This window comes from Triticum aestivum, chromosome 4B (genome assembly GCF_018294505.1).
Source record: "Triticum aestivum cultivar Chinese Spring chromosome 4B, IWGSC CS RefSeq v2.1, whole genome shotgun sequence".
Lineage (NCBI taxonomy): Eukaryota > Viridiplantae > Streptophyta > Magnoliopsida > Poales > Poaceae > Triticum > Triticum aestivum.
Window position 1 is genome coordinate 501,522,280 of NC_057804.1, and position 72,089 is coordinate 501,594,368.

Here is a 72,089-nt window from a genome sequence, read left to right on the forward strand (position 1 = left end):
TCAGGTGGAACACCTGGCAATTCCTCTGGGAAGACATCTGGAAAGTCACGGACTACCGGGACATCCTCAAGGTCTGGCAAAGGGCTGGCGTTAAGAGAATATAACTGTCGCTTGGCTATTCGGGTCAAGACATTGACTATCTTCCCCGAAGGATGGGTGAGTTGAACAGTCCTAGAGAAGCAATCAATTTTGGCATGATGGGCTGACATCCAGTCCATACCCAAGATGATATTAATATCTGAAGATTTAAGAGCTATCAAAGATGCAAGGAAAACAAGTCTGTCGACTTGGATTTCATTTCCATGACTTGCCTTGGAGGTTTTCCATCTAGAACCGGGAGTGGAAATTTCCATGGTAGAAGGCATGTCACAGAATGCGGTGTTATGCAAGCGAGCATAGTTCTCGGATATAAATGAATGAGATGCTCCTGTATCGAAAAGAACAGATGCCGGGTGGCAATTAACAAGGAGCGTACCGAGAACGACGTTGGGATCCTCTTGAGCTTCTTCGGTAGAGATACAGTTGACATGGCCACGTGCAGCGGTGGCCGGCTTGGCGTAGAACACTTTCCCTGTCGGCTTGCCACGGCCAACAGCTTTAGCAGATTGGTTGGGGTTGGTCTGGGGACACTCGCGCATATAGTGGCAGATTCCCCACACTTAAAACAAGTCACAGAACTGGTGCGTGGAGGAGCATTGTTGGTTGGACCACCATAGGGCTTGGCTGGTGCAAACTATTGAACGGGGTGAGGCGCCTGGAAGGATGGCCTCGGTGTGAACCTGGGTGGCAGGGCAGTGTTAGGCACCCACACGCGGCGCTTCTGAGGACCAGCACCGGATGAGGAACCCATGCCACGGCCATGCTTGTGTGTTGCGTCATAATCAGTCTGACCAGTCTCAACACTGATGGCCTTGCTAACAAGCTTCTGAAAAGACGTGCACTCATGCAGACGGAGGTCGCGGCGAAGCTCAGGACTAAGTCCCTTACGGAACCTTGCTTGCTTCTTGGCATCAGTAGAAACTTCCTCAGTTGCATATCGTGCGAGGTTACCGAACTCCCTGCTGTAAGCATCCACAGAGAGTCGGCCTTGAGTGAAATTGCAAAATTCCTCACGTTTACGGTCCATGAGACCCTCCGGAATGTGATGTTCACGGAAAGCCTCGCTGAACTCAGCCCAAGTAGTGACATGGTCCGCTGGGCGCATAGCTCCATAATTCTCCCACCATAGACTGGCGGGGCCTTCAAGGTGATATGCAGCAAAGGTGACCTTGTCAGCCTCAGCTACTAGCGCGGAACGCAGTTTGTGTGAAATACTGCGAAGCCAGTCATCAATGTCGAGAGGCTCGACAGAGTTGTGGAACGTGGGTGGATGTAACTTGATGAAATCACTGAGTGACACCAAGTTAGCCCTCTGATGGTGTGCTGTGTTCTGTTCAATACGCTCCAACAAACGGTTGGTCTCCCGCTTGTTTCTCTCGGCTTCCAGCATAACTTCGGCTAGGGAAGGAGGGTGAGGCGGGTTTGCATTCCCGACTTCACTGCCTTCGGCCTGCTCTTGGGAAATAGGGTTATTGCGCGTGTTGACCATCCTAGGTAAACAAGACAATGATTTAGTCAGAATGATAAGATTCCAACATAGAATACAGAATGTAAGGAATAACTCGGAATGCAAGATGATCATCCGTATGACATGGTAGATACAGAAACTGCTTCTTTTATTCCATTGTCATACACACCATACAAGGTTTAGTACAAGACCAAACAAGGTACTATTACGGTGAAAGGAAGATTACATCACATCGGAGGCACTCCGAGCTCCTATACATTATTTTTCTACACCTCCGGAAAGCGGTACAAACTAGGTCATATCCCACGAGTCACGCAGGACGATAGACAACACCGCTAGTACGAACTAGTGATACTACCACTAACTCAGACCGATCCGTAGTAGTCCTCGTAGAAGTCACCTCCATAGCCTGGAAGCTCAACATGATCATCCGGGAACAGACGATCTCGCGGAGCTTGTGGACCATAAGGGCTAGGATGAGGTCTTGGACCAACAGACGGTGGCCTGCGGGGACCGCGAGGTGGGGTGATGCCTCCTACATCACGCCAACCCATCACGTCTGGCAGAGCAGATCTCACAGGATAGAGATCGCGCATATCCGAATATCCAGCTTGCACAGCCGGTGCGAAACGAGTCAAAGTGGCCCAATGGTCAGCACGGGTATTGAAAAGCTCTAGCCTCAAGGCCCGATTTTCACGGTCCTTATCCTCGAGCATCTCAGCAGTGGTGCGAGTCCGTGAATCCTCCTGAGTGGGGTCAGCATAGATAGCCTGGAGATACCCTTGTGCTCCCGGAAGTGATGCTGGCATATACCGGAAATCAGAGTCCCGGAATAGGCCAGTCCTGACTCGCATGATGGTCATCATAGAGTAAGCGGCATCCTGCACAGCCATCTCAATAGTAACCCCGAGTCCATAGGAGCAGTGAAGGGGCTCGGTGGATCCAGGATAAGATGGAAATATCCTGACAGTGCAAAGATACTGGCTTTGGTTAAAGTCTCGAAATTGCTCTTCGACCGTGTACTCAGGATACCAACGGTATCCAGCCTCAGTCATTACCCTGACCAACATGGCAGTATGGCCGGGTACATCTAGGCATCGAGTCAGGCGAACCACTTGATTGAGGTCGCGAGTGGCCATCTGAAAGCACAACCATAATGCAAAGGCATTAGAATTTCTAGCAAAATTTCGACAGCATAACAGTTGTAAATGCTCAAAAAGGATTTTGAGACATTTGACAAAGGATTTCATACACACTCAACAACATCATATCAAAGTTCTGAGTCCATCCTAGCAACATAATGTGGTAGTAGAACTGAACTAGGCTTGTATCCATCAAACCTATAAGGTACTACTAATTAGTAACACGTGAACCTGATAGAGAGAAAAGATCCTAATTCCTTAACCCCCGGTGGAAGAATAGACTGACTCAGATCAGAATGTCATAAGATAAAGGAGTAAAAAGAGCCTTACGTTCCAACCCACAAACAATTCCCCTACATATAACTAAAGAATTTCTAGACTCAACATCGACCAGTTTGGCTTGGAGAACCTACAGGCAGTCCGGCTCTGATACCAACGCTGTCAGGACCCCGACTCAATGTCACATCGATCTAGCCTGTAACACCTCATATCACTTTGCGGCCTCACGCACGGTATCCCCACGGGAGTCGCCTTACCTTTGCCCGGGACCGTTTGCGCCTTTTGGCTCACGTATATGATAGTGTCACTAGCATCCATATGATAAGGAGCCCGGGCTGACATGACTAGTCGTAAACCCAAAGTGGCACAGACTTACAGGGACAGGCATCCATGACCCAGCATCGAACGTGTCGGTCATCAGCAAGTGGGTCCGGGCTGTAGCACTGGGCTAGCAGGACTCCGGTAAACCGGGCTATTGCGGGCTAACAGGACTCCGGTACTCGATGCGTGACATTTCCCCGAAGGGACAGACACAGGAACGAAGAAGGACACATGCCGGCCAGCCTAAGTGTTCCGGAGTAGTAGCAAGCTACCATGGCTCAGTGGTAACACTAGGAGACATTTCCCGGTAAGAGAGGCTACTAAAGATAAACAACTAGATAGTCAGATCCCACACATACCAAGCATTTCAATCATACACACAATATGCTTGATATGTGCAAATACAACAAGGCATCACAACATGACTCTACGACACAAGTACTTTATTTAAGGCTCAGAGAGCCATACATAACATACACACAAGTACGGGTCACATGACCCAGCACTCAAGTCATACAGTCATACAAACCAGCAGCGGAAGTAACTTGTCTGAGTACAGACAACTAGTAAAATAAAAGAGGCTTGGAAAGCCTAGCTATACTACGTGGTCCTTCACAAGCTCAGGATCACCACCTGGGCCTTTGCCTACTCATTGATGTCAACGTCTATGAAGAACCCATCAGAAGGGGTTGCAGCGTCTTCTGTAAAAATGTAAATTATAGCAACATGAGTACAAAGGTACTCAGCAAGACTTACATCAGATCCTACATACATGCACATTATCAAGAAGGGTTGGTGGAGTTATTGCAGCAAGCCAGCTTTGACTCTTGGCTAGGCTATCCTACGAGACTCCAACTTGAAATGGTTTTGCGCACATGAGTCCACTACTCACCACTTCAATACACTACCGAGGATCCACCTCCGTCTTCCTACGGAAGAGCCATCCTCGGCACTCACACTTATCTTGAGGCTTTTAGTAGTTTCCATTTACTTGTCTATGAACTGTATAGGCAACCAAGTAGTCCTTTACCGTGGACGCGGCTATTCGAATAGATCATGATAACCCTGCAGGGGTGTACTTCTTCATACATGTTTCCACCACTTAGCGTCTGCACACGACATGTGCTCGGCAGACTTCAAGCGAAAGCCGACGTGGGTGTAGACCACGACCTACCTAAACACCTAAGTCTCCAATCCAGGTTTATCGCCTATCCAGGTTCCATCCGCAGGGAGTCCGGCCGAGGTTTCCCATACGGCCCCGAACAATGTGTACAGGGTTCCGTGACACCTAACGGGTGCCCGGTATTCCCGGCCACGTACCTACCGCATCACAGCCCACCCCTACGGTCAGCGTTGTCCACGGCCTCCAGTAGGCTACAAACACCAGAAACTACTTGCAACTCCTGGACAGAGGACTAGGGTGAATAAGAAGTCGAGCGGGGTCATATTTCAGGGCCCAATGCATGGTAGTAGCTGTATCTTAAATCACACATACAGATCTCAGTGCTTAAGGTCGGCTTCAATGAAACAACCCACCATGTACTCCTACATGGCCTCTCATCGATACCTTTACCAAATCGTGTTCACCACACCACTCTCATTACCGACATAATCATTTCACTCTAGCCCATCACCCAGATGAACCAGACCTGACACGACTCTAAGCATAGCAGGCATAGCAAGGTAGGAACAACACATACACATGGCTCAATCAACTCCTACACATGCTAGTGGGTTTCATCTAGTTACTGTGGCAATGACAGGTCATGCAGAGGAAATGGGTTCAACTACCGTAGCACACAGCAGTTTGAAACGCGTTGTCTTAATGCAGTAAAAGAGAGCAGGAGTGAGAACATGGGATTGTATCGATATGATCAAATGGTTGGTTGCTTGCCTGATGGTTCGATGCACTGATATGGTTCTTCGCTAGGGTAATCACGGTACTCCTCGGAGGCAGACCCTGCCGCAAAGAACACCGATACACAGCCATCACCAAACAATGTGCGACAATATTATGCATGCATGAAACATGGCAATATGAGTGTGTTGGGCTAATGCCACTAAGACCAGAAGGGTTTGAACCAATTTGAACCAAAGATTCAAATTTCAAACTCATACATGGCCCTTTAAAGTGTTTTATCTTGTTCTGCATTAAACAGCAAGTTAACTTGTTTAATCATGCATGAAAACAGTACAGATGGATAGATTGGATTTTTCTGATCATTTTTCATATATAACTTGTCTGATTTGGAGTTACAGATTAAAAGTTATGAATTTTTGAAGTTTAAACTATATTCTGGAATTTCCTATATTAGAATAAATCCAGAAATTAATTTATTGCATCAGCCATGCGTCAGGATGACGTCAGGGTCAACGGAGACGTCCAGGTCAAACCTGACTGTGGGTCCAGGGTGTCAGGGTAATTAGTTTGGTTAAAGTTTAATTAAAACTAACCCTATTTAGTTAACAGGGCTGGGCCCCACCTGTCATTGACTCATCGGAGTCAACCAGGGCCCACCCGCGGTCAAAGCCAGGTCGGCTGCACCGGCGTTTAGCCGCCGGTGAGCCCGACGCGGCGGCGGAAGTGGTTTTGGCCGTTCCGGCAACCAAACGAGTCGCGGAGGCCATCGGAGTGGAGCTGAGGAGGAGCCGCAGCTCTTGGTGGAGTCCGTTGGGGTCGGGGTGGCCGGAGTTGGCACCGGCGACGGCTTTGGCGGCCACCGGAGTTCGGCCGAAGGTGAACTTGATGCTAGAGGGGTCGGTGAGGTGCGAGGAGTAGCTGGTTAGGTGCTACGTGACGTGGTGAGCATGATGGACACCAAGTTGTGGCCGGAGGGTGACCGGGAGCACGTCGGCGACGAGCTCCGCGGCGGTGGGTGCGGTTGAGCTCCGGGAGGTCACTACACAGCTCGGGAGCAAGAAAAGAAGGGAGGGGAAGATGGTTAAGCTCACGGGGAGTTCGACGAAGCACTTGGTGCGGCCGGGGACGGGCCGGAGCGACGACGGCGTTGAAGGGGATCTCCGGCGACGGCGGTTCGGTCGAGGTCGATGCGGTGGGCTCGGGCCTTGCGAGCGCTCGTGGCTCGGCTTGCTCGAAGGAGAGGAGGGTGGCGGAGCTCCTGGACACGGCGGCACGGCGTGGGGTTGACGGAGGGCGTGGCTACGGCGAGGGGGTGGCGGCGATGGCGTCGGCCATGGCGGGGGAGCGTGAGAGAGAGGAGTTGGGGGAGAATGGAGGTGTCCTGGGGGTTCACGACTCGGCGTGGAGTTCATCCATCCAGCAACGAGGCGAGGAGGTGAAGCAGGGCGACGGCCAGCTGCGTGGCGCACGCTGCGGCCGCCGTCGGGCACCTGCCTGCCTGCCTGGCCGGCAAGCAGCTCGCTGGCGCGGCGCTGGGCTGGGCCGGCAAGTGGGCCGGGTGCTGGGCGCCAGGTAAGTTTTTTGTTATTTCTCCTGTTTTCTGTTTTTTTTAATTCCTATGCAACTTTGTTGAATTATTAAAAATACTTAGACAACTCCTAAAATCACCAAACTACTCCTGGTCCATAGTTGGATTATTTCCAACATGAAACATTTTAGTTTGGAGATATTTGAGCATTTGAAATATTTTATATAATTTTAAATGCCCAAATTCAAATATCTATGATTTAATTCAAAGACCCTAAGATGACCTAGGAAAATGTGCACCACTTTTGGCAGAGGTTCTGAACCAAGACAAAAATGATGGGCATTTTAGAAGGGCATTTCAGGTTCATTGAAAAAGTTTTTAGTAAACCCTAGTTGGTTTCAGAGGGGGCTGGGGGTTCTGTCATCCCCATTTCAGGTTTCTGATGAAAGAATAGACATGATGCAACACTCTAATGCATGAACTAGCTAGGGTGTGACAGTGGCAAAGAGGCGTCGATGATAAACGACGGCCGGTACGTGTTATTTAAGTCTATGCATTGTAGTAGGATGATATGTCTATGCATATGAGTGCGATTTATGATTATGAAAAAGAGATGGTTTTTGGCGGAACCTGTGATGGCCGGACTGGAGGGGGCTGTGAGTGGATCGAAAGTGAATCTGAACTGCCTTCTACCTGCATGGTCCTATCCTTGTGTGTCCGGGCCGATTCCACACCGCCAATCCTGTTCTGCATCAAAGTTAGTTTGTGAAGGCAAATGCTTGGAGGCAGCTGAACGTCCTCTTGTGGTTGGTCTAAGGGTTCCTGATCGGACCCTGGTGTCCCCAACCGATATACCGTGAAGCAGCGCGGACTCCTCAGTTGGTGTCCGGATAGTTGGTTGCCATATCAAAATTTTGATAAGCATGCACGACTTGCTACTCCAGCAGCTGTATGATTTCCGCTCTAAGGGCGGGGTTCGGCCTTGCACGTAGGTGTGAGTATATCACCGGTGTTGGCCTAATGGTTTACCACGTGGAATCTAGTCAACGTGGTTCATCCCGTTAACATACGGTGGGTTACCATATGAGGGGAATGCACCGATGGCGTGGCATTTTTTGGTTATCTGAAAACAACCGTTAGAGCGGTGGGCCAATGAACTTGGCCTTTGCACCTGACATCTTGTAGAAGGTGTTATTTGTAGATTCATACCCGCGGGGGCTTTATGTGTTATGGAGCCCCCGGACTGCTAGGTCTAGGGGTACGGCAATTGAATTGTTGTGGTTTGTGTGATAGGGGGTGATCGGCCGTACTGTTGTGCTCTGGGGGGTCTCTTGACTGGACGCCTCCCTTCATTGTTTCCGGCACACGACTGGTCACTTTGTTTTGAAGATCCGGCATTCTCTATTGGTATGTTTTGCCGTCCTTCTAGGAGTACCGTGAATTTCACACGGTTGATCGAGTTTCTGGCTTGGGCCGAATAGACTTGAGTTGTTCCTTGTCCATTGACCGGACTGGGACATGCTAGACTTGGCGCCAGCTTCCCTGACTTGACGTTTATGACCGTCGCGCCGAGGCTTGAGGATGCCTCTTCATGTATCCTTCTTACTGCCTTGGACCGTAGTGGTGTGCGGACGTCGGGGTCTGTGCCTTTGGTTCTCCTGCTTAGGTTGAGGTAGCCAGTTGTGCCGTGTATGCCCTTTGTTAGGGCGGTTGAGTCCGTACTTTTTGGTGGCCAGGATCTTGGTCCACCTATCCATTAGCAAATCCTGGTCCACTTTAAGCTGCACTTGCTTCCTTTGCACGCTCCTTGTCGTGGCCAAGAGCCTTCGCTTGAAGCAAACTTGTTCCACTGGATCTTCAGGCACGCCGAATTCGTCATTGCCGAGGCTTACCTCGTCTTCGGAGGGGGGTGTATAGTTGTCCCTCTCCAAGTATCCCACCATGGCCTACCCGGCCCCCTTGAAGGTAGGCTGATCAGGGCTATATTCCTCTTTGGCACTATCTGGATCATCTCCGGGGCCGGTATTGATGTGGCGGGGCTTGGAGCGGCGCCGAAGATGCCCATGTTTTGCTTTTCCTCCCGAGGGGTTATCCTCCGCTGCCTCGTCGCCATTGGTTTCCTTCGGAGTGTCCACCATATATATATCGTATGAGGAGGTGGTTGTCCACCGCATTATGAGCGGTGGCTCCTGTAATTCTCCTACATCATCGTTTATACCGTCAATGTATTCAGAGTCGACGTCAAGCACGTCGGCTAAATCATCGATCGTGGCTATGAAGTGGGTGGTGGGTGGGCAGCGAATTCCTCTGTCGCCTGCTTCCCACTCAAGCCGGACATAGTTCGGCCCAGAGCCTCCTGACAAAGATAGAGACTTTAATGAGTTCAGCATGTCACCAAAGGGCGAGTGTTGAAAGATGTCCGCAGCGGTAAACTCCATTACCGGAGCCCAACCTCGCTCGGCTGGCTCGGGGGTATGCGGACCGGAACCAACAACCGGATACGAGTCCGGGGGGCCAGGGTTACAGGCCTCCGCAGAGGTGAGACCTGTGTTCGGCTCTACCGCCGATGAGTATGCGGCTTGCGGGGAGGGGTCCACACCTCTGTCCTTGGGCAACGCGACTTGTTCCAGATTTAGATCCGGGGCTGCTGCAGCAGCTATGTCCCGAGCATTGTCCGACAGCAGGTCTAGGCCATGCTCATCGTGATTGTCCGGCGCTCCTGGCACAGGCCCGAATCGGTCGAAGATCAAGTCTCCGCAAATGTCTGCCATGTAGTTCAAGTTTCTGAACCTGATCTGGTGGCCAGGGGCGTAGCTGTCGATCTGCTCCAGATGGCCAAGCGAATTGGCCTATAGTGCGAAGCCACCGAACACGAAGATCTGTCCGGGGAGAAAAGTCTCCTCCTGGACCACACTGTTGACGATTGAAGGCGCCATCAAGCCTTGCAGCGATGACACAGAGGAACTCTCAATGAAAGCACCAATGTCGGTGTCAAAACCGGCGTATCTCGGGTAGGGGGTCCCGATCTGTGCATCTTAGGCTGATGGTAATAGGAAGCAAGGGACACAATGTTTACCCAGGTTCGGGCCCTCTCGATGGAGGCTAAACCCTACTTCTTGCTTGATGGTAACAGGAAGCAAGGGACACAATGTTTACCCAGGTTCGGGCCCTCTCGATGGAGGTAAAACCCTACTTCTTGCTTGATTAATATTGAAGGTATGAGTAGTACAAGAGTAGATCTACCATGAGATCATAGAGGCTAAACCCTAAGAGCTAGCCTATGATGGTATGATTGTAATCGTGATCGGCCTTCTAAGGACCATCCTCTCCGGTTTATATAGACACAGGAGAGGGCTAGGGTTTACATGGAGTCGGTTACAAGGAAGGAAATATAATATCCGGATCGCCAAGCTTGCTTTCCACGCAAAGGAGAGTCCCATCCAGACACGGGCCGGAGTCTTGAGTCTTGTATCTTGATGCTTCAATAGTCCAGACGATGTATATAGTCTGGCTGTCCGGATACCCCCTAACCCAGGACTCCCTCAGTGACACCTTCACCAATCTTGGGAACACCATTCTTGACGACATACCACAGATCGACATCAATGGCTTCAAGATGCATGCGCATCCTATTCTTCTAGTAGGGATACTCAGTGCCATCGAAGATGGGGCACGCAGTGGAGACTTTGATTATCCCTGTAGTCGACATAGCTAGAACTCCAGGTGGTTAAACCGAATCACCAGAACAAGGGAGTACCTTGCTCTGATACCAATTGAAAGGGCTAGTTATCGACTAGAGGGGGGGTGAATAGGCAATTTTTATGAAAGTCTTCAAAACATGGGAGTTTCGAAGACGAACAATAGAAATGACACTATTCGTATGCAGCGGAAGGTAGACTACACTAGAGAAGCCATAGTCAAGTATTCAATGAAGTGAAAGCACGAAGACTATTAGCAGCTAGGTAGTAAAGATCATGATGGAAGATAGTATGAAGCCAATCAGGACAAGTAGTCACACAGTGAAGTCAAACAGATATTGCAAGCAGGCAATGACTTCACGAAGACAAACTGTAAGTAAAGAGAAGTGAGAGATAGAACCAGTAGCTTCGGCAGGACAGGTGTTTGTTCGACCAGTTCTAGTTGATGTGACAACTGTACGTCTGGTTAGGGAGGCTGAGATTCAACTCAGAAGACTACGTCTTCACCTTATTCCCCTTGAGCTAAGGACTCTCAGTACCCGCCCAATCACTCTGGTAAGTCTTCAAGGTAGACTCCCAAACCTTCACAGACTTCATTCACTGGCAATCCACAATGACTCTTGGATGCTCAGAACGTGACGCCTAACCGGCTGGAGGATTCACAGTCCTCAAGTGAAATAAGTCTTCAGATCACGTGGACAGACAGACTTCAGTGATGCTAAACACTCTTTGGGCTCTGGGTGGTTTGGGCTTTGTCCTCGCAAGGATTCTCTCAAAAGCTTCGGAGGTGGGTTGCTCTCTAACGACAAAAGTCGTGTACTAACTCTGAGCAGCCACCAATTTATGGTGTAGGGGGTGGGCTATTTATAGCCACTGGGCAACCCGACCTGATTTGTCCGAAATGACCCTGGGTCACTAAGGAACTGACACGTGTTCCAACAGTCAGATTTCAAACACAAGCTGCAACTTGACTTGGGCTACAAGTAAAGCTGACTCATCCGACTCTGGATAAGATTTGTTGTGGTTGTCTTCGCTCGAAGACATAGGATTTGGTTGAGCATCACTTTAGTCACTCTGACTTTGTTCACTTGGACCCCACTTAACAGTGCGGTGGTTCCTATGACTCAACAAAGAAGAAAGGAAACAATGAAACAACCAAGTCTTCGCGCTCCATAGTCTTCAGGCGCTGTCTTCTCATGTCATAGTCTTCAATGTGATTAGCTTCACAGACCACCATTGTCTTCAATGTCTTCACACATTTTTAGGGGTCATCTCCGATAGGTAAACCGAATCAACAAGGGACTACTACCTGTGTTATCCTGCAATTCTCACAAACACATTAGTCCCTCAACCAGGTGTGTCGTCAATACTCCAAAACCAACTAGGGGTGGCACTAGATGCACTTACAGTAACCATGAGGCTTGTTGCGAGAAACTCTGGTTTGTGAGAAGCTTATACCCCAACCTGCCCCAAATGGGACAATATTTTTACCGCTGCATGTTGCTGCCATTCTAGTTTCATGAATTTCAGACGATTTTTTGATTTACTAGAATTTTAAAACCATGTATCTCAATGTTAGCGGCCGAGCGACGAAGGCAAAGGTGTTTGACAGTCATTCCCATTTCTTGCATGGGACCTAAGGTTGCAACCAAGGACACACATTTGATTTTTCAACCCGTTTATATGCACTGGAGCATGTGCATGTAGTTCAAATTTGAATTATGCACATGAATGCATAGAAAACTCAGTTAATGTATAAAAATGTCCATGCGAACCCTGAAATATCCCAAAAAATTGCAAACACTCATGTTGTTCTATGTTGACACAAGAATTTTTTTGAAAGTAAGAAGATGCAACAAATATCGTTTCGTCCCCCAAGATGGCACGTTCCCTACCAAAACCATCATGCTTGTTGTGAGAGAAGCTCTGGTTTGTGAGAAGCTTATACCATAACCTGGCCAGAATGGGACAATATTTTTTTACACCAGCATCTTGATGTCGTTCAATGATAGCATGCCAAGGTTCATGAATTTCAAACGAGTTTTGTATTTACTAGAATTACAAAAGCAAGCACCTCAACGTTTGCTGGAGAGCCACGGTGCCGTGGTGTTTGAAATTCATCCCCATTTCTTGAATGGGACGTAAGCATCAACCCATGGACACATATATCATTTTGCAACCCATTTTGGTGCACCAGAGCATGTGCATGTGGTTTAATTTTGAATTGTGCACCTGAAATGCCTAGAAAACCAAGTTACCATATAAAAATGTCCAAACGAACCCTGAATAATTCCAATTTTTTGATGACACACCTATAGTTGCATGTTCACTACATATAGAAGTTCTAGAAATTCAAACACCATCCTTTGCAGCTGTGACCCCACTATGTAATTCAAATCAATATGAAAAATCAAGTAGATCCCACACAGTTTATTATCACCAACCGTGTGAGATGCAGTACAAAATATCCTGGAGCACCGTCGGTGTATAGTACACCTATGGCTTAGGCGAGAAGGTTCGTTGGCTACAGTCCACAACCAGCGTCTCAAGCACACTAGCTCGCTCCCCAAATATCATTTCATTGTTCAATCATTGTCGGTGAAAGATGGGGACGTGGACCCGCGTGTCGAGGGCAACTTCGGCGGCCCACTCCGGCGAGAGCGCGGCTGCAGCCGCCAGGCGCATGCTAACAAGCTTTGTGAGGGCGACTGGAATCTACGACCGGGCGGCCAAGGTAGCCCAAACGGCCGTTGTTGCTTCTCAGGTGGCGGCAGCAACATCTTCCTCAGGGATAGCAACTGGCGAGAGCGGCACAATAGTTGTGTGTTTGCAGCATCAGCCTTAGCCCTGATGGAGGCCGCCCAGGACCATGTCGAGGCTGCCCACGCCCAGCTCGTGATGGTCACCGCACAAATCGAAAGAAGCTTCTCCGACAACGGTCGACAACCCACGGCCCAAGAGTTGGCAATCGCCGAGAGCGTTCGAGCAGCCATACGTTCCTGCGCGGCATACCTTTCCACGACGGAGCCTGTCAAAGCCTAGATGGTGGCCGCCCATGCCTAGCTCATGGCGGCCTTTTCCAAAGAGATGGCGGACGAGGATGGCGAGATGCTTGCCGAGTATGGTGTGATGGATGCCATGGAGCCCCTTCCCCAGTCAACCGTCAGGCGCGAGCTGGACATGGAAGAGGCGGCGGAGATCAACGAGCACCAGATGTAGTAGTACCCTTTGTTTTGTTTAATTAAGAGTGTCGGTCTTTAATTTGTTAGAGTAATGTTTAGGCCAGCTAGCTCTGTTTAATTGCTGAACTTGCTCGATTAAGAAGTGTGGGTGTGCTATAGTCTCCTTTGTGTACCCAAATTATGCAATGACGTGGATGAGCACTATAACCAGGGAAATTTGAACCAAAATTTTTGACATTCAAACTCATCGCACACAGGTTAAGCTATGTGAATCATTTGTGATGTTCACACATCGTTCACAGTTCTGAATAAGGGACCGTGTCTAATGACACTTTGCGCGCCAGTTTTTTTGCTGAAGCGATTCCAAATTTTCAGCTTCCGCAGAAATATCTACCTCCCCGCCCCCTCCCCCTTACCAAAAGCCACATTTCCCCTATTTCCGCCTTCATTTCCAAGTTGAAACCTTCACTCCTTGCTTGCAGCACCGCCCCCTCGTCGGCGACCCTCCTTCATGTTGCTCGGCCTCGCCTATGCAGGCAGGTAATCCACACCCGACCCCCATCCTCCTCCTTCCACATCCCACATGCCCCGACCGCCGGTGCGAGCGCGACACCTTCCACCCAAATCACTAACCCTTCCACCAAATAAGCACCGCCCTAAGCCATGGTGCATGCAGTATAGCCAGGATCTCAAGGAGCATTTGGCAGCGGAGAAGCAAATCGCGGACGCACGCGCGGATGAGGTCGCGATGGCTGCCATTCGTGCCGACCCCCAGATCATGGAGGAGCACCTTGCCATTTGCTAGCTACGTTGGTTAAGCATGCTTGGTTTACCCGTTGCGTGTGCCGCTCCTGCCTTTCCTTAACAAATTCTAGTGAATTGTGATATCTACTTTTACCATGCAATCTTTTGCTCTAGTGTATATGTTCTATATGTCGTGCAATGTGGTTCTCCCTTATTAACTGTTTGGTTAATTAGTTGTCATGTTCAGTTAACTGTTTGGTTCAATTATGCAAATGTGATGTTCAATTCTTCAGGGTGCAATTTTGCATTGTCTTCCATGTGAGAAATAAATCGAATTTTTATTTACAAAATACATGAGAAACAAATCCAATTGCTATATTTCCAAGTTGTCAAGCATGCTTGGTTTGGTTAACTGTTTGATCTTCTAGTATGTTACATATTGTGCAATGTGGTGCTCAGTTAACATTTGGTTCATTTGTGTTGTGGTGTTTAGTTAACTGTTTGGTTCAATTCTGCAATGTGATGTTCAATAGTTGTGGGTGCATTCTGTTATTATATACCATGTGAGAAGTAAATCGAATTTGGTTGTACTAAATATATGAGAAACAAATAAAATTGCTATATTTCCAAGTTGTTAAGCATGCTTGGTTCGGTTAACTGTCTGATCTTCTATTAGGAGTATGTTATATTGTGCAATGTGGTGCTCAGTTAATGTTTTGGTTCATTTGTTGTGGTGTTTAGTTAACTACTTGGTTCAATTCTGCAATGCGGTGTCCAATTGTCGTGGGTGGAATTTTGTATTGTTGCGCATGTGAGGAAATAATCGAATTTGGCTGCACTTAATACATGAGAAACATATACAAGTGCTATATTTCCTAGTTCTTAATCATGCTTGGTTTGGATAGATGGGTTTTCCATGTGGCTTCAATTAATCTGATGAATCTGCAATGTGCTTATTTTTCATCAACATATTTTACTGATAGTATGCGAACCCTTACTTAACCTGATGACTAACTACCTTATATGTGTTGCAGGGAAACAATGGGAAGCACTGAGGTTTATAATCGAGGTTAGCACGTGCACGGTCTGTTGTCTAATAGCACATTATTGTGCAATTGCAGGAACCATTCTAATATTTAGGTTTCTAACAATTTGGTCTTGCACATGTAGTTCCTGCTATCAGAGGTTTTGACCCACTATTCGGCCCATTTTGCATATGGGGAAATGAGTTGTCCATGAATATCAATCAAGTCAAGAAACTCGGAAAGATTGTTAGGATAAAAAAATTAGCGAAAAAAATAACAAGATTTTTGTCTGCACAATGAAGAAGACATCAGTTCACTATAGGATGGTACTAACTATTATACCTTGCCTTTTTTTATTCCTTTGCCCCATTTCCAATATAGAGAAGATATTTATGCACATCCTTGTTTTCAGGCATTTCCAAAGTAGTTCACTAATGATTGACTCTCAAACCACCTCTATGGTCAGGAGGCGAGGAAGGTTTTCATACAACACCCATGGTTCAATATTGAAGTGTTCCTGAAGAGGACGAAGGATGGACGGTCAATCATCCATAGGCACTGGCCTAAAGTTGCAAAGACCTTGAACATCAATGAAGGCTTAATATTCGCCTTCCGCTTCAATAGTTTTCCTGATGAGATGCATCTGTCTATGTACCGTCTATGATGCTAATTTCGAAAGGTTCTATATGTTGCATGTGAAACTTGGTGCTGGTGAAGTTGTGTAATGGGGTAGCTGAGTGCTGAAGCTATATCATGTTGTACTCTGATGTATTTCAATTTATGAAATCTTGCTTCCTTAATATGGGAATGAAATATATTATGTGTTTAATATGAATGTCAATTAGATTAATAAATGGGTTATTAATAATAGGGCAATTAGCCTGCTAATGGCGAATTAGCCTGCTAATGGTGAATTAGCCTGCTAATTGGTTTTTGCTATTGCAAACGGTTATTGAGAAAATACCATGGGCAATGACCTAAGGCAACGCGCACAGTTTCTAGGAATAAACCGTATTGGATCAAGGAACAATCACACATGGCATTCTCTTCAAAACTATTTGCGTTAGGCCACCTTGTGCAAATATTTACCGCATAAAAACTGTGTGTGATGGACAGCTTTTGCCACACAGTTTCTTCTACGCACCGTGTGTGATGCATTCAATAATGCAAATGATGATTTTTTTAATATTGTGTGATGGGAACGCCATCACAAACGATTTAACGGGGAAAATTGTGTGTGATGTACCTACGAACGGAAACATATTCCTTGCAGCAACTATGTGGAATGTATATGCGAACGGAAACATTTCGCGGGGACTGACTATGTGGTATGTACTTACGACCGGAAATGATTTCGCATGTATAATTGTATTTTTTTAGCACTACTATACATATAACCGTATTTGCTCGCTCGCCGGTCGCACACGACCTCATTTTACCGAGCGTGTGTGCCAGGAGGGCATATCCCCAACGGTTTCTGGGTCGTGTGGGAAGGACCCCCTAATCGCCCACACTCACCAGGCGATGGTTCCAAATGCCGTCGCAGAAAGGGGTTTAAAACCGTTTGTATAGCACTTACGCGTTTGAGTGAAATAATCCATTTGCGATATTGCCCAATTATTAATAATCTCCCGTTTGTAAGAAGATAAAGATTACATCAAAACTTGTCTCAAATTTGACAAAAAGGTACAATGCCGCTGTGTATTGGAGTCCATATGACAACACGATAAGTTTCATGAATTTCAAATAAGATTTGGATGTACTAGATTTTAAAAATCAAGATTCTCAATGTTTGAAATTTCTTGCACGGGAAGTAAACATGCACCCAGTGAGACACATGTGTTTTTCCAATCCATTTAGGTGCACTGTCACGTGTGCATGTAGTTCAAATTTGATTTTCGCACATTATACCCCTAAAAAATTAATCAATGTACTAAAACGTCTTAATGATCTCTGTTTTTTTCAAAATAAAACGTTCCTCTTTTGGTAACATATGTTCACCGCGGGAAAATTTAACATGCATCATAGTTGCGGTGCTTTTGCGGTGTGTGTGTGTGTGTGTGTGTGTGTGTGCGCGCGCGCGCGTGCGCCTGGGGTGGGGGGGCTGGCAGTACACTACGAGTCGTGAGCCACCGTGTGGGTTGGCCGTTTTGTGAGGCAGGTGCCACATCAAAGTCATGAATTCGTTATTTAAAACATTACACAACCCTTTCATACATACATGTTTTGACCACATGCAGTCGATGGTTGTCCTACACGACACTCACTCACGTGTGACGCTTTCTGTGGGCCCGCGAGGTCATCATCCATCACTTCGACCAACAACCGGCAGAGAGGTTAATTTGACCAGCAAGGTAGAATCTTTTTTGTTTGTGTTATGGTGGGGGTATATAGTATGCGTCGATGAGGTGAGAGGGGACTAGCATATATACTACGTATGCGTCCGTGAACACACCTCACTCAGTGTTGGGACTTCTCGGTTTTCGAGGCACGTGGCACATCAAAGTTATGCATTGGCTATTCAAACATCACACAACACCTCTTCGGGCCACATGCATGCAGGCGGTGGTTATCCTAGGACACTCATGTGTGATGCTTCCATCTGTGGGCCCGTGAGGTCTTCATCGATGAATGCATCACTTTGACCTACATCAAGAGAGGTTAATTAATTTCACCATCAAGGAGGATTCTTTTTGTTTTGTATTACGGTAGGAGCATATAGTATGCGTTAGGAGAGGGGGAAGGGGACCAACATATGTAGTACACTTCATGAAACTCGTTGTGTGAGGACTTTATGGTTTTTGAGGCATGTGCCACATCAAAGTTGTGCATTTTGGGTATTCAACATATTTTTGGCCCACATGCAAAGCGATGGTGGTTGTCCTCTAGCCCACACTCACGCAGTTATCAACGATATCGATGCTTTCCATCTGTGGCCCCGCTTTGTCCATCACTACTTTGCTTGACAACGAGAGAGGTTAATTTGACTTAGGAGGGGATTGTTTTTTGGTTTATATTATGGTATATAGGTCGTGCTCTGGGATGACATGATATAGTTTGAGCATGCATGCATGTGTACGCATGAACCCCTCCCATCGAGTCGAAGTGGCCAGTACCACGACACGTCATGAACCGATCTTGCTCTATGTGGGGACTATACGATTTTCGATGCACGCGCCACATCAATGTTGTGAATGGTATTCAAACATGCATGCACGCATCACCTCCATACATACATATGCATGTAGTGGTTGTCTTCGAACGGTACACTCTCTCACGTGGTTATCAGCGACAGCCTATATATTCATTAGCCTGCGTGGACATCCATGATCACTTTGACCGACAACGAGCTAGGTTCCTTTAGTTCATGTTATAGTAGTAGGTCATGGTGGGATTCAGACCTAAGTTTGAGTGCATACTATATGTGTGCATGCATGAATCCCCATCATCGGTTCGAAGTGTGGTGTGACATACATATGCGTCATCAACTAACCCTCGCTCCGTGTGGGGATTTCTGGTTCCAAAGCATGGTGCCACAACAAAGTTGTTCCATTGTGTATTCAAACATCAACACTCCATACATATTTTTGGGCCACATGCAGGCAGTGGTTGTCTTCGGGGACTAGCTACTTGTGTGATTATTGGCGAGCTAGACCATCTTTGGGGTCGCATGGACAACCATCACTTTGACCAACAACAAGAGAGAGGTTGTACGACCAATGTGGATTATTCTTGGTCTGTTTTACGATACATCTTGGTGAGATGCCCTTTCCCGCCGACTGAAAGTGTGTGTGTGTGTGTGTGTGTGTGTGATGGGGGGGCTGCTACTTCGCACTTTGCTAGGTGAACCTCCATGGGGGCGGGTGTCGGTGTCAAAACCGGCGGATCTCGGGTAGGGGGTCCTGATCTGTGTGTTTTAGGCTGATGGTAACAGGAAGCAAGGGACACAATGTTTACCCAAGTTCGGGCCCTCTCGATGGAGGTAAAACCCTACTTCCTGCTTGATTAATATTGAAGATATGGGTAGTACAAGAGTAGATCTACCACGAGATCGTAGAGGCTAAACCCTAAGAGCTAGCCTATGATGGTATGATTGTAATTGTGATCGGCCTTCTAAGGACCATCCTCTCCGGTTTATATAGACACCGAAGAGGGCTAGGGTTTACATGGAGTCGGTTACAAGGAAGGAAACATAATATCCGGATCGCCAAACTTGCCTTCCACGCAAAGGAGAGTCCCATCCGGACACGGGCCGAAGTCTTGAGTCTTGTATCTTCACGCTTCAATAGTTCGGATGATGTATATAGTCCGGCAGTCCGGATACCCCCTAATCCAGGACTCCCTCAGTAGCCCCTGAACCAGGCTTCAATGACGATGAGTCCAGTGCGCAGCCTTGTCTTCAGCATTGCAAGGCGGGTTCCTTCTCCGAATACTCCAATGTACCTATTACGACGAACAGTATCCGGCTTCCCGTCAACATTGTACTCCTCGGCTTCAGTGCCTTAATAATGACCATTTCCACGTGTCGAGTGAATGCGAGGAGTCAAGGTATTTTTGCATTTGCCACCCCCGATCCTTTGGGCTAGCCGTCTATTTGAAGAGACGGGGATTCCCAGATCCGAACCTCACCCTTCCCCCCTGAGCAAGCATCCAACATAGCGCCCCGGAAAAACCATTCCAACATGGCCGGTCGTCGCAGCTCTTCTGCTCGCTCCCCTTGCCCCCAGCCGGGGGACTGGGGAGAGTGTTCAATTCCTCATAGCCGTTTGATAAAGCTACAAACCCAAGGGTTTCTCCCACCGGTGTTCATGGTCCCCGTCCGAGCCGGAATAGCCACCTATAATGGCGGGGAACAAGCGAAGAGATCCCCTAATCTATCTCCAGAGGAGCGAATATGCCTCATTCCGCATCTGTTAAGGGGCGTCGGGTTTCCTATTCATCCGTTCCTTCGCGGGCTCCTGGAATTCTACGGCCTCCAGTTGCACAACTTTACCCCAGCTTCCGTGCTACATATAGCAGGGTATGTTGCTCTTTGTGAGCTATTTCTAGGCTGTGAGGCTCATTTCTGTTTATGGAAGAAGTTGTTCTGCCTTGTCCCCGCAACCAGGGAGAGTCCCTGTGTCAAGTGGGCGGGGCCGAACTATGGCGTATCGCCGAGACCGGATACCTATCCGGCACTCCCAAAAAGGCACCAGAGAACTGGCCTTCAGAGTGGTTTTACATTGATGACGTCCCCCTTCCGGATCTAGTCCGGACAGGTCTCCCCAAGTTCAGTAACGCCCCACCGAGGGCACGTCTAAGCTGGTGCCCCCGAGGCTCCCAAGAAGGGGATACCAGGGAAATACATTTCCTGATGAGCAGGATAAAGTTACTAGCCAGATCCGGACTAACGATAGTCGAGGTCATGGCAATATGCATAATGCGGGGAGTGCAACTGCTCCAATATCGAGGCAATCCCATGTGGCATTTCAACGGGGAAGACGATGCCACCCATTGTGGCCGTAAGGGTCCGGACTCCGCCATTGCTTTGGCAAGGATATTGTCCGATTTATACAAAGGAGAAGAGGAATACTTCCTTCACATCAAACCGCCGGACGGATTCTCCATGTACAATCCCCCAAACTGGGTAAGTCGTCATTCATTTTCCCGCTTCACTTATTATGGCGTTTTTTGCTAAGATTACCTGCCTCGATATTTCCGAGCAGGAACTGAGGAAGGCCGTAGAAGGAATCTCCATCCCTTCCCCTCAGCCAGAGGACCCCGAAAGGGCCCTGGATCCAGGACTCGAAGAAGATCCGGATACGACTGTGGAGTTTGTCAACGGGATATTTTATCGGGCAAGCCGTGACGGCGCCTCAGTGGCTATTACTACTGATTATCCCGGACTGCTACCTACGTCACGTGTAAGCCAGGCCGAAGACTCGATCCTCCGAAGAGGACTCTTTCCTGATGTCATGCCTTATCCCTGAAGCGTCGTGTTTTGGCAGAGAAGACGGTTGGAGCGCAGGGCCGAACCCCTAGGGACCCATCGGCCACAGGCGTCCAGATTGGGTAGGCTCAAGAGGAAGGCGGTTAGGCCCGACACGCCTCTACAGAGGTAAGGAAACAACCTGTCATGTAATTATTGTTATTTGAAGTATAACAGCACCCTTTACATCCTGGCAGGAAGAGGAGTATCCGGACTATATCCGGGGATCCTGCCAACCACGCCTCCATCAGTCGGGTCCAGAACCGACTTCGAGAGAGGAGGCGGACGTAGGGCTGATGCCGCATAGTCCTCCGACAAAGGATGCAGATATGCTCTCTGCAACGAATTCCGAAGTAGAGAGCGCCATGAATCACCGGTGTCGATGGGCCGTGCTTCGCAACAACATCTTTTCCAAAGAGGCATTTAATGCTTTCAATTTGGGAGACGCATACATCCGGGCTGCTCAAGGCGGGCTTGCCTGGGCGACGGACCAGTATACCAAAGATATACGGGTAAGAAAGTTTGATAAGCATGTATAGCAGTAGCCCCTGAGACTTGAAACGGTTGGAACAACAGTTTTAAGGATCAATTTATGCGCAGGTTCTTGTAGATAAGAATGAGCAATTGTCTCGGGAGCTAGAGGAGTGCAAGCCCAACTAAGGGCCACGGTTGCCAAGCTAGAGGAATCCCAGAAGGCCTCATCTCGATTGTACGAAAATGTACCAGTTAGCAACTGGCTGGTATGACGAGTTTAATAGAAAATTCTGCAGATAACCTCGGAGTAAATTCGGAGGGCGGGAGAGATGACGAGTCGCATCTCCAGAGGCAACTAAAGGCTGGTGAGCGCATTCTTACACAAGTTAGGCAGGGGAAGAATACTCTCCAAGATGCCAATGTTCAGTTGGACGTGGAATTGAAAGACGTCCGCGCGCAGCTGGCAGACTCCGTGAAGGAGAACAAAAGGCTTCGCCGCGGCATTTATCGTAAGTGCCTAAACGAACTACGGCATAGTTCGACGAGGAAGTATATTGAAAGAGTTGTGCTTGTAGGAATGCTAACGGGTCGCCCTGAGGAGGAGATGCCCGCATCTGCAGGCGATTTACTGCAAGACCTCTCACAACTGCATGAGCGAGCTCGGCAGGTGATGCAGGGCGTTGCGCAGGCTTTGTGGCCATCAAGATTCCTGCCGAATGGCATGGGGGAGCTTGTGTACATGCTTCAAGGAGCACGGCAGCGCTTCCATTTGTGGACGATGTCAGCCTGCCGGCAAGGTGCAAGAGAAGCATGGGCTATGGTGAAGACGCGCTACACCAAGCTGGATCCGAACCATATGGCCGAAGTCGGACCGGCAGGGCCAGATGGGCAAGAAATTCCTGTGAGTCTGGTATATGACCAGGTGGCGTTAGCCGCAAAGTATTCTCAACATGATTGTAAGCTAGATAGCCTATTGGATGGTATAGAGGATGAATATAGTCAGTCCAAGTGACTGTATAATTCGATGGACATAAGTAGCCCCTAGCCGGATTAAAATCATTTGTCATGGTGGACCTTTTCGCTTCAGTCCCCGGATCCTACAGTCCGGGGTGTGTCCGAATACCCGCTCAGTTATACAAAACCAGAGTATGCGTGGAAACCAGGCGTAGGGGTCATAAGTGCTTGAACAGACAAGTACCCAACTAGTTATGTTATATTACATGGATAGTAAGAAACATCTTCCAGGGAGAATAGTTCCGTTAAGGGTTCCTTTCCCTGGGTAAGCATGCGACAAGGCGCATGTCCGGACTGCGAACCATGGCGCAGGATACAAAACTTCTGGGGATATATGTTATGATAAACGAAGACATCTTTTGTTCATCAACCGAATATTCTCTTAAGGAAACTAGCTTTCAGCTTCACCCAGTCTGAGGTACACATCCGGCTGAACCGGCAGTAACAATCGCAGAGGTGCTCCCCTTATGCCCTAGCCGAATTAACGGGAATGTAGGGCATAAACACAGGAGCCAGGCAACCCAGCTTGGCCACATCTTAAGTCATATCGATGCATATAATGGTGAAGAAAAGGCACACATGGAAAACACATGTGTGATGGGCAAAAAGCCCTTTAGAGTAAGTTATGTTTAGCTTCCGTATAGGAAGCCCCCAGGTATTGCTTACACACATAGTGCGGCCGGAATAATCCGGGAGTCCGTACTGTATTAAATACTTTGTGTGAAGAGAAAAAGATCGAGAAAGGAAGAGGGAGGGAGCATAATTAAAAAGGAGGAGGTAAGGAGACGAACACTGAGTTCGGCGCTAGGCGTAGAATCTCCGGAGTCTGGCCGCGTTACATGGGTTCGGCTCGAGTCTATTATCGGACGCATTACGTAAGCGGTACGCTCCTCCGGTGAGAACTTTGTCGATGACGAAGGGACCTTCCCACTTGGGTTTGAGCTTGTCCTTCTTCTTCTCCGGTAAGCATAGAACGAGCTCGCCAATATTATAAGTTTTGGCCCGCACTTCTCTGCTTTGGTATCGTCGAGCCTGTTGTTGATAGAATGCGGAACGGGCCTTCGCGACGTCGCGCTCCTCCTCCAGGGCGTCCAAGTTATCTTGCCGATCTAACTCGGCTTCCTTCTCTTCGTACATGCGTACGCGTGGCGAATCATGTATTATGTCGCAGGGTAGTACTGCTTCCGCGCCGTACACCATAAAAAATGGTGTATATCCGGTGGTGCGATTCGGTGTGGTCCTCAGCCCCCAGAGTACGGAGTCGAGCTCCTCGACCCAATGAGTGTCCAACTCTGTCAAGGATCGCACTAGTCTGGGTTTGATGCTGCTCATGATGAGACCGTTTGCCCGTTCGACCTGGCCATTTGTTTGAGGATGGTAGACAGAAGCATAGTAGAGCTTAATGCCCATTTTGCCGCACCAAGCTTTCACTTCATCGGCTGTGAAATTTGAGCCATTATCGGTGATGATGCTGTGGGGGACACCATATCGGTGTACGACCCTGGATATAAAGTCTATTACTGGTCCAGATTCGGCTGTTTTCACTGGTTTGGCTTCTATCCATTTGGTGAACTTGTCTACCACGACCAATAATTATTTTTTTCTTGTGGCTTCCCCCTTTAAGGGGTCCAACCATATCCAGCCCCCAGACCGCGAAGGGCCAAGTTATGGGGATTGTTTGGAGAGCGGTAGGGGGCATATGACTCTGATTGCCAAAGAGCTGGCAACCGACGCAGTGTTGGACAAGGTCATGTGCGTCTGCTCGAGCCGTCGGCCAATAGAAACCTGTACGGAAGGCCTTGCTGACTAGTTCTCGAGCCGTGGTGTGGTGCCCGCCCAGTCTGGCATGGATTTCAGCCAAGAGCTGTCGCCCTTCCTCTTCGGAGATGCACCTTTGGAGCACTCCGGTCGCACTTTTCTTATAGAGTTCCCCTTCATGGACTTTGTAAGCTTTAGAACAACGGACGATGTAGCGTGCTTCATTTTGATCTTTGGGGAGCTCCTGCCTATTTAGGTAGGCCAAGAAAGGCTCAGTTCACGGGGCGATGACAACCATTATATCATGGGCTAACGATGTTATTTCGGTGGTAGAGCCTCCGATTATGTCTGATAGTTCGGAACCTGGGGATGTATTTGGATCCGTGCTGGTATTGCCGGACTCCCCTTCACATACCATGGATGGCTTGAACAACCTTTCCAGGAATATGTTAGGTGGGACAGGGTCGCGTTTAGCACCGATGCGGGCAAGGACATCTGCCGCTTGATTGTTTTCTCGAGCCACATGGTGGAATTCGAGCCCCTCGAACCGAGCTGACATTTTAAGGACGACATTACGGTAGGCCGCCATTTTCGGATCCTTGGCATCAAAGTCTCCATTTATTTGTGATATAGCAAGGTTTGAATCCCCGCGTACCTCTAGGCGTTGCATGCCCATAGAGACTCCCATCCGAAGACCGTGCAACAGAGCCTCATATTCGGCTGCATTGTTGGAGTCTGTGTATAATATTTGGAGGACGTATTGGACCGTGTCTCTGGTGGGAGACGTCAGGACTACGCCTGCTCCCAATCCGACCAACATTTTAGAGCCGTCGAAGTGCATGATCTAGTTAGAGTACGCGCCGTACTATTTAGGGAGTTCAGCTTCCGTCCATTCAGCGACAAAGTCAGCTAATACTTGCGACTTGATAGCCCACCGAGGCTTGTATGTTATGTCGAACGGAAGGATCTCGATGGCCCATTTAGCGATCCGGCCCATGGCATCGCGGTTATTTATTATATCGTTTAGTGGTACTTCAGAGGCCACCGTAATCGAACACTCTTGAAAGTAGTGTTGTAGCTTTCGGGGTGCCATGAAGACCGCGTATGCTATTTTTTGATAGTGTGGGTATCGGGATTCGCATGGGGTGAGGACCGTGGATACGTAATAAACCGGCGTCTGTAGCGGGAATTTGTATCCGTCAACCTCTCGTTCGACGACGAGTATTGCACTTACAACTTGATGTGTTGCAGCTATGTACAGCAACATAGGTTCGCATATATTTGGCGTTGTTAGGACTGGATTATTGGCCAATAAGGTCTTTATTTCATCGAGTCCGGCCGCGGCTGCATCTGTCCACACAAAGTGTTCGGTGCACCGAAGAAGGCGGTAAAGAGGTAATGCCTTTTCTCCTAACCTGGAGATAAAGCGGCTCAAAGCAGCCACGCATCCAGCTAGTTTCTGGATGTGTTTGAGGTCTGTTGGTATAGCCAACTGCGACAAAGCTCGGATTTTTGCCGGATTAGCTTCAATTCCTCTATTAGAAACGATGAAGCCCAACAGTTTTCCAGAGGGGACGTCGAAAATGCATTTCTCTGGATTCAACTTGATGTCGTATGTTTGGAGGTTGTCGAACGTAAGCCTCAAGTCATCTATTAGGGTTTCAACGTGTCTTGTTTTTATGACTATGTCGTCCACATATGCCTCCACTGTTTTGCCAATTTGCTTTTCAAGGCATGTTTGAATCATGTGTTGGTAGGTTGCGCCGGCATTCTTAAGCCCGAAAGGCATAGTGTTGAAGCAGAAAGGGCCATATGGCGTTATGAAAGCTGTTGCAGCTTGGTCGGACTCTGACATCTTTATTTGATGGTATCCAGAGTATGCGTCGAGGAAACACAGCGAGTCGTGTCCTGCTGGCGTCGATGATTTGATCGATGCGAGGGAGGGGAAAGGGATCCTTGGGCAAGCCTTGTTGAGGTCTTTGAAGTCGACGCACAGGCGCCAGGATTTGTCCTTCTTTGGTACCATTACCAAGTTCGCCAGCCAATCCGGATGTTTGATATCTCTGATGAATCCGGCCTCAAGTAGCTTGGCTAGCTCTTCCCCCATGGCTTGCCGTTTGGGCTCTGAAAATTGCCTTAGGGTCTGTTTAACAGGTTTGTATCCCTTTAGTATGTTAAGGCTATGTTCGTCCAATCCGCGCGGGATGCCCGGCATGTCCGATGGGCGCCAGGCGAAAATGTCCCAATTCTCGCGTAAGAAGTCTCGCAGTGTTGCGTCCATAGCGGGGCTCAACTGTGTCCTGATGGAAGTTGTCTTCGTGGGGTCCGTTGGGTGGACTTGGAATTTGACTATCTCATCTGCGGTTTTAAATGAGGTGGACTTGGGTCGCTTGTCGAGTATCACGTCATCCCTGTCCACGGTGGCGCGCAGTGTTGTTAATTCTTCTGCTGCTAGGGCTTCGGATAATGCTTCCAAGGCTAGTGTTGCAGTTTTGTTTTCGACGCGGAGTGCAACGTCCGGATCACTAGCTAGAGTGATGATTCCATTGGGTCCGGACATTTTAAGCTTCATGTACCCGTAATGGGGTATAGCTTGAAAGCTTGCAAACGCGTCCCGCCCTAGAAGGGTGTGGTATCCGCTGCTGAAAGGAGCCACTTGGAATGTGATTTCTTCAGACCTGTAATTCTCTGGGGTGACGAATACCACATCGAGTGTGATTTTCCCCGCACACCATGCTTCCCGACTAGGGATAATTCCCCTGAAGGTTGTGTTGCTTTGTTCAATGCGGCTTTTATCAATTTCCATCTTCTTGAGTGTTTCTTCGTAGATCAAGTTTAATCCACTTCCGCCGTCCATGAGTACTTTAGTGAGCCGAAAGCCGTCCACTATTGGGCTAAGGACCAAAGTGGCTAGTGCCCGGATGGTCTAGAATTGGGGTTCGTCACTGGCATTGAAAGTTATAGCAGTGTCGTTCCACGGATTTATTTTTGCCACATGGCAGATTTCCGCGGAGCTTCGATGAGCTCGCTTGCGCCTATTTTTTGCGGCGAAAGTCTCGAAGACTGTTAGTACCATATTGTGTTCCTTGGTGGGATGTTGTTCTGCTTTATGGCTTTCGAGGAGATCCTCGCCACTTTTTGCTACCTGCCGGAGTATCCAACATGCCCTAAGGCTATGGGTTGGTGTTGCATCTGGCGTACTGTGAAGCTCACATGGCCCATTGAGCCATTCTTCCAATATGGTTCCACGCCCTAGGGCGGGTTTTGGTTTCTTGGGAATTGAATTGGTCGACTTACGAGAGTTCGGCCATTTAGTTCGGACAAAGGTTCTGGTGAGGGCCGTACTATCCCAAAATTCTGTTTGGGTCTTCCAGGCGCTTTCCATCGCACGGTACTTCTGTACTATGGTTGCCAAGTCCGCAAAGTGTACTATGTCACGGCGGCTTATAGCATTAAGGAGTCCTTTCTTTGTGCAGTTTTTGCAGAAAAGTGAGACTACGCCCTCCTTGTGGCAGTCCTCGACCTTGTTAAGCGCAAGGAGGAATCTGGCCCAGTAACAGTGTACCGTCTCCTGGGGCTCTTGCCTGATGCGGGAGAGACGGTTTAAGTTCGAGTGAGTGTCGTTGGCTGAATCCGGATTTTGATCCGATCTAACACCCGGGGGCACGGGAGGTTCCGAGCTTGACAGTTCGGGATCCGGAGTATTACCCAATCTCTTCGGCCCAATGCCCGATTCTAAGTCCGGGATCCGGGTCATATCTTCCTTTGAGTAGGTGTTCGGCTCACCGAGTTCAGTGATCCGGACATAATTCGTCATCAAAGTTGAGGGGCAACCCGTGTGTGGTTCTTCAACTACCGCTATCTCATGGGTGGCCGGCGGGGATCTAATGTCCCTTTGGTCGGGTTTAAGCCCAATCCGGTCATAGTCCGTAGCGACTCCCAAAGAGGCGATGCGATCTAAGAGCTCATTAAGGGAGGAGAGCTCAATCGGATCCATCTTTTCGGCAAGCTCCGAATTGATGCGAAGGTTATGCGTGACGACCCGAGAGGCCATCGTTGGCGCGACAGCCGATGGGGTGGCCATAATGAAGCCGCCAAGTCAGAGAGTTTGGCCTACAGCCAGCGCTCCCCCAGAGGTGATGTCGTCCTTGACAACGAGGCGAGTCATCAAGCCTTACGGCGACGACACAGAGGAATTCTCAATGAAAGCACCAATGTCGGTGTCAAAACTGGCGGATCTTGGGTAGGGGGTCCCGATCTGTGCGTCTTAGGCTGATGGTAACAGGAAGCAAGGGACACAATGTTTACCCAGGTTCGGACCCTCTCGATGGAGGTAAAACCCTACTTCCTGCTTGATTAATATTGAAGATATGGGTAGTACAAGAGTAGATCTACCATGAGATCATAGAGGCTAAACCCTAAGAGCTAGCCTATGATGGTATGATTGTAATTGTGGTCGGCCTTCTAAGGACCATCCTCTCCGGTTTCTATAGACACCGGAGAGGGCTAGGGTTTACATGGAGTCGGTTACAAGGAAGGAAACATAATATCCGGATCGCCAAGCTTGCCTTCCATGCAAAGGAGAGTCCCATCCGGACACGGGCCGAAGTCTTGAGTCTTGTATCTTCATGCTTCAACAGTCCGGACGATGTATATAGTCCGGCAGTCCAGATACCCCCTAATCCAGGACTCCCTCAGCGGGCATGAGTTCATAGCTTAGGATTCCCCTCCTGCCGACACTAGGGGGTGACAAGCAATATGTGCGCTTTTGTGAGATAGGTGCCACATCGTAGTTGTGCATTTGGTATTTGAACATCAAACCACCCTTTTCATACATATATTTGGTCCACATGTAAGTGTGTTCGTGTTCTGACCCTTTCCCGCGTCATTTTCGCCAAATTTATGAACATTAGCAAGTCGGATGACGCAACAGACACGGTTCACTCACACTAACTGTGTGCCACGCCGGTGCCCCTATCGTGCATATCAACACAGTACATTGGGCTCCACGAGGCTTCCCCTCTCAAAAATATCTACCCGCCTGCAGCTTTTTTCTGTTTGATAACACACGATTATTACGTTTTGACCGTGTGTGATGTTTGTTGTTCCCGCTCCCCTGCATCCCTCGAAAATATCTGCCCGGCTCAAGGGTTTTCTGTTTCATAACACACGGTTGTTATTTCCGGACCCTGTGCGATGCACCATCATCCAAATTTTCAATAGCCCTCACATTTTACTCCCACGTAGTAAAAATTTCAGTAGTCGTGTCATTTCCTCAAACACCCCCCGTCCACACACCCCCAAAAACTCCTCGGGCATGCGCGCACACCCCCCCCCCACCACCACCACCACAACCCCTCCCTCACTCGAAACCCTAGCAAGGTCGCCGCCGCCATCGCAAGGCCTCCATTGTAAACATCTGCCAATTTTCCCGTGCAGCTTACCCACCGATCTCCATACCCAGGCCGCCCTGATTTTCTTAGATGACGCCTGCCAAAGCCCCCTTTCCCACAGATCCCCATACCCATCCCCATCCCCCACTCAGAGCGTTGCGGCCTAAGCCCGGCTATGCTTCCCGTGGAGCTTGAGGAGCGACTGGCCCAAAAGAGGTGTATCGCGGCCTCTCCGCCCGACGTCGTCGAGGTGCCGGCCGAGGAAGCCGACGACCATTACTAGCCACAAGCACTCAATCAGCGGGCTAGAGTATGCAGGTATGTCATGGACGCCAGCTACAACATCGAGGTCGCCAATAGCGACCGCCTAACGCGGGCTATGTCACAGGTTAAGTGGCCCCCTCGGGTTCAACCGCCGTCGATCTCATCCATGGCCCTGCCGCTGATCTCCTTTGGCTCGCTGTCAAGAATTTGCCATCTTAGATCGCCATCGAGCCCCTTTTGTTATTTCTGAAGGACACATTCTGCGGCGCTGGCTTGGGATCCACAACTTCCAAGTCAGACCTATCGAGGCGACCACAAGGAGGGCACCCTCTCTGACTCTTTCAAGGGGAAAGATCCCATCTACGACATCAGGGAGGGCACCCTACAGCCGTGCTCTTCCAAGGGGAAGGAGCCCATCTGTGACAACATGGAGCGCACCCAGGGTCCATGCTCTTCCTATAAGAACGAGCCCATCTGTGACAAGTGAGGAAACCCATGATTTGTTTTGCCATGCCTCTATACAGGGGGAACCCATGATTTGTTTTGTCGAGTCCCTTTTGTAGTGTAGTGAGAATATGTCCAGTTTTAATTACTATATTTGGTTGTTTGTAGTATGCCTTGTTTGTTTTAGTTGTTCACAATGTGATGCTCTATATGTGCAACTATTTACTGTGCAATACATTTTCATCAATACCAATTTTAAACATACCGATAGGAATTCATATATTTGCTTGTTGTTAAGCCTTTTATAACTAGCATATGCCTCTTTTAAAGTTTTTGGGTTGTTCGGTTGATTGTAGTTAGCATATGTCTAGTTTCAAATGCTATCTTTGGTTTTTTGTAGTATGCCTTGTTTATTCAGTTATTCACAACGTGATGTTCCATATGTGCAAGTATGAACTGTGCAGTTCAATTTCATCAAATGTCAGTTTCAACACTACCACTATGAATGACTACGTTTGGTTGTTGCATCTTGTAGTTAACACGCCTTTCCATCTCTATTTAACAATAACCATTGTACTTAGACCGGCACAATACCAGTTTGAATGACTATGTTTGCTTGTTGTTAAATGTTAGGCATGTTGCATTTAACACACCTTTCCACTTGTTTTGCTTTACTAGCGTGCTTAAACCTGCACACTGAAGCTATCTTTTGGAGATTATTTTGTCTGCCATGGATATATTTGGTTGATGTTTGTCCTGTTGTGCTTAACATGCCTCGCGATGTACTTACATAGGACAATTTTGGGAACAACTACTGTTTTCCATCGAGGTTAGTTTCATCCCATGGCTTATATATACTCAATGTTCAGGATATCTGTAGCTGGTACCATATAGGTCGGGGGCTGATAAGGGACTAATCGGTGAATCGGACTTTTAACTGAATATATCTGTAACCCATTTATCGTTAGGTTAACTAGGGCCATATGTAATATATCTGATGCTACATAGCAACATGCACTGTACTGAAGGTCTAAATATGCAATCCTAGACTACATAACAACAAGGAAGAGTGTTACCTTAATGTTTTGATGATGTCTAGATATACATAGAAGAGCAGCAGCAACAACAACAACAACAACATAGGCCCTGTTTGGATACTCTAACTTAGCTAGAGGTTAGAGTTAGTTTCTAGATCATGACTAACCCTGAACTAACTCTAGCCAAAGAGGTGTTTGGATTATAGGGTTAGATTGACAATAAATGCACTAGAAGAACTAGCTTCAATTAGCACCTCTTGGGTGGGATAGTTTTTTTGGGTTGGTTGGATGTAACTAGCTCAAATTTGGATATACTTTAGGGCTATTTGAGCCCAAACTAGCTCAAACTTGTTGGAGATATGCCCTAGAGGCAATCATGTATGATGATATTTCCTATGTGTTTATGAATAAAGATAGTCCTTGGACATTATCAATGATGTGTATCAGCAAGTAGGTGACTTGTTTGTGGGACTATGCATTGTATGATGACTGTCCTAAAAGGTCCCTAGTCGAAAGGGTTGTGTGGACGCGTAGCCGACTATACTTGCATATGACACGGTTGATGGCTTGGTCTCACTAGCCATGGAGAATTGGATGCTAATCGAATAATATGGACTCAGAGGGATCTGGTCGGATTCGACGTAGTCGAATCTGAGTTGAGATAAGGTCCGAGTCGGACAGACCCAACTATGAGACGCAACGATATGTCATCTGTGAGTCTCTAGTACAACACACGTTCTATGTCCTGAGACCTGAGCTAACGCATGTACTCGGGATGGTGACAGACTTGCTTTGGGCCAAACAAACGCTACTCCGTGACTGGGTAGTTACAAAGGTAGGTTTTGGGCTTGTCCAGACCCATGCTGCTAGACATGGCCGAGCAAGATGGGATTTGCCCCTCCGATCAGGAGAGATATACTCTGGGCCCCTCATGTGATCCGACCAGGATAAGCATGGCCATGCGACAAGGAATATGAGATAATCCAGTTTGTGGTCGGCATCACTAGAATGAGAAAGAGGTCGGGCTAGCACAAGGATGACAGACTCGCCTTGAGCCTGGCAACATATATCGTGTGGCAAAAGGAATGTAATTGCAATGTACAGGTTCGCCAACCAGCTTCATTGTCTGTTTGGTGGTCGGCACGCCTTGCTAGAGGCCGCTACCAGCCGAGCAGGTCGGAGGTGATCCGACCTGCGACCAAGCCGATTTGAACCTAAGGGGCCGCACGCTTAAGGGAAGGAACCTGTGAGGCCGGATCGGACTCCACGAGTCAGATTTAATCCTACTCGGACTCGGATCCCGAGCGAACAAATTTTGGGCTTTAGAGTCCGTGCGAGGCCCAAGTGTTGAGCCCGCAACAGACGTCTATATATAGTGGAGGTGCGGCACACTCATGTGGTTGATTGCTTCGACGCTGTTACTAGGGTTTTGCATGTGTTGCGAATAGCCACCTCCACTCGCTGCCGACTGTGTGATCGGACCTAGCAGTCGGCCGCACGATGTTCCTCCTACAGGCGCGAATACCGTTAGAGGCGTTGCACCTGCGCCGCTTCGGCGGACCTGTACGAGAGATCCGACGACCGGTTGTTTGAGGGAGATCGGACGAGGAGGAGACGAACCACACGGATGCGCTGCCCCAACTCTTCTTCCGCTGCACGACACTGCGTGTCTAGTGGTAATTAACGATCCGTGATCCATTCCTGTAGCATTTTCCTGGTTGTTCTGCACGTAGGAAAATTTTAATTTGCAGTCGACACACCCTACCATAGAACCCAACAAAACTAACTCTAACCCATGGATCCAAACAGGGCCACAACCGCAGTTAATCAGCCGATAATTTGTAAAAATGCAATAAACTCCCTCTGACCCATAATATAAGATGTTAATTCATCCAATATGTGAGTGTATTGGATGTTATAAGATATTATATGATGGGACGGAGGGAGTGTTGTACTACATAATTGTGTAGTTGTTGTTTAGCTTCTAATATTAACTTGATGCTTTTAGGTACATATGTCATTGGTAAAGATCCGCGCTTCGACCCTTTCTTCGTATGGGGCAATGAGATATTGATGAACCAGCATCAAGTGATGAAGCCGATAAAGATTGTTAGTAAAATGGGTCAAAAGATGGCAATTAAACTATTTGTTTACACTTTATCCAAGGCAACAGAGAACTGTAGGATGGTAAGTAAGAACTCTGCAACCTTCTTTTTACTACCCATAATGAGTGGTGTTAGATTAGAATGTCTGAATCTTTTTTTCTTTGCAGTGGTTCTCAAAGCAGTTTACTCAAGGTTACCTTTCAAACTACATGATTGGTGGGTATGCAAAGCTTAAAGAATTTCTACCAGAACAAGATGATTATCTACATGTGTTCATGAAGACAGTGAAGGATGGGCGGTCGGCCATCACAAAAGGTTGGACTAGAGTCGTGCGTGCCTTCTGCATGGAGGAGGGCACAATATGGGCATTCCGCTTCACCTTGTTCAGCAACCAGAATGTATTTCACCTCTTTCTTTACCTTCTTTAATAGTACACGTATACAACAATGGTTCATAATTCTTTATTTGGTGCTTATGTAATTCTTGAACATATGTATATCTGAATCGAATAATGCATTGGTTGTTTGAACCTGATGGATATGAATAAAGTTATAACATACTTTCAAATTCAAATCCGGTACAATTTGAAATGGTAACAATTAAATTACGGTGAAATTATGCTCTACAGGTTGTTACGGCGCACACGGTCGGTAAAACACAAACGTTTGTGATATATACCATAATCCGACACGGTTCACAAAGAGGAAACATGTGCAAGCATTCACACAGTTGCCGTTTGCAAAGCGTGTGCGATGTCAGACAATATCAGAAACGGTGCAGGCAAACTAAATGTTTGTGATAGTTGCCTTATCATACACAATTTGCAACTATAAACTGTTTCTGATGTGGTACGCATCGTAAACGTTGCACCCCAGAATAATTTGTGCGATAGTTATCATGTACGATGATGTTACGACGGTCCGATGTTTCGTAATACTATCCGACACCCGTATGATGATTAGCTAACCTTCTTAATTAGTTATCGCATACGGTTCCAGAAAAGTGAATGTGTGTGATTGTCTGCTTATCATACACGTTCTATAATCGTGAACCGTTTGTGATGAGCCGTGCATCGTAAATGTAGCACCTCAAAATACCGACTGCGATGGCAATGCGAGCACAAACGAGTTGCAAGGATGAAGCATTTGGGATATTCGAGATATCAGAAACAATTTTATGGGGACAACTGTATGCATAAAGGCTCCCTATTCCCGACAATTTCTGGGTCGTGTGGGAAGGACCCCCCTATCGCACACACTCACTTGGCGGCAGTTCAAAACGCTGTCGCGGAAAGGGGTTAAAAACTGTTTGTATAGCACCTCGTTGTACTAGTGTAACATGCTCCTAGGAGTGTCATTGATATACAATTTGTATGTGAACCACCATGGTGGGTCTCGCCCGAGTGCGAATTTGAGTGGTTGTTTGATTCCTAGCAACGATTTTCATACGTTGTCACACCTCAAATTAAGCATGTTTCACAAAGTTGGGTGAGTGTTCGATTCTAGCCACACGCTAGACAAGATTGTTTTCGACAAAAACACCATGTATGCCAAAAACTTTAAAAAATGGAAACACCCTCTTAGGCAAGCTAAAATGTAGCTAAGAATTTCGGCACTGAGCATGGCAACTTTAGCAAAATTCATGTGGCAAACTATGACAAAAGCATCCAAGTAGGATATGGTGGACAAAAGTGCGAGCATGAGGAGAAGTTTAACACGTCCAGTCGTTTGGGTATTAATTCCTGTTTTTTCAACCATGAAAAGTGGACGTCATTAGCCATGGAGTAACTGGACACCCCTCCCCCCGCGCGATACTATTAGGTGAGAGGATCACAAACAATGCGGCTAGGGAACAACATGGACAGTTGCATGGACCATTAATGATTAATGCCAACTGTTGCATGCAGCTGCAAAGCGTCACCGAGACCCCCTTCCCTTGCATTTTTTTGGGAAGCCCTACTGCTAAACTCTATTCTAATCTCCCTAGCATGCCTAATAAATGTGTGGCATTCAAATGAGGATTAATACAAAGGGAGTGATGCCGCGGAGGAGGAAGAGGAGAAGGGAACGAGAAGACTCATTCTTTGACTCGCTAACTAAAGACATGGAGTCTAAGGGGACGTTTGGATTTGTAGCTATCCTAACTTTGCTAGGCTAAGCTCATTCAACCAGGTTGAGCTGCAGCCCTCTAGAGCATGATTTATTGTTTGGTTGTAAGACAGGGAGCACGTTCTACTCAATTGGTTTTGATATTTTAAAATAAAAAAAACTTGAAGGACACGTGAACAACTATACACCTTGCTTGGATAGCAGTTTCATTAGCGAGCAGTTTGCATGGTGAAATCGCATGATTTCTCCATGCTTGCCCGCTTGAGAGAGCCACTTTAACTTGCCTCCATCGGTAAGCCTTCGTTTTTGCGGGGAGTTGGTAAGCCTTTTCTTGTAGTGACAGACAAAATCACCATTGAAAGCTAGGGTTTTTCATATTTTCCAACGATACCAAACGACAAACTTTGCATGGCAAGTCTAGGATAACCTTTGCCACACATCCAAACGTCGTACACTTAAACTTTCGGTGGGAGTTGCTACGTGTGAGTACCACACATGCATGAACGCATCTATGGGATATACGTGCTCTCTTCGTAGATCCAAATGTACCCTAAAATATTACTAGCAAAAACCATTGAATAATTTTTGCCTTGTTTCAGGCCTCTCTTCATCTGAACCTTCTGTAGTAATTTGTTTTATTTTTTATTTTTTGAGGCAAATCTTCGTTTTACAACAAATTTACATGAAAGCCGATAACAGCTCACGTGTAATCTGATCACGGGCCAAAATGGACAAAACCAAAACCCTAATTTAACCAAAGGCCTGCCTGCCCAACTTTGGGCTTGTTGGGTGGGATTGAGTTGAGTTGAGCCCTCCTATCGCCAAAAACTCGATCTACCCGCAGTATCACAGTTCTCCTCGCCTAAATCTCCCTCATTTCTCCCGCTCTAACCCTAATCCGACAATGGCCTTCGACATCGACTCTCTTCCTCCCCTCCTCGGCCCCGACCCCGACTCCTACTCCGACTCCGACCACCTCCCCCCCGCCCCGCGCCGTGGCCGCCCTCTTCGGCCTCCACCGGCGCCGCGGGTGGAACCCTCGCCTCAGGCGCCTGGCAGGTACGTGCGCGCCTCGTTCTTGCCCTTCTGCTGTGCGAGATTTTGCGTGTCGTGATCCCTATCTGGTTTGCAGGTGCGAGGCTACCCCCGCCCCGGAGGGTATTGGTGGAGCGGCCCAGCAGGTGCGGTTCTTCAACGATTTATATGCGTGGTTGTTGGAAGTTGCAATCTTTGCAGATTCCATCTTCCTGGGTCTTGGGGATGGGTTTAGGCTTTAGAACCACATTTCTTCTTAACCCTTTCTTTCGTGGATGTGCAAGTGCCCATGAATTCGCTTATCTCGAAAGGAAATTTTGTTTTGAACTTTGGCAAGTGGATAATTTGGTCAGCACGGGCTTTCCCCAATTTTTGCAACCCTGCATCATCTGTGGACATAATTCCGTCCACATTTTTAGCCATAAAGATTACTCCATCCGTCTTATAATCCATGCCTGTCAGGGCACCACCTTCACGGTTACAAACTCTTAAGATGGAGTATTTTTTTTTTTTGAAGTAGGCAGGGAGCAAATATGTCATGTATCCTGATACTGCACCCACATTGTCATGCCCTGCTTATCTAGCAACCCATTTCCATGCAATTGCTTTTACTATGCCTATGAACCTTCTTTTATCACCTGATACTGAAGAGAACTTTGTTCTACGTGCGCACTTGCTGAAATTGGTACCATACTATTCATTACCAAGTTGAGCCATTCAATGATCTGCTCTTGTAACCTTCAAATGTGCCAAGATCTTTCCTACGAAGCAATGGTATTGGAGCTGCTTAGTGACATCTTAAATTACTTATTGACTTTTGAATCGTGCTTGTCATATTGCAGAGTTGGCCAGGGTTACCAAGGGGTGCGCAATTTAATCCTAGCGACAGTGATCTTCTATGGCATCTGGCTGCAGAAATGGGGAATGGCCTGGCTCATCGTCATCCATTCATCAGTGAATTTATTAAATATGGTGATGAAGGTGCAAGATTTGGCTGTACCCATCCTCGAGATATGCCAGGTATGTTTACTCTTTATGGGATGTATTTACCGAAAATGCACCTTGAGACATGGTGCCAGGCAAGGTCCATATCTTCACCGTTCAATCCTCCAAGATTTGTGCTTTATTCATACAACTATTCACGTATAAACACAGAGAGAAATGGAGCGATGGTGTATTAAGGTTGTATTCCACAGCGCAATAATGACACCGACCCACCTCATTTACCCACTGGCGACACACTCTCATTTAAGCTTAGCAGCTGTTCAACAGATTCATGCACCATGGATTTATTACCTCCACCTCGCAGCTCCCCCTCTCTCATTCAGTCATTCTTCTCCCCTCCCCTTCTTCCTCCTCTTGTTCACCCTCGTGCTCATGTGCTGCTGTATGCATATGCACAATAGTTCATCGGCTCCTCCATGGTATCTGAGATCCAATCATAATGTGTGTATAATGTGGCGTAGGATCATTTGATTGTTGTTAGGGCGATATGTCAATTTTGTCGGGCATTTCATGTTTATGGTATGTATAACATCGAATAGGGACAATGCTGAACAGGACCGCCTTCATTGCTCTCCTCGCAGCAAAAGCATGGCAGCAGATTAGTGCCTCTGATGAATCAGTAGAGCACAGTGACGGCCAAAGGTCTGGCCAAGTAATCTTTTGATCAAGCAATGACTAAACAACGCTCCCAATTCCAAAATTCCAGCTCTGATCTCTCTGAAATCCTGCTACACTATATTTCTCTCCCAGTTGGTTCAACCTCTTCGTCATTTGCATTTTCCTCATCCATCTCCACTGAAGACGGCCACTACCCTAATCAAGAATCCATCGATCGATTAAGAGGATAGCTATGTAAAAGACAATCGATTATATCTCCCTCCTCTATGTAGTTTATTTCTACTTAATCAGCATCAATCCATAGCGAGTTATTAGCTATTTAGTTTTAATTATACATAGCGAGTTATTAGTTTTAATTATGCACACACTGCCAGAGACAGAATTTATGTACCAACAGTCTGGACAACTATTAATTAGTACATAGAACTTTTTGTACCTCATGATTTCCCCTCTCACTTATTACTCTCATTAGCCAGACGTAATGAAGACCCCATCGACGTTGCGCATACTAAATATTGTCAGAGCATGCACTATCAATACAAATCGTACACGTTGTTGCTCAGTCGCCAGTGCCATGCTTTGTATAGATCACCCTCCGACGAGTCCTCCTCTGTCACCTCAACCACAGTGTCTAACCGAGTAGCATCAGCACCGAAAACAACTAAATCCGGGAACTGGGCGCAAGGCGCAACTCCACGATCCAGACGGATTACCATCTATCCATCTTCTCCGCTGCTAGAAATTCCAGAAAATTTGTACAGGATTGGTAGAGAGAGATGCAATCCAGTTAATGCAGACCGTCGATGTGTCCATTAATGGTAAGCGTACACAAACCAGTTAATCCAGAAAATTTGTATCGACGGTCTGGATTGGTAGGGAGATGCAATCCAGTTAATCCAGAAAAATTGTACAGGATTGGTAGTGAGGTTACCATCTGTCCATCGATCTTTATTCGGATTCCACTTAATGCAGACCGTCAATGTACGTATTATACTGTTTGCCCGGGTATTACTTATTTGAGAAACAATTGGCTCCGCGTCGTATTCACTAAGCAGCTATATTTAGGATCTGCATGCACTGGGAGACAGACTCGATGTCATTCTCGCTTGCCACCGTGTCCCGAAAATCCACACTGATATATTTACATCTCTTGTTTGCTTGTTTGTTCACTAACTAGCAATTGTACATTTGGCTGCAATTCTACAGGTATGAGGCAAGATGGACATGCATTGTACTTCTTCCACAAAAAAGTAAACCTACACAACAATGAGAATGACAAAGATATCAGCTGGCAAAAAAGTGGCCCCTCCAGATCAATAATTTTAGATGGGGGTCTACAAGGTTGCAAGGAAATATTTGCCTTGTACGCCTTCAAGAACAGCCCTCAGAGAACTGACTGGGAGTTGCATCAATATCATATCAAAAACACGATGGAGAATGAAGGCGAACTAGTTCTTTCAAAGATATTCCACAAGTCGCAGAAATGTCATTGTGAATGTGCTTCAAAAGCTCCTGTTCAATCTGCACAGGTACTATTTGTTCTTATGGTACATCACAGTTAGATTTTCTCGTGAAGGGGTGACCATTATTATCTATACCATTTTCATCCAGTATCTTGTTTAGACAGTCTCATCATGCACTGGAAACTGAAAAGTTCCCCTTTCAAGTTGGTGAAAGTGGCACCATGAATTTTACACATTAGTTGGGAAGAAGAAATGAGTTGCTATTTATGATTGTGCTCAACAGGCAATTATTGGTGGGTTTCAGTGTTTGACTGTTCACATCATAATCATATGCATAGTTATTTTTCAAAGCTACCAGGAAATACATACCATAGTTACCAGATTCGCCGGGAGAGGCCTTGAACTCCGATCTAGATCAGAGTTCAAATTCGCTCGGTTCGATCGGAAATCGCTGCCTGATTTGTCGAACACCAGCGGGGACTAGATAGCAGCCTAGACCCGGTGGTCGGCACAGCAGACGGTGGACTGGCAGTGGCCAAGATCCGGCGGCTGGTCTGTCGTTGGCATGCTACAGCAGCCCCTCCTGCTCTCCGCGGATGCACGGCGGAGGACATGCTACTCTCCATCTTTAGGATTATGAGTAGGAGGGGATTACAGGAGAGAGCAGCGGCGACTTCCGGTAGATGGGAGCTAGCAGGGAGAACGAGCAGGATACGCCGAATCGCATGGAGGCGGCGGCGCTGGCTTAAGTTAGAGGAGGCTATCGGGAACTACTGGTGCAGGTCATGGCCTCGTGGGCCTGTTTGTGCTGGGCCAACCTACATTCTTTTCTATTTTTCATTTAGTATCGATCTAGGATCTTCAGTGGCCATTTGCATGCGAATCTTAGTAGCCTTTTCTGAATCCAAGATAGCAAGTATGCTAACTGGAGCTAGGATCTTCTGTGGTCATTTGCATGCGAATCTTATAATAGCCTTTTCCAAATCCAAGATAGCAAGTTCGCGAACCGGATCTCTAATTTGCGGATCGAAGATGTACTCCCCATCAAACCTGTCTCATAGGGTGTAGCGAATTCGAATTGTGAACTGAACAAATCGTGAATCAGGTAACTATGATACATGCTATTTATTATCCCGACAATATTCCATGCAGGGTAATGCTATGCCGATCAATTTAGATGTTACTTTTGATATTATTCTCTTGCTTTTTTTTTTCTTTATCATCATGTAAACGTTGTTGCGAAGATACTTTCGCCTATAAGGAGATAAACATGACATATCTCCTCATTCTTTTTCTGAGATGCTAAAAACTTGTATCATTCTTTTTTGAAGAAAGACCACAAGGTATATCTTCCCATTCTATCCCTGGCTTAGCCAGCTAGGGCGGGGCAGATCTTTATGTTACATTTGTTCACTGATAACCTGTTCTCACTAAACTGCCTGTTAGGCTTCATTTTTGGGCCATATTGCAGGATTTTTAGTTTTTTTTATGCAGAATGACATAATTTTGACCCTTTGGCCGTTGTCTTGTTCTTTTGAAATGTTCTCTTGTTGTTTTATGTTTACTTTATTTGAACCTTATTATCCTACTTGAAATTGAAAGAAGAACTTTTCAAAGTAATGTTGCTCCAGCACTACTTAGAGAAGTAATGATATTGTATTTGGACTTTGGAGCTTTTTGTATGAATACCTGCTCTTTCTCCTATATTTTGTTCTGGCATCAATTTGATTGTCGTTGCACTAGTTATTATTTCCTGTTCTGCATTCCTTTGTCATGTTTAATGCCTTGTGTCTTAACTTCTCAGTGTAGTTAAAGTTTCATTATTACCCTTAAAAAAATTCGTTGTAGTTTATCTGACTGTGGTAAGAGCAACTCTTATGTATTTATTACCATTTCTTGTTAACTTTTAGAAATCATCAGGCTTCCTACTTTTTAAAGCTTACAATGTTTGGTTTTGTAGGTTGTCATTTGTAAATAGATGGTTAATTCTTATGGGATATATGTGCAGGATAATTCTGTGACTGATGATGATTCCAAAGAAAAAGAGGGCGCACAATTGGAAAAACTTTCTGTTAATATGGCTACTGAAAGTAATTTTGTTGAAGGTTTTGATCTTCATTTGTAGTTTTCTTATTTTAAATGTACTTTCCGTTCCAAAGATTGTGACAGTGATTTCCTTTCCAGGCAATGGAAACAACCGGGAACAGATGCTGGTTGAGATGTATCCTGATCAGGACAAACCATGTTCCCTCAAACATGTTTTGGATACCGCAGATGTTAATCATGAAAACCAAATTAATGACCAGGCTGAAACTGAGCTGGATCACATGTCTCTGCAAGAGCGCTACCGAATCCTTCTAGCAGACATGCGTTCTTGCTCTGCTAGGGTATCTGCTGAAAAGTGTGCTTTGAATGATATGGGAAATTCATCCATGCAAATGGATGCTGAAACAAGTGGGCCAGTTCCCAAAAGTGAGAGTGAGGAAATGTATGGATCTTTTTTAGCTGTCTATGACTTTATCTGTGTTACGTTGATTAATGTTCTGTTTTGCAATGTTGGTTACAGAAATCATGGAGGAACAACCTACAGGGAGTGTTCTGTGAATGGCAAGGAAATTCCAGTTGAGGATACTGAAGGTCCAGTGAATGACAAGGCTTTTAATTCTAGTGCTGAGCTCTTATTAAGTCAAACACCGGCTTGTGGAGATGAAAACGTTCAGCTGGCACCGAGAAATTCTGGGACCTATTTGGTTGATGTAAAAACGGAGCCTGCATTAGACGGTTGTGCGATTTATCCTTCTGAATCTCCTTCTGTGAAATTTCACCACTCAAACAACAATGGCCTGAAGGTCTCTGGTTCTCTTCTGGAATGTGTGCCAAAAGATGCTGAAGACTCACTACCATCTTTAGGAGTAAAAAGTGAACTAAGTGGGTATGAGTTGCCTGGCTTATGTGAGAACAGCTTTATCAGTAGTATGGAGCCTATTGTGAAAAAACCTCATACCAGAACTCTGAACTGCAATGGGGGCCTTGCACCTTGTTCTCGACAAAGGAACAAGAGGTAAATTGCAATGTGTGCAGTATGAGTACTTTTTTTAATGTTCGCACAGTATTTCATATTTATGCTTATAAAAAATGACATTCACAGGGATTCAAGTGAAAAGGTGCTTGAAGAAGATGGTTACAAAAATGATGAGGGTATTCCTTACCCTTCTAGGCAAAAGAGGAAGAAGAAAACTGCGACGTATGTTGCATGGTCTAATTGTTTGGACTGCATGGTCTATTTGTTTGTACGTTAATGCTATCTTTGAAATTATGCTTACAGAAACTATGTGTGCAGGGATTCGATTGAAACGGCTCTTGAAGAAGATGCTCCAGGACTTCTACAGGTACCTTTCCGCTACATACATAATTCTATCTAAAAGCAATAATGACAGCTTTTGTGATTCTTTGTGCCCTTTCCTGCCTGTAGATTCTTCTGGACAAAGGAATAGTGGTCAAAGAGATTAAACTTTATGACGTTGTAGAAGATGATGAAATGCTTCCAGACTGCACAGAAAGTGACTTTCAAGACCTTGAAAATGTGATTACAAAAGTAAGCTGTTCTAGAGTGCTACTTAATATAACACGAACTGATGCTTCTTTTCTTGAAAAGAAAATAGCACTTAAGTAAAACATAGTATATAAAATATTTTTACTTATGATACATAATTTAGCAAAAGGAGCGCGTATTTTGAACTGCAAAGTCACTTTGCTGAGGGGTGGTAGCAAAAGTCAAATTGCTATATTTCGACGATTGACTGCCGCAATACCTACTCACCTTACCTTACAGAAGATCATGTGGTTTTCTAATAAATGTCCTGTGAACAAATCCAGAAAAAAATTGTTGCATGCTATCTCTTTTGTAAAAATGTTACTTTTTTTATCTTGAATTAATTGTTCTCGAGTTTAGAAACTCAATCTCTGAAAAATGGAAATCATATTAATTATATCCAGCATACATTGATGTTGAGAGCTTCCTGTTAGCAAATGCTGTCATTCACAAATACAGAAGTACAGAACATTGAGCAGCTGCCAGGTGCCCATCTGAAATTTTTCAGCTTATAGGGAGTGGAACCCTAAACTTAAAGCAGTTCAAGAAAGAAGTCTATACCGCTGGCACTGTACGGACATATTGATCTGAAAACATAAATACAACAACAAAGCCTTTCAGTCCCGTTTTGGAGATCTGAAAACATAAATACAACAACAAAGCCTTTCAGTCGCAAACAAGTTTTGGAGATCTGAATAACATAAATGTACTGTAGAATTCCACAAATGGACAAGTGATCTCTTGAATATACTGTTTTGAATAGTCCTGCATTTACCATCGTGTACTCTTCATTGAGGTAGATGCTTCCACGAGTTAATTTATGTAACTAGTAAATTAGTAAACGGATACAGCTCTTGTATATGCCTTTTTAGCTGCTGCAGTTGTATCTTGGTGTGATCTAATGTATGAAAAGTATTTGCTGTGCATTGGTATTGGTATTTTTTATATGTAATTATGACAATGCTACTCGTCAATGTGCAGTTGTTTCCACAAAGAACATCCTTGTTGAAGTCCGTAGCCAAGCATGGGAAGGGGGGAAAGGCTATTTACTGCTTAGCTTGCTTAATTTCTCTCATTGAGCAGGTATGAATCCATCTCCCTGGATAATCTGTGCATTTTCCAGTTGATACAAGCTTCTTTAGCTTGATACAGCGCTATCTCTTGTAGTCGCGCTATCTTCAGTTCCGTGATTGTCCTGTGGAGTGGGGATGGTGCAGGGATTTGCAATCCTTCATTTTTGTATTTAAAAGCCATAATAGGTGAGTTTTCTTACCTTGTATGCTAGTCAACATGGTGATTGATGTGTATAGTTATGCAACTCCTTTGTAATTTTTTTACACAGGCTAGTTCTTGAGCGTCCTGAATATGGTTATGCAACTTATTTCTTTGAAATTCTACAATCAGTGCCAATAGAATGGCAGATCCGAAGGATGGTTACTGCTATGAAGCTTAGTAGCTGTGGCAGAACCGCTCTTATTGAAAACAGGCCACTATTGGTAAGCTTTTTTGCTCCCTGTTTCTTTCACCGTCTTGTGCAGCAAAACTGGTGGCTGACAGTGTGTGTACAAATGCTTATGTATATCTTCAATCTATCAAAGTAAATTTAATGTCGCCATCACCCAAGTTGTTAACTGTGTGTTCAGTTCCAGCAAATCTTATGTTTATGATGTTCGTTCTGCTTCCATTGGTGTAATCTAAATATCTTTTTGTTCAGATTGGTGAAGATCTATCAGAAGGTGAGGCGAAGGTTTTGCAGGAATATGGTTGGATACCAAACACTGGGCTTGGGACGTTGCTGAACTACCGCGATCGGGTGGTTCATGACAGGTGGAACGAGAAGTACAGCACAGATTGGAGGATGAAGATTGGAAAGCTTCTAATGAATGGTTATTCTGAGGGGGAATTGATCATAACTCATGTTCCGCTGAATTCAGAAGAAATCAAGTTGGAGAATCCTTGATGAGGTCTCCACTGTATACATGGGCTTGGTGGCGTCCATAGACAACCTTCCTCTTGGTGGGTGTTGTAAAGTTGTAGTGTTCACCATGGATATGTCAAGAACATGTTGTGGGTATTCATGTGCACCTGTATGTATGACATAGTATTCGTTTAACAGGCGCTGCAAAGATGTGGTTAGGCCAGCAGTTGCCATGTGAATAACCTTATGTCATAGGAACATGGAGAAGGCTGCTAGCTAGTACACTTAGCTAGTCTCATCGAACTGAAATTGTGTACTGTAGCGTATGGGTCCTGGAATAAGTGAACAGAACTGTATCTGCTGTAAGAAGATGGTTTTATCCATGATGACATTAACTTTCAAGTGTATTGGTATCTTTGTTGAAACGGAAATGTTAACCATGACCCGCCGCCGCATGGGGGCTGAGCTATGGCAGCGACCTCGGGGAAGTTCCTCCTCTCTTTTTTTAGTTCATTTCATGCTGGAGTTATGGGTATAATCATCGCAGGTATTGAATAGTGTGGGATTGGAGCGTTTATATGAGTTGTGGACTACTCCCTCTGTCCCATAATGTAAGACATTTTTTGACACCACTAGTGTGAAAAAACATCTTATTACATTATGGGACGGAGGGAGTATATCTCACCGATAGTGTGCGCTTGATTTTGAGCAAAGGGGAAAGCATGGTGTGCCCATGTGTTGCTTCGCTGGATCGATAGAACGAGCAGATGAGGGAGGCGAGGATGGCAGAGCAGAGATTTTTTTTCTTTCTTTTCAAAAACAAAAGAGATGAATCCCATAGGATTGCCGTCCTACTGATTGTAACAGATTAGATGAGGAATATTTGCCATGTTCGTCATTGTTATTCATGGTGGTATTTTTTCTTGTTCATATAGGTATTGCCTCCTGCTGATTGCAATAACGGGGATGAGGAACATTTTCCATGTTCATCATTATGCATTCATGACGGCAATTATCCTTCTTCATATAGGTGCTTCCATGGCAAATTTCCATGTCATTTTTTAGGCTGGTAGCTTGTGTTTTCAAAGCCTTGTTTTCAGCTTTTCCCCCTTTTGATGGCCAAGTTTAGGTGGCAACTTTGGATTAGTTCTAATTGTGTGTTTGATAGATTTGTGTGGCAATAATAATGTTGCATGCATTCGCCAAGTTACCAACATAGTTGCCATACATGATAGTCCATTGTAGCATCATTTTAACTTGGTGTGGCAACTTTTTCGTATAGGGGGTTACCACTTTATCATGACTAGTTTTAAACTCTATTGTATGGGTTGACAAGTTTCACTAGACAAATGTTTGTATTGGTCACATGAAAAATGTAGAACGCTTTTTGTTTACTACAACATGGCAAAGTTTAAGAATTCACATGACAAAATTTATGAAGATCAGTTCTCTCGAATATGGCAAATTTTGATTTTTCTTTTTTTGGAGTGAACACATGGAAAATTTAGAAAAAAGTTATTCTCTTAAGTCATGGCAAAATTTAGGAAAATTGTAACGAGTCACATGGCAAGGTTGTGCATAATGTTTTGGACTGATCACGTGGCAATTTTTAGGTGAGTGTGTTCTGCACAACATGAAAAATGTAGAAAATTTTGTGTTGGGTAGAACATGGAAAGTTGCAACATGGATTTTTTTTTTAGAAAATTTGTAACAATCACACAACAAATTTATGAAAATGTGTTGGGGAGAACATGGCAAGTTGCAACAATGCTTAGACTGATCACATGGCAATTTAGGGGGATAGTGTGTTCTGTAGAACATGGCAAACTAAGAAGTGCTTGTTTCATACATCATGGCATAAAATTAGTAAAGTTGTGACAAATTTATGAAAATTTGTTGTGTAGAACATGGCAAAGTTAGTAAAGTTTGTTTCATTCATGATGGCAACAAATTAGAAAAATTGTAATAATCACATGGCAATTTTTGTGAATACATGTTGTGTAGAACATGACAAGTTGTGAATGTGTTCAGACTGATCACATGGCAATTTTTGTGGGAAAATGTGTTCTGTACAATATGGGATTTTTTGAATTGTTTTGTTTCATACATCATGGAACTTTTTCAGAAAATTTAGCGGACATAAATGCATAATGCCATCTTATATGCCACATGCTGATTTTACACTGACCTGCTTTCTGATGCTCTTTTTAGGAAATCCCGATGCCTCATGTATTTATCTCTCTCTCTTTTTGGTTCCTAGTGCATAACCAAAGAAGAACAAGATCAGACCCACTCGATCATGGCTACCCTATAGTGAAGGACGAAGCGAACTGTGTGTATACATAGTTCACCCAAGGTAACGTATAAACAGAACGAAGCATGAAGGTTTTTACAAGTTTTTTTTCAAAAACCACATGTTCATCATATAAAGTTGTAAGTTACAACACACACGGTCCACACTCGACAACACCAAAGAGGACAACCATCATGACAGAACCACAAAATACACACCACAAAAAAGAAATTTATCGATTGCCGAACCAAACCATCACTATCCACCGTTCACCAGTAACGTCACTGAAGTAGCTGCCGGAGGAGTAGGAGACAGACAACACAAGCTAAAGAGACGTTAGAGCACCATCGCATCAATGCATTGTGCGCTGAAGAATGGACCGTTGCGGACGACAGAGCACATATCGTTGTGGCGCGTCAGCCGGGGTTCAACCCCATCCTCCTTGGGCCTCAGATCCATCAACTCCTATCGACATAGTTCCGCCAACCTGCAACCCGCAAACCGATGCCATAATAGTAACCACTCTGAGAATGCCATCGTCACTACACGAAGCACCAGTCGACGATGACATTATTACAAGATGCTTTCCATTAGCTCCTTAGAACATTCTGAAGAAGAAGCCCTGTGACGGGACTGGAGTGACTAAAACATTATTCTCCATGGTGATGCAGCTGCCAAGACACCACCGTATAGAAAAACTAACCCTAATCTGCCTACCACTCGGGCACAGAGCAGCGGGATTCCCCACCGCATCCGTTTGTGGCTGGAGCAGCAGACAAATGGATGAGGAATCCATGGGCTGTCTGGCCGTGGACGATGGGATCACCTCCCTCTTCTCCTTGGAAGGGGAACGAAAGGACAACCGCTCGGGAAGAGAACGGTTAATGCTGACTTCACAAGAAACATTAGGTAGCTTAGCTGGTTACCGAGGTTAGATTGATTCATTGGGTCGGGAGTTTGAGTCCCAACGTATGCATTTATTTTTTGCAAGTCGTGATCCATTGTGCGTTCGAGTTAGGAATGATGGAAAGATAGATTGATCACAAACCGAGCAAAGAATTGTAGTATTCGCATGGAAAATTTGTGAACTTGTGTTGTGCAGAACATGGCAAGTTGTGAATATGTTTGGACTGACCACATGACAATTTTTAGAAGAAAAGTGTGTTCCGTACAACATGATTTTTTTAATTGTTTTGTACATATCACACAGTTTACTTTGAATATTTGGCATAAAAGAACACCTGCACAAATGAATTGCCAGAAAGGACCACCTTCGAACGCTATTAACGAAACCACGTGACGGCAGGCCCGACAGCCATGGGTTCACTTGTATAGTTGCCATTATCTAAAATCATGGCAACTATATAAGAAAATCCTGAAAATTCACACGGGAAATTTTGCAACTTATAGAAATTTTAATTTTGTTTCACGAGTTTTGTTCTTTCATACATGGCAATTTATCATGGCTAATTTAATTTTTCATGGCAAATTACTTTCAAACCACCCCGCATTTTTTTAAACTTTCCTGAACCATGTCAAATTACATCCTGAACCAACTTCGGTTGTAAAAGCTCTTTGTTCAATTTCTACAATCGAAGTTAAGTGCAAAGTAACTTGATGCAAAAGTTCTTCAGAAAATATTCTTTGTGGCAAGCGCTTCACTAGTTAACTAGTTTCAGTATGTAACGAGTGCTTTTAATATTTGCATCACAGTCGATATTTTTTAAACGAGGCAACGGTTTGTCAAGTAAGCATAAAAAAATTGCTAGGTTAACTAGAGGGAAATCAGATGAAAATGATGATTACATCATAATCTTCTTAGACAACAAACTGATGGGCAAAATCTGGAGCAGCTATCTTCGAACACCCTGATGGACTGATTTTGGTAAAGAACCTGACATCCAAACGATATAGAAATATTTCTCTACCACAGCCTATACCCGAATCCTGGATAACCAGTGCCCAAATTCGATTGGTGCACGCCAGCAGTACTCACCATCAGAAGTTCTACACCTCCTCGGGACAATATAACCCTCAAACGAGACCGCGACTCTGAACTTCTGAAGAAGATATCACTGGTCGTTCCTGCTCTTGAGCGCCTTGGAGACCGCCCGGATGGTCGACGGCGTCGTCCGGCAGCAGCCTCCCACGAGGCTGGCGCCGGCCTCCTGCCACCTCCTCGCCATCACGTCGAAGCTCTTGCGGCCGAAGCACTCCACCGGCTGTGTCAATTTCGCATCACAAAATGTATAAGCCACTCGTTAAAGAGCATCATGTGTCAGTAAGTAATAACTAGAATGAAGTACGACGTAGCGTCAGTCGTCTACTCACCAGCCACCTCTTGGCTCTCCCGTCCCAGACCTCGCCGCTGTTGGGGTACACCGCGATCGCCTTCTTCGTTTGCTGTTGGAGAATCAATCACGAGCAAGATAACATTATACTCCCTCCGTCTCAAAATTCTTGTCTTAAATTTGTCTAGATGCGGATGTATATAACATCAAAACATAACTAGGTACATCTGTATTTAAACAAATCTAAGACAAGAATTTTGGGACGGAGGGAGTATTTGAGAACTGCAACGATGCCATACACACGACACCATGTGCACGATTTGTGGACGATGTAGTTAATCAAGCCGTTGGTGTGTGGGAGTAAACTGCTGGACACCGTCTGATTTTGAATCGTGCATGAATCGGCCACGCAGCCGTCGTGCGCGAAGCAGTTTCGATTTGCGATTTCGGACTACCGTAGAACAGGTGTACATTGTGGAGAAAAAGGTGATAGGATATATAATTGCTGAACAAATAAGAAAGAAGCTGCAGACCTGCTTGAACTCGCGTATGATGCCCTCCACGAACTGAGGCGGCGTGCAGTTCACCCCCACGATGGCGACTTTCTCGCTGGCGTTGAGGATCTGGAGGCAGTCCCCGAAGCTCTCCCCCGAGCAGAGGTGCTTGCCGTCCACCGAGCTGAAGCAGATCCACGACGGGACCTGGATGTCCTCCTCCTCCAGAAGCTCAACCAGAGCCTACAAAAAGTGTACGTTCCTTTCAGCAAACGAACTTGACAGGCCTTTTTAAACCAGTATTCTTAGAATCACAGCAGCAGAAAGCATACCTGAGCCTCCATCTTGTTGGGAATGGCCTCGAACGCGATCAGGTCGGGGCCAGCGGTCGCCAGGACCTGCAGCCGGCGCCGGTGGAAGTCCTTGAGCTTCTCCGCCGTGACGTCGTCTCCGTATGACCCACTGCAAAACAACCAATTGCACGATGACTGTAAAACGACGTGTGCTTCTCAGGATGTTTCAGAGTTCATTAATTTACAGTGTTCCTGCAACGGCACTCCATCGTGTGTTATTTACCTGTACTCTGATCCATCAGCGAGGTAGGCTCCATAGCTTCCGATGGACGCGGCGACGAGGGCACGGTTGTAGACGGGCTTCGACTTTCTCAGCGTCGACTTCCAGAACTCGTCCCGGGCTTCCAGCGCCAGCTGGACACTGGTTCGCAGTAATCCTTCTGCCTCCTCGAGGAGCAGTCCCCTGGCCAGGAACCCCGGGATAGTTGCCTGCAGAAAATGGAAGGCATGATGACATTTCTCTTCGGCTGGAAGATGATAGATTCAGAGAACTTTTATTGGAGCCTCTATTCATGTGTGTTTGAACTTTGAAGCCATAGGAGTACCTGGTAGGACGATGAGATGATGACGTCGGCACCAGCTTCAAGATACTGCATATGGACCTACATTTGTAAAAAAGATGTTAGGTTCTTCACACCAAAACTTCTATCTGATGTTTTCACAGTTCAAATTTGAACTACAAAAACATCTACTATTTTGGTACGGATGTAGTAAATTTATATGCATGAGGAACTTTTCCCGTTAAATTTTTTCCTCCTATTGTCTATTGTGGATCTGGATCATCTTCACACAGCACACACACTAGTGGAATTCCGTTAAGAAAACATATATGTGTGCCATTGGACTCAAAGCTAATTCAGTTTTTTTGGAATAACTACAGGTTTATTTTAAGCATCATTTGCTATCTGTCACTGTTACAGCCGGGTCAAGCTGTTTGATTATCTCCTAAAACCTCTATTTTTGGTAATGTAGCCATGCAAAAGTACAAAAATACCATTGGCACACTCTTTCTTCCACACAGCAAAAATATGAAGCCCATTGCAAGCAAATGGGTGCCCAAATACGTATTTGTAATATATACTTGTTATACAAAACAAAAAATAATTAATATTTCAAACAGGCCAAATATTTATTTGTTTCTTGTTGTGTTGATGGCTGTAACGAGTGGTTGTTGCTTTATAAATAAAGCAGGGTGAAAGTCTTTTTCTATAATACTTATTAGTTTTTTTGTCACTTTTTTCTCAATATTTTTCATACACTTTTCGTTTCTAAACGAAATGCACATGATGGTATTTTAATATTACTACTTCCGGTGGATGGTCATTGACGTGCCGACACCAGTTCAAGTTGTCGAATGTGTAAACGAAACTACCGGGACAGTGGTACTCAACAGCAATGGCTGAAGTTGAGTTAGCTTCGAGATTCATCTGAAGTTGACGTTTTGCAACACAATTCAGGTGTACGCACTATGAAAGTCATGCGATGAAGCAGTCGAGTCAAATTGGTGAAGGTACTTGGGCCTAAATCTGAACAGCGAGAGAATATTGGATTCTCGATCGTTGGTAAAAGTGGGTAATCTCCGGGCTAATTGGTTTGCTGCCAATATTTGGCTTGCCAAGTGTTGGCATTGCCAAATATTGGCAGCATCAAGAATTGCCAACTATTGGTAATTTTATGTGAGATGGGCAAGACAACTCGCAAGCAACCAAATAGTAGCCAATATTTGGCACAATGCCAAACATTGGCATGCCAATTTTTGGCAGCAAACCAATTATGCTCCTCTTCTCCCCTTTACCCTCTGCCCGTCAAAAAAGGTAGGTGATCTCCTCTTCAATTCTTTTTTAAATGCTACGGGAGGTAGGTAGTAAGAAAATGAAAACAGCGTTATTGTCCCGGTCATCACCAAGATTTATTCTACTACTTTTGATCTGCACATATTAGCTGTAGAGATAGAGTTGACCAGTAGCTAATATAACCTTAAAGCAAAAGCCCTGGTCACATGCCAAACCGCGTCAGACACGATACTAAATACGCTACCAATTAACTAGGACTAGTAATTTATCAGCTGGTGCATCATATTGTGATGTTGCCGCGAGCACGACGAGAGACAGATCATAGACATGCCTGCCGGTCACGAGAAGGCATTGTGCAGGCAGGCACGTCTGCCGGTTGAGTAAATGGGTCGGGTTGCGGGCGTTACCTCCTTGATGAGGTGCGGCTTGGTGATGAGGCAGGCGGCGCTCCAGAGCGGGTCGTTGATGTCAGCGCCGAGCGCCTCCAGCTGCGTGGCGAAGCCGCCGTCAATCACCGCGCACCCGCCGGCCTTCTTCACCAGCTCCTCCACCACCCCGGCCATCGCAAACCTAAGGATGGATTACACGGCCGCACAAACACAGCTCTCAGCACAAACCGCAGGCCAGGACTCGAGGAGGGCGAAGACAAATGGGTACGAGAAGCGGGCAGGGAGACGGAGCGGTATATATAGCGGCGGGCGAACGGCGGTAGCTAGTAGGCTGGCTGGCTGGCCGGGTGGAGACGGGGAGGGGGGGAGGGGGGGATTGAAAGGAAGGTTAGGTGAGGGGCGACTTAATTTGGGCGGAAGCAAAGGAGCAGATCGCGCCATCAAAGGCCCAACGTACGCGGACCGGTTCATGGGGTAGGTGCAGTCGTGGGTCGGTTGACGTCCAGGTTACTCCCAAGCGTTGCGTTGGGTGTTTGAACCGAACCGCGCCCGACGAGACAGCACACGCTAGGCCGCAGCATGAAACCAGCTGTGCGGCGGAGTTAAGGCGTGCATGCATGGTGCTGCATGGTGTGGTGCAAGAGTTAAAGCCTGCATGAAACTGGCACGCTTGCAGTGCAGCAGGCGCCAAGGACCGCGCCAAGTAACTTTATTAGTTCGTGAAATTTCCCTTTCATTGTACTACTACTCCGAAAGAAAATATTATACTATAAAAACACCTCTAGTCTAGTCTAGATAGTGCAAAAGGTGTTCCGGTGCAGTACTTGGTCAGGAACCACAGTTGCTCATGGACGACCACACCGACACGGGGAGATGTTGGGCAGGCCCGAGGATGACTAATTTTGGTGGAGGTGCCACCAACTCACTCACCAAGAATCTGTTTATTTGTCAATAAGTACGTATACATCCTACACCGTCTGAAGATGGGAAAGAATCTCTTTTATTTGTCAACGATCAACGGTCCAAGCTTGAATCGGTTCACTTTTGACACGGACTGATTAACCAATCAGTCAGAGTGCCAAGCTACTACATACTCTCTCCGTCCGGTGAAGAATATACATTTGACTTCAAAATTTGTTCGCTTCTATGTTTTTAATGCACTTGAAAGTATGGAAACATATTTCTCTCTCATCACACGATAATTAAGACGCAATAACATTCTACACATGGTCTTTTTAATTTGTACATGCATTTAGCTCATCAGGGTTTGGTAATTAAAGAGGAGAGATATGATGGCTTGGACCTTTTCAATGCATTTTTTTACTTCACTTCATAATTCGTCTTAAAAAAATTATATATACACTTTGTTGGAAATATTAGCATTTTTCCAATTAGACTAATCCACGACTAAACAGTAAACATGACAAATACAATATGCATCTCATACCGATACCTAAGCATACTAGCACGTACAGAACGTAGAAGCGAATCATCTGTGATGAGATAGATCATTCCATCCGGTTGGCCAGGCCAATGGGGCGGCGGCAGCAGCAGCCTCAGCATCGTCCATGGCCTTCTTCTTGGTATCATCATCGTCGAACGACTCATTCCCGCGACGAGGCAGACAACGGGGGAGGAGGAGGAGTGCGCGTGTACCACTCCTCTCCCCAAACTTCCAATGAAAGTGGTAGAGCAGTCGTTATAAAGGGTTTCAACTCTCCTCAACTAATAAGGCGGTACTAAACTTTTCACCAACTGCCATATTCTACATGAGCCTTAAGATTAAGCAAGAATCATTGTTCATATGGGCCTAAAGTCTATCTATGATTCAACACACTTTTCATCGGATAGAGGGAGTAGAGAGTTTCCATGGGAACCCATCATCGCGATTTCGATTGTGGTGCGTCTGGTCGTCGAGGAACAGCTATGTGGACTCTCCAAGTTGAATGGAGTACAAGTCAGTCTGTCAGTGGATTTTATTAACGAAGCATGGCACCCTGAAGTTGCCGGTACTACCAACCAACATGTGGTGCCAACGGCTAGGTGGATTCTCTAAGTTGTAACGAGAGCTCCGAGGAATGCATGCGCCTTCGGCGTTGGACGGAGTGTTTCCACCCGGGACAAGAGCTGTTGGTCAGGGGCACACGAACAGAAGCAGACTTTGTTTTGTTTTAGCGATGCGGCAAACCGCACATGCCGGGCGTAGGGCTTTGCGATGTGTGGTACGTTTGGTCCTCGAGGAATATGTGTGGTACGAATATGCCTTGAACGAAGTATGTGTCGGCCCATTTTATAAAAGTAATCCATGGTGGCTCGCCGACCCTGTCGTTGCCGGTACAACGTGGGTTGCAACCAGGGCTTCGAGCCGTGCACCATGGTCGAGGGCTTAGTCCAGCTGCATGCTATACAGTACTATTCCCTTCGTTTTTAAATATAAACTTTTGTAGAGATTTCAATATGAATCATATAGTAGTAGGTCCCTATGCTATAGGGTCCTCGTTGAATGCTTAAATTTAGAGTACATTCTTTAAAGAATCACATGTCCTTGCAAATGCACATATAAGAAAATTACATTTACATCCTTGGTTGTCAAAGTCTTCTTCCTCCTGTATCCATAGACGGCGCGAGATCGGCACGATGCGGCTTCTGGTGAAAACCGCGCATGAGTGCGGTCTTGGCGGGCGATGGTGGCATCTGTGACATCGTTTCCTTCTTGAGGCATCGTTGTTGCAGGTTACACCAACTCGATCGGGATGTTCCAGGGGAAACCCTAGATCTGGGTCTACCGGATCGGACGATGACGGCGCCTTCAGTGTCGTTCTCCCTCTTAGGGGCATCGTTTTGGAGTAAGTGTTGGTTGAAGGGGACAAGAGGAGGAGCGGTGTTACATCTATCACAAGGCCGACGGCGGATCCCGGCGGCATGGCGCTGTGGAGTTTCGGCAACAGGCTCATGTGGATGGATACGTGCAGGATGGTGGCGTTGTCTAGCGTCGTGGTGTCGTCGACTGCAAGCCTGGCAAGGTTGGTGTGTCAGTACCTGCTCTGGAGATGGATCGTGGAAGACGGTGGGGCGACCTCTGAGAGTGCGTGGACCGGTGTGTGACTCAATCCCGACATTGTGGCTTGGCTGGCATCCGACTTTAGATGTTAGGCTTTGGTACGATGTCTGTTTGATATTCGGCTCGGAAATTCGGCACCCCTTCATCAAGGGGATATGAGTAGCCACAGGTGTTGCCAAGATGATGGCTTCATACTTACTGGTGTATTACTTTGTAAGGTCTTTGCGAATAATTAATAAAATAACTGCATGTATCATCCAGATGCAAAGGCCGGAGTATTGTTGGGGAATGCAATAATTTCAAAAAAAAATCCTACGATCACGCAAGATCTATCTATGAGATGCATAGCAACAAGAGGGGAGAGTGTGTCCATGTACCCTCGTAGACCAAAAGCGGGAGCGTTTAGTAACGCGGTTGATGTAGTCGAACTTCTTCGCGATCCAACCGATCAAGTACCAAACATACGGCACCTCCGCGTTCAGCACACGTTCAACTCGATGACGCCCCTCGTGCTCTTGATCTAGTTGAGGACAAGGGTGAGTTCCGTCAGCACGACGGCATGACGACGGCGATGATGATGTTACTAGCGTAGGGCTTCGCCTAAGCACTACGATGGTATGATCGAGGTGTGTAACTATGGAGGGGGGCACTGCACATGGTTAAGAGAAACTTGCGTGTCTTTGGGGTGCCCCTACCTGTTGGAAATATGCCCTAGAGGCAATAATAAAATGATTATTATTATATTTCCTTCTTCATGATAATTGTCTGTTATTCATGCTATAATTGTGTTATCCGGAAATCGTAATACATGTGTGAATAAATAGACCACAACATGTCCCTAGTAAGCCTCTAGTTGACTAGCTCATGGATCAACAGATAGTCATGGTTTCCTGACTATGGACATTGGATGTCGTTGATAACGGGATCACATCATTAGGAGAATGATGTGATGGACAAGACCCAATCCTAAGCATAGCACAAGATCGTGTAGTTCGTTTGCTAGAGCTTTTCCAATGTCAAGTATCATTTCCTTAGACCATGAGATCGTGTAACTCCCGGATACCGTAGGAGTGCTTTGGGTGTACCAAACGTCACAACGTAACTGGGTGACTATAAAGGTATACTACAGGTATCCCCGAAAGTATCTGTTGGGTTGACACGGATCGAGACTGGGATTTGTCACTCCGTATGACAGAGAGGTATCTCTGGGCCCACTCGGTAATGCATCATCATAATGAGCTCAATGTGACCAAGTGTTTGGTCACGTGATCATGCATTACGGTACGAGTAAAGTGACTTGCCGGTAACGAGATTGAACGAGGTATTGGGATACCGACGATCGAATCTCGGGCAAGTAACGTACCGATTGACAAAGGGAATTGTATACGACATTACTTGAATCCTCGACATCGTGGTTCATCCGATGAGATCATCGAGGAGCATGTGGGAGCCAACATGGGTATCCAGATCCCGCTGTTGGTTATTTACCGGAGAGTCGTCTCGGTTATGTCTGCATGTCTCCCGAACCCGTAGGGTCTACACACTTAAGGTTCGGTGATGCTAGGGTTGTAGAGATATTAGTATGCGGTAACCTGAAAGTTGTTCGGAGTCCTGGATGAGATCCAGGACGTCACAAGGAGTTCCGGAATGGTCCGAAGGTGAAGAATTGTATATAGGAAGTCCAGTTTCGGCCACCGGGAAAGTTTCGGGGTTCACCGATATTGTAGCGGGACCACCGGAAGGGTCCCGGGGGTCCACCGGGTGGGGCCACCTATCCCAGAGGTCCACATGGGCTGAAGAGGGGAGGGAACCAGCCCCTGGTGGGCTGGTGCGCCCCCTTGGGCCTCCCCTGCGCCTAGGGTTGGAAACCCTAGGGATGGGGGGCGCCCCACTTGACTTGGGGGGCAAGTCCCCTCCCCTAGGCCGCCGCCCCCTTGGAGATGGGATCTCCACGGGCCGGCGCACCCCCTAGGCCCCCTATATAAAGAGGGGAGGAGGGAGGGCAGCCGCACCCTAGTCCTTGGCGCCTCCCTCTCCCCCCGTACCACCTCTCCGTCTCGCTGAGCTTGGCGAAGCCCTGCCGAGATCGCCGCTGCTTCCACCACCACGCCGTTGTGCTGCTAGATCTCCATCAACCTCCCCCTCCCCCTTGCGGGATCAAGAAGGAGGAGACGTATTCCCCAACCATACGTGTGTTGAACGCGGAGGTGCTGTCCATTCAACACTAGGATCTTCGGTGATTTGGATCACGACGAGTACGACTCCCTCAACCCCGTTCTCTTAAACACTTTCGCTTGCGATCTACAAGGGTATGTAGATGCACTCCTCCCTCTCGTTGCTAGATGACTCCATAGATTGATCTTGGTGAAGCGTAGAATTTTTTTTATTTTCTGCAACGTTCCCCAACACTACCCACGTATATAAAGGAGGTAGGGAGGGAGGCCGGCCCCCTAGGGGTGCGCCTAAAGTATGGAGTCCTACTAGGACTTCCAAGTCCTAGTAGGAATCCCCTTCCCTTTTGGAGTAGGAGAGAAGGAAAGAGGGAAAGAGAGAGGGAGTAGGAAAGGGCAAGGGGGGCGCCGTCCCCTTCCCCTAGTCCAATTCGGACCCATGGGGGGAGCGCGCGCCACCTCCCCTTTGGCCTACCTCCTCCTTTCCCGTATGGCCCAATAAGGCCCATTACTTCTCCCGGTGAATTCTCGTAACTCCCCGGTACTCCAAAAAATACCCGAATCACTCGGAACCTTTCTGATGTCCGAATATAGCCTTCCAATGTATGAATCTTTACGTATCGACCATTTCGAGACTCCTCGTCACATCCATGATCTCATCCGGGACTCCGAACAAACTTCGGTCATCAAAACACATAACTCATAATACAAATCGTCATCGAACGTTAAGCGTGTGGACCCTACGGGTTCGAGAACTATGTATATATGACCGAGACACATCTTCATTCAATAACCAATAGCGGAACCTGGATACTCATATTGGCTCCTACATATTCTATGAAGATCTTTATCGGTCAAACCGCATAACAACATACATTGTTCCCTTTGTCATCATATGTTGCTTGCCCAGATTCGATTGTCGGTATCATCATACCTAGTTCAATCTTGTTACTGGCAAGTCTCTTTACCCGTTCCATAATGCTTCATCCCGCAACTAACTCATTAGTCACATTGCTTGTAAGGCTTATAGTGATGATTATTACCGAGAGGGCCCAGAGATACCTCTCTGATACACAGAGTGACAAATCCTAATCTCGATCTATGCCAACCCAACAAACACCTTTGGAGACACCTGTAGAGCATCTTTATAATCACCCAGTTATGTTGTGACATTTGATAGCACACAAGGTGTTCCTCCGGCATTCGGGAGTTGCATAATCTCATAGTCTGAGGAACGTGTATAAGTCATGAAGAAAGCAGTAGCAATGAAACTGTAACGATCATAATGCTAAGCTAATGGATGGGTCTTGTCCATCACATCATTCTCCTAATGATGTGACCCTGTTCATCAAATGGCAACACATGTCTATGGTTAGGAAATATAACCATCTTTGATTAACGAGCTAGTCAAGTTGGGGCATACTAGGGACACTATGTTTTGTCTATGTATTCACACATGTACTAAGTTTCCGGTTAATACAATTCTAGAATGAATAATAAACATTTATCATGATATAAGGAAATATAAATAACAACTTTATTATTGCCTCTAGGGCATATTTTCTTCAGTCTCCCACTTGCACTAGAGTGAACAATCTAGTTCACATCACCATGTGATTTAACATCAATAGTTCACATCTGTATGTGATTAACACCCATAGTTCATATCGACATATGACCAACAACCAAAGGGTTTACTAGAGTCAATAATCTAGTTCACACTGCTATGTGATTAACAACCAAAGAGTACTAAGATGTGATCATGTTTTGTTTATGAGAGAAGTTTAGTCAACGGGTCTGTCGCATTCAGAGCCGTATGTATTTTGCAAATATTCTATGTCTACAATGCTCTGCATAGAGCTACTCTAGCTAATTGCTCCCACTTTCAATATGTATCCAGATTGAGACTTAGAGTCATCTGGATCGGTGTAAAAGCTTGCATCGACGTAAGTCTTTACGACGAACTCTTTATCACCCCCATCACTGGGAAACATTTCCTTAGTCCTCACTAAGGATAATTTTGACCGCTGTCCAGTGATCTACTCTTAGATCACTATTTTACCCCCTTGCCAAACTCATGGCAAGGTACACATCACAACATACTTTATATAACCTATGACTATGGCATAGGGAATGACTTCCATTCTCTTTCTATCTTCTGCCATGGTCGGGCTTTGAGTCTTACTCAACTTTACACCTTGCAATACAGACAAGAACTCCTTCTTTGACTGATCCATTTTGAACTCTTCCAAAAACTTGTCAAGGTATTTACTCATTGAAAAATCTTATCAAGCGTCTGGATCTATCTGTATAGATCTTGATGCCCACTATGTAAGCAGCTTCACCGAGGTCTTTCATTGAAAAACTCTTATTCAAGTATCCCTTTATGCTATACAGAAATTCTATATCATTTCTAATCAACAATATGTCATCCACATATAATATTAGAAATGCTACATAGTTCCCACTCACTTTCTTGTAAATACAGGCTTCTCCAAAAGTCTGTATAAAACCATATGCTTTGATCACACTATCAAAGCGTTTATTCCAACTCCAAGAGGCTTGCACCAGTCCATAAATGGATCGCTGGAGCTTGCACACTTTGTTAGCACCCTTTGGATCGACAAAACCTTCTGGTTTCATCATATACAACTCTTCTTCCAGAAATCCATTCAGGAATGCAGTTCTGTCATCCATCTGCCAAATTTCATAATCATAAAATGCAGCAATTGCTAACATGATTTGGACAAACTTAAGCATCGCTATGGGTGAGAAAGTCCCATCGTAGTCAACTCCTTGAACTTGTCGAAAATCTTTAGCGACAAGTCGAGCTTTTGTAGATAGTAACACTACTATCATCATCCGTCTTCCTCTTGAAGATCCATTTATTTTCTATGGCTTGCCGATCATCGAGCAAGTCCACCAAAGTCCACACTTTGTTCTCATACATGGATCCCATCTCAGATTTCATGGTCTCAAGCCATTTCGCGAAATCTGGGCTCATCATCGCTTCCTCATAGTTTGTAGGTTCATCATGGTCTAGTAACATGACTTCCAAAATAGGATTACCGTACCACTCTGGTGCAGACCGTACTCTAGTTGACCTACAAGGTTCGGTAGTAACTTGATATGAAGTTTCATGATCATCATCATTAGCTTCCTCACTAATTGGTGTAGGAATCACTAGAACTGATTTCTGTGATGAACTACTTTCCAATTCGGGAGAAGGTACAATTACCTCATCAAGTTCTACTTCCCCCCCACTCACTTCTTTCAAGAGAAACTCCTTCTCTAGAAAGGATCCATTTTTAGCAGCGAATATCTTGCCTTTGGATCTGTGATAGAGGGTGTACCCAACAGTTTCCTTTGGGTATCCTATGAAGACACACTTCTCCGATTTGGGTTCGAGCTTATCAGGTTGAATCTTTTTCACATAAGCATCGCAACCCCAAACTTTAAGAAACAACAACTTAGGTTTCTTGCCAAACCATAGTTCATACGGTGTCGTCTCAACGGATTTTGACAGTGCCCTGTTTAAAGTGAATGCATCTGTCTCTAATGCATAACCCTAAAATGATAGTTGTAAATCGGTAAGAGACATCATAAATCACACCATATCCAATAAAGTGCGGTTACGATGTTCCGACACACCATTACGCTGTGGTGTTCCAGGTGGCGTGAGCTGTGAAACTATTCCACATATTTTTAAATGAAGGCCAAACTCGTAACTCAAATATTCTCCTCCAAGATTAAATCATAGAAACTTTTATTTTCTTGTTACGATGATTCTCCACTTCACTCTGAAATTCTTTGAACTTTTCAAATGTTTCAGACTTGTGTTTCATTAAGTAGATATACCCATATCTGCTCAAATCATCTATGAAGGTTAGAAAATAACGATACCCTCCACGAGCATCAACACTCATTGGACCACATACATCGGTATGTATTATTTCCAATAAGTCACTAGCTCGTTCCATTGTTCCGGAGAACGGAGTTTTAGTCATCTTGCCCATAAGGCACGGTTCACAAGCATCAAATGATTCATAATCAAGTGATTCCAAAAGTCCATCTTTATGGAGTTTCTTCATGCGCTTTACACCAATATGACCTAAATGGCAGTGCCACAAGTATGTTGTACTATCATTATCAACTTTGCATCTTTTGGCATCAATATTATGAATATGTGTATCACTACGATCAAGATTCAATAAGCCATCAACACTGGGTATGACCATGGAAGGTTTTATTCATGTACACAGAATAACAATTATTCTCTGTCTTAAATGAATAACCGTATTGCAATGAACACAATCTAATCATATTCATGCTCAACGCAAACACCAAATAACATTTTTAGGTTCAACTCTAACCCCGAAAGTATAGGGGGTGTGCGATGATGATCATATCAATCTTGGAACCACTTCCAACATACATCGTCACTTCACCCTCAATTAGTCTCTATTTATTTTGCAACTCCTATTTTGAGTTACTAATCTTAGCAACTGAACAAGTATCAAATACCCAGGGGTTACTACGAGCACTAGTAAGGTACACATAAATAACATGTATATCAAATATACCTTTGTTCACTTTGCCATCCTTCTTATTCACCTAATATTTTGGGTAGTTCCGCTTCCAGTGACCATTTCCTTTGTAGTAGAAGCACTCAGTTTCAGGCTTAGGTCCAGCTTTGGGTTTCTTCTCTTGAGCAGCAACTTTCTTGCCGTTCTTCTTGAAGTTCCCTTTCTTTCCCTTTGCCCTTTACTTGAAACTAGTGGTCTTGTTTAATCATCAACACTTGATGTTTTTCCTTGATTTCTACCTTCGTCGATTTCAACATCACGAGGAGCTCGGGAATTTCTTTCGCCATCCCTTGCATATTATAGTTCATCACGAAGTTCCAGTAACTAGGTGATGGTGACTAGAGAACTCTATCAATCACTATCTTATATGGAAGATTAACTCCCACTTGATTCAAGTGATTGTAGTACCCAGACAATCTGAGGACATGCTCACTGCTTGAGCTATTCTCCTCCATATTTTAACTATAGAATTTGTTGGAGACTTCATATCTCTCAACTGGGGCATTTAATTCAAATATTAACTTCAACTCCTGGAACATCTCATATGGTCCATGACATTCAAAACGTCTTTGAAGTCCCGATTCTAAGCTGTAAAGCATGGTGCACTGAACTATCAAGTAGTCATCATATTGAGCTAGCCAAACATTCATAACGTCTGCATCTGCTCGTGCAATAGGTCTGTCACCTAGGGGTGCATCAAGGACATAATTCTTCTATGCAGCAATGAGGATAAATCTCAGATCACGGACCCAGTCCGCATCATTGCTACTATCATCTTTCAACTTAGTTTTCTCTAGGAACATATAAAAACATAGGGAAGCTACAACGCGAGCTATTGATCTACAACATAATTTGCAAATTACTATGAGGACTAAGTTCATGATAAATTAAAGTTCAATTAATCATATTACTTAAGAACTTCCACTTAGATAGACACCCCTCCAGTCATCTAAATGATCACGTGATCCATATCAACTAAACCATGTCCGATCATCATGTGAGCTGGAGTAGTTTTCAATGGTGAACATCTCTATGTTGATCATATCTACTATATGATTCACGCTCGACCTTTCGGTCTCTAGTGTTCCGAGGCCATATCTGCATATGCTAGGCTCGTCAAGTTTAACCCGAGTATTCTGCATGTGCAAAACTGGCTTGCACCCGTTGTATGTGAACGTAGAGCCTATCACACCCGATGATCACGTGGTGTCTCAGCACGAAGAACTGTCGCAACGGCGCATACTCAGGGAGAACACTTAGAGCTTGAAATTTTAGTAAGGGATCATCTTATAATGCTACCGCCAAACTAAGCAAAATAAGAAGCATAAAAGATAAACATCACATGCAATCAAAATATGTGACATGATATGGCCATCATCATCTTGTGCCTTTGATCTCCATCTCCAAAGTACCATCATGATCTCCATCATCACCGGCATGACACCATGATCTCCATCATCTTGATCTTTATCAACGTGTCATCACATGGTCGTCTCACCAACTATTGCTTTTGCAACTATTGCTATCGCATAGCGATAAAGTAAAGCAATTATATGGCGCTTGCATCTTATGAAATAAACAGACAACCATAAGGATCCTGCCAGTTGCCGATAACTTTAACAAAACATGATCATCTCATATAACACATCATGTCTTGACCATATCACATCACAACATGCCCTGCAAAAACAAGTTAGACGTCCTCTACTTTGTTGTTGCAAGTTTTATGTGGCTGCTACGGGTGTGAGATCATATAACCCATACCCGTATACCTATGTACAGGTGTGAGATCACGTCAAAGTGTTAGGTTTCCGGAGTCCTTCCTTGTGAGTACGGTGGTCCATAAGCTCGGCCCATGGACTGCGGGCCAACGAGGTTGGTACCCCCTAGCCTAGGACACCTCAGTAGCCCCTGAATTGATCTTCGACATCGAGGACGATGATCTTCTTCGGACATATGTCTTCGGCCTTGGAGTCTTTGGCTTGACAGACGAGATCCCATCAGTAATTCGAGTTCGGCTTCATAGTCCTCGGCTTGACAGGCAAGTTTTCCCAGATGATTTCTTTCTATGATCCAGGGTCTTTTTGCCCATTTCAAGCTTCAATCGGGTATGTTCTTAAAGGAATCCGCCCTCCAACCATGGCTTAATCGAACTTCATATGCATCCGGATACATGAGATAACTTAGCCTCGAAGGTCAACCGCATAGGTGTGAACAATACCCATGGCCTTACAACTTTTTCGAAGCGCCACGACCTAACTAGGCGGATCAGTTATTGCTGCTCGAATCACGGCCCAACGCGGTTTTCGCATTGGACATCTTATCAAAACAGAGACCGTGCCTGTATTTTGGGGGATATCATCAAGATTTTGTTTCATCCCACACACGTAATGGCATATTTTGTTAAGTTGTGGGGGATTTTTACGGTGCAACAAAGGGGACTCTTGGCCTTTCGCAGGCTTATAAGATCAAAGGAAAGCGGTAACAATTTCATGCTTCCATTCCTTCTCCCTGGCATACTAACTCCTGAGCTCTAGCGCCCAAACCTCGCCTCTAGCTCACTCGCCGTGTCAAGATCCCACAACTTCCAATCTCAGCAATGGCCGACGCCACCTTGAAGGGTCACTGGGCCGGCTCCTCCATTACAGAGGGCGTGATCAAGGAGCTGCGGGACACATCATACATCCCCGCCAATGTCGCCTTCCGCCCCTATAGCCAGGCCAGTGAGTCCCCACTCTCCAGCTAGGGAGAGGGTCATCGTCATTCCCCACCTCATCCGAGGTTTGGGGTTCCTACTGCACCCCTTCGTGCACGGGATTCTTTTCTACTACAGGCACGACTTCCACCACCTGGCCCCAAACCCCATTCTCCACCTCGCGACGTTCATCACCGTCTGCGAGGCCTTCCTCCATATCGAGCCGCACTTTGGCCTATGGCTGAAGATGTTCAACATCAAGGTGAATTCCAATGGCTCCAAACTCACGGAGTGGAGGGGGGGGGGGGGGCATGATCAGCAAGAACCAGAAGGTCGCTTAGTTCAAGGGCATCTTCGTCGAAACCATCAAGGAATGGTAGCAGGAGTGGTTCTATATCACCGAGACACTCGTCGGCAGCCAGGCCGAAGTCCTGGCCTTCTGGACTGGTCCTCCGAGGAGGCTCGTCTCTTGGAAGAGGAAGGGCTTGCATTGGGGAAATCCCGCCGAGGTGACAGGGCTGCAATAGGAAGTCAAATTTCTGGCAGACAAGAAGAGGATCAAGCTGGACGTGGTAGGTGTCATGCTCCACCGCCGCATGTTGCCACTCTAGCTTCGAGCGAGCCTGATGTGGGTCCACAAGCCCGATGACGTGTCCCCCGTGAAACACTTCTTCCGCGCCTCTCTGGCCGGGACGTGTCCCCTAGAACGAATTCCTCCTGGAAGGGCAGGACATCGGCTTCAAAGCTGCGCATGATGCCTCCGAGGTAACCATAAAACACCATTTTGTATTCTATATTATTTTTTATCCATAGGTCCTCCTTATCGGAATAATAGGATCCATCCTTTCTTTTCTCAAAAATAGATCCTCAAGGCACAACAGATGACGTGTTCTGTGTTTCTGCCCGAGGAGGTGACATCTCCTAACTTGAAGCGCTCTTGGCCAAGGAACCCTATGTGATTCCGGCCAAGGTACAAAAGCCATCGAAGGGGAAAGGCTGCCCTCACATCCAGGAGCCTTCAGAGGCCCGATCAAGGACACCCACGTCTCCTCCACCCATGATGATGGGAAGGAGGAGGAGGACACAGTGGAGGCTGCGCCTTCTCCAAAGAGGAAGAGGGCGGCGTCCGAGGACACCGAGGAGGAGGCGCATCCTCAGGGCTGGAGGAAGTTGCATAAGGCCTCGGCTACGCCAGTCGGCCAACATGCCAAGCCCGCCCAATCACCTTCTCTGATACTTCGGAGCACGTCCTCGCACATCCGCGTAGGTTGAAGCCAGTGCCCTGCAGGTACTCTTGATAGAACACCCCTAACTTCATTACGAAGACATGTTTTGATGCATAATATCTGTTTTATCCCTCAGCCCATAACGGGTCAACATCGGTGACTCGTCCGAGGCGGGCTCCCTTCGCCTTCCATGGCAGAGAGCAAGTCCGCCGAGCGCATCGTTCCCCCCTCCGCCCTTGACGGGCCGGGGAAGCGATATTACGCCCGCCCCAACTGCCGACAATGTTGGGGCGGGTGCCAGGAATTCCTTGGCCGAGGTCTAGACCTCAGCCACGGAGAACCGCGGGGAAGAGGTTCCCGTGGTCACAAAAGATGGGATGGGCCGAGTCGAACCCTCGGCTCAGATGACTCCGAAGCTGTCCCAATAGTTGGAGGTCTCCACCCCTGCCAGCATGATGGGTGGACCATAGGTGGCCCTGTCTACCCCGCCTGCCCTAGGGCAGGCCCACAAGGGGTGGCCCGAGGAGATGGAGGTCGCCGTAGCGAACTCCTCCATCATGGAAGAGCACTGTGCCTTTATTGGCACGACGATGGCGAGCTTCCAGTCCACAGAGGCCCAAATGCAGGAGATCTTCAAGGGTCTTCTCAGAGGCTTTGAGGTATGTCTTGTACATCCCCGCTTTCCTATCACATGTTTAGCTTAGTTCAATATCTGCTCCTCCTAGTAGCCCTCTTCAAACATGCTTTAAAGGCAATGTCCGAGGACTAAAAGTGGCCCTATGTATGAATGTGTGGCGAGCAGTAGCCCCCGAGACCCAAGTTGGTTTCAAGGAACTAACTTGGGGGGGGGGGCGCGATTTTGATGTGTTTGTAGAAAAGCGAAGATGCAATGGCCCCCGTGGCTCTGATCAGGTTTGAGAAAGCAGAATAGAGGATTGAAACCAGTGTCTGGAGGCTATAATTGAATATGTATGCATGCATCGACTTTGGCTCTGAACTCCATCTCTGAACAGAGAGCGGAGATGAATCTATCATGCGAGCTACTTATGAATCAAGTGCCAATGATGTCACTAGTTAGATCTATCTTCGCTTTTATGCCTAGTTAGAGGCGTTAAACGATAGCGCTAGTTGGGAGGCAACCCAATTTTCTTTGTGTTCTTTGCTTTTGTTCCTGTTTATTAATAAAATTTGCATCTACTTTTTGTTTAGATGTGTTTTCATGTTTTATTTAGTGTTTGTGCCAAGTAGAACCTATAGGATAACCTATGGTATGAGTTAATTTGATTCTGCTGAAAAATAGAAACTTTGCGCTCATGAGAAAAAATTCAATAAAACACAGAAACGTGCTTTTTGCGTTGATTCGTTTTGCTGTAGATCAATAGACAAATTTCCTAGGACTTCCTATTTTGGTAGGATTTTTGGAGTTCCAGAAGTAACCGAAAGTTACATATTGCTACAGTCTGTTCCGTTTTTTTACAGATTCTGCCTTTCGTGTGTTGTTTGCTTATTTTGATGCATCTATGACTAGTATGTAAGGGTATGAACCATAGAGAACTTGGAATATAGTAGGTTTAGCACTAATATAAACAAAGAATGAGTTCATTACAATACCTTATGTGGTGGTTTTTCTTTCTTGCACTAACGGAGCTTATGAGATTTCCTGTTGAGTTTTGTGTTGTGAAGTCTTCAAGTTTTGGGTAAAGATTTGATGGACTATGGAATAAGGAGTGGCAAGATCCTAAGATTGGGGATGCCCATGGTACCCCAAGATATTCAAGAATAGCCAAAAGCCTAAGCTTGGGTATGCCCGGGAAGGCATCCCCTCTTTTGTCTTTGTTCATTGGTAACTTTACTTGGAGCTATATTTTTATTCGCCACATGATATGTGTTTTGCTTGGAGGGTCGTGTATGATATTAGTCTTTGCTTTTTAGTTTACCGCAATCATACTTGCTGTACACACCTTTTGGGAGAAGCCCACTTGATTGGAATTTATTAGAATACTCTATGCGCTTCACTTATATCTTTTGAGCTAGATAATTTTTGCTCTAGTACTTCACTTATATCTTTTAGAGCACGGCGGTGGCTTAATTTTGAAGAAATTATTGATCTCTCATGCTTCACTTATATTATTTTGAGAGTCTCTTAGAACAGCATGGTATTTGATATGGTTATAAAATTGGTCCTAGAATGGTAGGCATGCAAGTTGGGTATAATAAAAACTATCATAGGAAGTGAATTGGATGCTATGATCAATTTGATACTTGATAATTGTTTTGAGATATGGAGGTAGTGATATTAGAGTCATGTTAGTTGAGTGATTATGAATTTAAAGAATGCTTGTGTTGAAATTAGCAAGTCCCATAGCATGGACGTATGGTTAAAGTTGTGTAACAAATTTGAAACATGAGGTGTTCTTAGATTATGCATCCTTATGAGTAGCGGTCGGGGACGAGCGATGGTCTTTTCCTACCAATCTATCCCTCTAGGACCATGCACGTAGTGCTTGGTTTTTGATGACTTGTAGATTTTTGCAACAATCATATGAGTTCTTTTGACTAATGTTGAGTCTATGGATTATACGCACACTAACCTTCCATCATTGCTAGCCTCTTCGGTACCGTGCATTGCCCTTTCTCACCTTGAGAGTTGGTGCAAACTTCGCCAGTGCATCCAAACCCTGTGATACGATATGCTCTATCACACATAAACCTCCTTATATCTTCCTCAAAACATCCACCATACCTACCTATTTATGGCATTTCCATAGCCATTCCGAGATATATTGCCATGCAACTTTCCACCGTTCCGTTTTTCATCATGACATGCATTAGTATTGTCATATTGCCTTGCATGATCATGTAGTTGACATCGTATTTGTGGCAAAGCCACCATGCATAAATTTTCATACATGTCACTCTTGATTCATTGCCCATCCCGGTACACTGTCGGAGGCATTCATATAGAGTCATATCTTGTTCTAGTTTCAAGTTGTAATTCATGAGTTGTAAATATATAGAAGTGTGATGATCATCATTATTAGAGCATTGTCCCTAAAAAAAGAAAGGCCAAAGAAAAAAAAGCCAAAGGAAAAAAAAGAAAGGCCAAAAAGAAAAAAAAGGAAAGGCCAAAGAAAAAAAGAAAAAGAAAAAAGAAAAGAAAAAGGGGGCAATGTTACTATCTCTTTTCTACACTTGTGCTTCAAAGTAGCACCATGTTCTTCATATAGCGAGTCTCATATGTTGTCACTTTCATATACTCGTGGAAAATTTTCATTATATAACTTGGCTTGTATATTCCTACGATGGACTTCCTCAAATGCCCTAGGTCTTCGTGAGCAAGCAAGTTGGATGCACACCCACTAGTTTCTTTTGTTGAGCTTTCATACATTTATAACTCTAGTGCATCCGTTGCATGGCAATCCCTACTCCTCATGTTGACATCAATTGATGGGCATCTCCATAGCCCGTTGATTATCCTCGTCAATGTGAGACTTTCTCCTTTTTTGTCTTCTCCACACAATCCCCATCATTATTCTATTCCACCCATAGTGCTATATCCATGGCTCACGCTCATGTATTGCGTGAAAGTTGAAAAAGTTTGAGATTATTTAAGTACGAAACAATTGCTTGGCTTGTCATTGGGGGTGTATAAGATGAGAGCATTTTTGTGTGATGAAAATGAAGCATAGCCTAACTATATGATTTTGTAGGGATGAACTTTCTTTAGCCATGTTATTTTGAGAAGACATGATTGCTTTGATTAGTATGCTTAAAGTATTACTGTTTCTTATGTCAATATGAACTTTTATTTTGAATCATTTGGATCTGAAAATTCATGCCACAATAAATAGAAATACATTGAGAATTATGCTAGGTAGCATTCCACATCAAAAATTCTGTTTTTATCATTTACCTACTTGAGGACAAGCAGGAATTAAGCTTGGGGATGCTTGATACGTCTCCAACGTATCTATAATTTTTGATTGTTCCATGCTATTATATTACCTATTTTGGATGTTTATGGGCTTTACTTTACACTTTTATATCATTTTTGGGACTAACCTACTAACCGGAGGCCCAGCCCGTATTGTTGTTTTTTTTGCCTATTTCAGTGTTTCGAAGAAAAGGAATATCAAACGGAGTCCAAACGGAATGAAACCTTCGGGAACGTGATTTTTGGAAAAAACGTGATCCAGAGGACTTGGAGTGCAAGTCAAGAAGCTCCCGAGGCGGCCACGAGGGTGGAGGGCGCGCCCCCCCAACAGGGCGCGCCCCCTATCTCGTGGGCCCCTCAGGCGTTCACCGACGTACTTCTTCCTCCTATATATACCCATATACCCCGAAACCATCAAGGGAGCCACCGAAAAACTATTTCCGCCACCATAACCTTCTGTATCTGCGAGATCCCATCTTGGAGCCATCGCCGACGCTCTGCCAGAGGGGGAGTCCACCATGGAGGGCCTCTACATCAACCCCAAGGCCTCTCCGATGAGTTGTGAGTAGTTTACCACAGACCTTCGGGTCCATAGTTATTAGCTAGATGGCTTCTTCTCTCTTTTTGGATCTCAATACCATGTTCGCCCCCTATCTTGTGGAGATCTATTCGATGTAACTCTTTTTGCGGTGTGCTTGATGAGATCCGATGAATTGTGGGTTTATGATCAAGTTTATCTATGAGAAATATTTGAATCTTCTCTGAATTCTTTTATGTATGATTGAGTTATCTTTGCAAGTCTCTTCGAATTATCGGTTTGGTTTGGCCTACTAGATTGATCTTTCTTGCCATGGGAGAAGTGCCTAGCTTTGGGTTCAATCTTGCAGTGTCCTTTCCCAGTGACAGCAGGGGCAGCAAGGCACGTATTGTATTGTTGCCATCGAGGATAAAAAGATGGGTTTATATCATATTGCATGAGTTTATCCCTCTACATCATGTCATCTTTCTTAAAGCGTTACTCTGTTTTTATGAACTTAATACTCTAGATGCATGCTGGATAGCGGTCGATGTGTGGAGTAATAGTAGTAGATGCAGGCAGGAGTCGGTCTACTTGTCACGAACGTGATGCCTATATACATGATCATGCCTAGATAATCTCATAATTATTGACTTTTCTATCAATTGCTTGACAGTAGTTTGTTCACCCACCATAATACTTATGCTATCTTGAGAGAAGCCTCTAGTGAAACCTATGGCCCC

The 72,089-nt window shown here is 45.7% G+C and overlaps 2 protein-coding genes across 3 annotated transcripts; one reads left to right on the top strand and one right to left on the bottom strand.

Annotated features, from left to right (window-relative positions):
- The first annotated feature begins 36,689 nt into the window (after window positions 1–36,689).
- LOC123092939 (uncharacterized) lies at window positions 36,690–45,950 on the top strand. 2 transcript variants are annotated; one of them, XM_044514795.1, is made up of 14 exons: window positions 36,691–36,971; window positions 37,045–37,093; window positions 37,790–37,967; window positions 39,777–40,099; window positions 42,042–42,138; window positions 42,218–42,521; window positions 42,600–43,094; window positions 43,182–43,277; window positions 43,374–43,422; window positions 43,506–43,628; window positions 44,607–44,708; window positions 44,793–44,884; window positions 44,968–45,121; window positions 45,340–45,950. In XM_044514795.1, the coding sequence occupies exons 1-14, from the start codon at window positions 36,817–36,819 to the stop codon at window positions 45,583–45,585; spliced, it is 2,463 nt and encodes an 820-aa protein (XP_044370730.1). In that variant the 5' UTR covers window positions 36,691–36,816; the 3' UTR covers window positions 45,586–45,950. The 2 variants fall into 2 exon arrangements, with proteins under 2 accessions (XP_044370729.1, XP_044370730.1); XM_044514794.1 differs by having other exon boundaries at window positions 36,690–36,971; window positions 42,042–42,123; window positions 42,218–43,094.
- Window positions 45,951–49,606: 3,656 nt separating this feature from the next.
- Window positions 49,607–53,521, bottom strand: LOC123092940 (homocysteine S-methyltransferase 1). Its single transcript, XM_044514796.1, has 7 exons — window positions 53,175–53,521; window positions 51,520–51,576; window positions 51,198–51,403; window positions 50,954–51,083; window positions 50,661–50,864; window positions 50,168–50,239; window positions 49,607–50,058 (listed from the first exon to the last, which is right to left on the bottom strand). The coding sequence occupies exons 1-7, from the start codon at window positions 53,328–53,330 to the stop codon at window positions 49,909–49,911; spliced, it is 975 nt and encodes a 324-aa protein (XP_044370731.1). The 5' UTR covers window positions 53,331–53,521; the 3' UTR covers window positions 49,607–49,908.
- Between the last annotated feature and the right edge of the window lie 18,568 nt (window positions 53,522–72,089).

Coding starts and splice junctions, on each gene's coding strand:
- LOC123092939 (XM_044514794.1), top strand. CDS start 36,817: ATGGCCTTCGACATCGACTCTCTTCCTCCCCTCCTCGGCCCCGACCCC. Junction 37,968..39,776: donor CCATCCTCGAGATATGCCAG/GTATGTTTACTC, acceptor GCAATTCTACAG/GTATGAGGCAAGATGGACAT. Junction 45,122..45,339: donor TTGAAAACAGGCCACTATTG/GTAAGCTTTTTT, acceptor CTTTTTGTTCAG/ATTGGTGAAGATCTATCAGA.
- LOC123092940 (XM_044514796.1), bottom strand. CDS start 53,330: ATGGCCGGGGTGGTGGAGGAGCTGGTGAAGAAGGCCGGCGGGTGCGCG. Junction 51,084..51,197: donor GCTGATGGATCAGAGTACAG/GTAAATAACACA, acceptor GTTGTTTTGCAG/TGGGTCATACGGAGACGACG. Junction 50,240..50,660: donor TCATACGCGAGTTCAAGCAG/GTCTGCAGCTTC, acceptor ATTCTCCAACAG/CAAACGAAGAAGGCGATCGC.